The sequence below is a fragment of the Anser cygnoides genome, chromosome 30 (genome assembly GCF_040182565.1).
Source record: "Anser cygnoides isolate HZ-2024a breed goose chromosome 30, Taihu_goose_T2T_genome, whole genome shotgun sequence".
In the NCBI taxonomy this organism is placed as follows: domain Eukaryota; kingdom Metazoa; phylum Chordata; class Aves; order Anseriformes; family Anatidae; genus Anser; species Anser cygnoides.
Window position 1 is genome coordinate 3,380,040 of NC_089902.1, and position 69,280 is coordinate 3,449,319.

The 69,280-nt window shown below is 51.8% G+C and overlaps 5 protein-coding genes across 5 annotated transcripts; 2 read left to right on the forward strand and 3 right to left on the reverse strand.

Moving 5' to 3' along the window:
- Window positions 1-4,506: 4,506 nt before the first annotated feature.
- LOC136787719 (olfactory receptor 14C36-like) lies at window positions 4,507-12,153 on the reverse strand. The gene is made up of 3 exons (XM_066985034.1): window positions 11,237-12,153; window positions 4,891-5,010; window positions 4,507-4,549 (listed from the first exon to the last, which is right to left on the reverse strand). The coding sequence occupies exons 1-3, from the start codon at window positions 12,151-12,153 to the stop codon at window positions 4,507-4,509; spliced, it is 1,080 nt and encodes a 359-aa protein (XP_066841135.1).
- Window positions 12,154-27,887: 15,734 nt separating this feature from the next.
- On the forward strand, window positions 27,888-28,926 carry LOC136787720 (olfactory receptor 14C36-like). The gene has a single exon (XM_066985035.1). The coding sequence runs from the start codon at window positions 27,994-27,996 to the stop codon at window positions 28,924-28,926; it is 933 nt and encodes a 310-aa protein (XP_066841136.1). The 5' UTR covers window positions 27,888-27,993.
- A 5,723-nt stretch (window positions 28,927-34,649) lies between these two features.
- Window positions 34,650-35,579, reverse strand: LOC136787721 (olfactory receptor 14C36-like). The gene has a single exon (XM_066985037.1). It carries the CDS (start codon window positions 35,577-35,579, stop codon window positions 34,650-34,652), a length of 930 nt encoding a protein of 309 aa, XP_066841138.1.
- A 7,013-nt stretch (window positions 35,580-42,592) lies between these two features.
- On the forward strand, window positions 42,593-43,546 carry LOC136787722 (olfactory receptor 14C36-like). The gene has a single exon (XM_066985038.1). It carries the CDS (start codon window positions 42,617-42,619, stop codon window positions 43,544-43,546), a length of 930 nt encoding a protein of 309 aa, XP_066841139.1. The 5' UTR covers window positions 42,593-42,616.
- Window positions 43,547-61,236: 17,690 nt separating this feature from the next.
- Window positions 61,237-62,199, reverse strand: LOC136787723 (olfactory receptor 14C36-like). The gene has a single exon (XM_066985039.1). It carries the CDS (start codon window positions 62,197-62,199, stop codon window positions 61,237-61,239), a length of 963 nt encoding a protein of 320 aa, XP_066841140.1.
- Window positions 62,200-69,280: the final 7,081 nt, after the last annotated feature.

The following is a 69,280-nucleotide window of genomic DNA, read 5'->3' on the forward strand; positions in this document are numbered from 1 at the left end:
GGATGGCTGTCTGTGGGCACCTGGAGTGAGGCCTCTGCAGCCCTGGTGAAGAGGGAAAAGCTGAGATCCTGCTCACGCAAGACCAGGTGAGGATCCTGTCCAGCTGCACTTGGTCCGGGGCTTCTCTGCTCTCAGCTTTCGGTAGTTTCTTCTCAGGGGAAAACCGAATAGATGGTTCTTCCTAAACATTACAGGCGTAGCTACCAGAAAATGAAGGAAATATATGTCCCTTGTTCTACACAATCGTTGGATACTTTCCTTGAAGCAACACTGCAAATCTTCTGGTCTGACCAGTGGACTGAACTTGAGTTTCCCCCATGTTCCTGCCTCCCTCCTGCTGCACTGCAGGAAGGACTCCTCTGGAGCCCACAGCAGCCCCTGCTCCCAGTGCCACTCTCAGCCAGCACCAGCCGCAGCTCAAGCAGGAGAGCTGCAGAAAGATTCTCCTGCATAGAGAGAGGCTTGGGCTGGGGGTGCTCTGAGGCTTGCAGTAGGTTTTCCTCAGAGAAGTCTGTTTTAACTTTTTTCTGCCTTATCCTCTTCAACAGACAGCTGTGTCCAAAGTCAGGAAATGCCCAACAGCAGCTCTGTGAGCGAGTTCCTCCTGCTGGCATTCGCAGACACGCGCGAGCTGCAGCTCTTGCACTTCGGGCTCTTCCTGGGCATCTACCTGGCTGCCCTCCTGGGCAACGGCCTCATCCTCACCGCCGTAGCCTGCGACCACCGCCTCCACACCCCCATGGACTTCTTCCTCCTCAACCTCGCCCTCCTTGACCTGGGATCCATCTCCACCACTCTGCCCAAAGCCATGGCCAATGCCCTCTGGGACACCAGGGCCATCTCCTATCAGGGGTGTGATGCTCAGGTCTTTTTCTTTGCCTTTTTGATTGGAGCAGAATTTTATGTTCTCACCATCATGTCCTACGACCGCTACGTTGCCATCTGCAAGCCCCTGCACTACGGGAGCGTCGTGGGCAGCAGAGCTTGTGCCCAGATGGCAGCAGCTGCCTGGGGCAGTGGCTTTCTCCATGCTGTCCTGCACACGGCCACTACATTTTCCCTGCCCCTCTGCCAAGGCAATGCTGTGGACCAGTTCTTCTGTGAAATCCCCCAGATCCTCAAGCTCTCCTGCTCAGGTTCAGACTACCTAAAGGAAGTTGTACTTCTGGTTGTTAGTGCATGTTTAGCATTTGGCTGTTTTGTTTTCATTGTGGTGTCCTATGTGCAGATCCTCAGAGCCGTGCTGAGGATGCCCTCTGAGCAGGGCCTGCACAAAGACATTTCCACGTGCCTCCCTCACCTGGCCGTGGTCTCCCTCTTTGTCAGCACTGCCATGTTTGCCTACCTGAAGCCCCCCTCCATCTCCTCCCCATCCTTGGACCTGGTGGTGGCACTTTTATATGTGGTAGTACCTCCAGCAGTGAACCCCCTCATCTACAGCATGAGGAACCAGGAGCTGAAAGCCACAGTGAAGAAACTGACTCTAGTTGTATTATTTATTTTGACACGGTTTCCCATAGGATCCTACTGGACAAAATGTCCACCATACAGCTCAATAAAAACATCATACGATGGGTGAGCAATTGGCTAACGGGCAGGGCCCAAAGGGTTATGGTAAATGGAGCTGCGTCAGGCTGGCGGGCGGTCACCAGTGGGGTCCCTCAAGGCTCCATTTTAGGGCCGGTACTTTTCAATATTTTTATAAAAGATCTGGATGTAGGAATAGAAGGTATTTTGAGCAAGTTTGCTGATGACACCAAACTTGGAGGAGTTGTGGACTCGAATGAGGGTGGAAAGGCCTTGCAGAGGGATCTGGATAGGTTGGAGAGCTGGGCGATCACCAACCGCATGAAGTTCAATAAGAGCAAGTGCCGGGTCCTGCACCTGGGACGGGGAAACCCTGGCTGCACATACAGACTTGGACGATGAGACGCTGGAGAGCAGCCTAGAAGAGAGGGATCTGGGGGTCGTGGTAGACAGCAAGTTGAATATGAGCCAGCAGTGTGCCCTGGCGGCCAGGAGGGCCAACCGTGTCCTGGGGTGCATCAAGCACGGCATCGCTAGTAGGTCAAGAGAGGTGATTGTCCCGCTCTACTCTGCGCTGGTGCGGCCTCACCTCGAGTACTGTGTGCAGTTCTGGGCACCACAGTATAAAAAGGACATGAAACTGTTGGAGAGTGTACAGAGGAGGGCTACGAAGATGGTTAAAGGCCTGGAGGGGAAGGCGTACGAGGAACGGCTGAGGTCACTTGGCCTGTTCAGCCTGGAGAAGAGGAGGCTGAGGGGAGACCTCATCACAGTCTACAACTTCCTCGTAAGGGGGTGTCGAGAGGCAGGAGACCTTTTCTCCATTAACACCAGTGACAGGACCCGCGGGAACGGGATTAAGCTGAGGCAGGGGAAATTTAGGCTTGACATCAGGAGGGGGTTCTTCACAGAGAGGGTGGTTGCACACTGGAACAGGCTTCCCAGGGAAGTGGTCACTGCACCGAGCCTGTCTGAATTTAAGAAGAGATTGGACTGTGCACTTAGTCACATGGTCTGAAATTTTGGGTAGACCTGTGCGGTATCAAGAGTTGGACTTGATGATCCTTAAGGGTCCCTTCCAACTCAGGATATTCTATGATTCTATGATTCTATGATTCTATGATTCTATTTACTTAGTAAGGAACTGTCTATCTCTCCTTTCTAGTTTAACTCAAGTTAATCTCAGGCAAGTTGTGACCCTTAGGTGTAGCATTTGTCCTGGTTTCAGTTAGGACAGAGTCAATTTTCCTCCTAGTAGCTGGTAGGGTGCTATATTTTGGATTAGGATGAGAACAGCACTGATAACATGCTGATGTTTTAATTGTTGCAGAGCAGTGTTTACACCAGGCCAAGGACTTTTCAGCTTCTCGCTCTGTCCTGCCAGCGAGCAGGCTGGGGGTGCAGCAGGCGCTGGGAGGGGACAGACCCAGGACAGCTGACCCAAACTGGCCAAAGGGGTATTCCATACCATCTGACGTCATGTTGAACAATTTATATGGGGGTACTGGCCACGATAGGGTGGCCGGCTGCTCGGGGATAGGCTGGGCATCGGTCAGCGGGTGGTGAGCAATTGCATTGTGCATCACTTGTTTGTACACATTATTATTATTACTATTATTATTATAATTAATATGCATAGTCGGCACAAAGCCTTTTCCACGTGCCTCCCTCACCTGGCCGTGGTCTCCCTGTTTGTCAGCACTGCCATGTTTGCCTACCTAAAGCCCCCCTCCATCTCTTCCCCAACCCCGGACTTGGTGGTGGCAGTTCTGTACTCGGTGGTGCCTCCAGCACTGAACCCCCTCATCTACAGCATGAGGAACCAGGACCTCAAGGAGGCCATGAAGAAACTCTTTGGATACATGCTTTTTTTGAACCATTAATTTTCACTTGAGTTCCAGGTTTATTTCAGAAATAGGAAAATATTTTTTATTATTTGTCTTTATGAATATTTTCTCCAAGTTGTGGTTTTCATTTAAATAAAGTTATTCTTAACATTCTGCCTGTTATTTTTTCTAACTTACTTTGACCCAATAGTCTCATGTAAAACTGGGCTTCACATGTAGATAAATACAGTAAAGAAGCCAGGAGAAATTCATTGTTATCAGCTGCCGTCTCTTCCCATCTCCTGTGCAGCTGGGGGAGCAGCCCCAGCACGCAGGAGGGGCTCAGGGCCCAGAGCCCAGCTGCCACAGGGAGGAGCAGCCCTGCTGGCCCTCGCGGCTGCCCCTCACTGCCCGCTGGGCTCTGCCTCTCTGCTGCCTTCGGGTCGGGGCTGCTGCTTCCCTGGAGCCATGGCCATGGCCAGCAGCAGGACGTGGCCTTTCAACTGCTGCTCTCTTCTGGCTTCCTCACAGTTTTCTTGTGCTCTTGTATCTGTGTTAGTCCTGAGGTCTCATGTACCTTGGTGACAGTCCTGTTGTCTCTGCAGTGACATCCCTGTGGCTGCAGGCAGCAGCAGGCACTGTGCAGCCCTCGGTCACAGCTGGCCTCCCTGCTAGCACCACAGTAACACGAGAGGCTGCTCAGGGCAAACCCAGAAGCCTGGGCACCTCTTCCAAATGTGCTATCAGGAATAGAGCCAAGGGGTTGCTCCCTGCTCTTCTGTTTTCTGGGCTTCTTCATGGAGCAAAGGACACAGGCTGAAAGTCCCAGGGTGGTCTGTGAAGGAACAAAGTGATGGACCAAGAGCTCAATTTGTGGTGGCACTTCCCCAAGCAGACAACAACTGGTCTTGGACTTACCAGCACGGGACTGTGCCTCCCGCAGTGGGTCTGATGGCCGATGCCAGCCTGGAGAGGAATCTGGAGCTGGCAGAAGATGTCAGGGGATCTCCAGGGACAAGGAGCTCAGTGGGTTGTGAATAGAAAACTTCATAAAATGAGTGACCATCCAAAGAACAGTCTGGTAAAAGAAAAGTCAAATCTGAGGGGACCATGTGCTAAGGGGGATGCACAAACCTCCTCCAGTGAGATGCCACTACTGCAGGGGAAGACGGGAAAGTTGGAGAGCCACGTGGGACCTGCAGGCAAGAGTAGTGTGTGCAAAGCATTTGGGGATATTTGCAGGGGCAGCGTGAGCATGGGAGACAGCAGTGAATGGAGCCTGCAGAGCGTGAGCCTGTCCCAGGTGGACTGACCACAGCTCAAGTGCTCAATCTGGTGTGAGCAGGCAGAGGAGAGCTCTGCAGCCCCAGGGCACGCAGCAGCCCCACCAAAGGAGTCTGGCGAGTGATTCCTTGCAGCCCTGGGCCAACAGCAGTGACCCCATGAGCTGGGTCTGCCTCCCCGCCTGCCCAGCACGGCCCTGCAGAGTGCCCCCGTGCCCTGGGCACCACAGCCCCCTCGCTCTGCAGAGCAGCACCGCCAGCTGGGTCTGGGGCTGGGGCTGGGGCTGGGAGGGCGCTTCCCCTGAGTGTCTTCCAGGCCAGCTTCAGGCACATGGCTTCGGAACGTGAGCGTGTTCTTTGCTGTGTGCAAGAAGCTGAGAGACCGCCAACAGGCACGGGGCTGGAACATTGCCTGCAAGGTCCCTCCTGCCCTAGCACCTCCCAGGACCGGCACGGAACTGGCTCCCGTGCATCAGAAGGTCTGGGAGCCCAGCAGCAGTGCCACGGGCTTGAAGGGTCACAACCAGATCACTTCTACGTGGGCAGGTCCTGGGCCAAAAAGGGGGTGTTTTGTAGGTGTGGTATGAGGAGCTCAGAGGTGCCTCAGAAATTCCTAATCTGTTCCAAAGTCAATGTCTCTAAAGCGGATTGTGAGTTGAGCTCTTTCTGAAGCAGCTGACAGGTCATCCCTTGAGTCCTGGCTGGGATCTGTGCCTTTAGGCTCACATCTGCCAGGGTCCATGATAGGCCAGCAGAAGGCACCTGCTTTGCACACAGTTTGTGAGATCCTCTCTTCCTAAGTATTGGGTAGGCCCTGTAGTGGAAGAGGTCTTGGACAGGGGTCGTCAAGTCAGAGGTGTCAGCTTTTGCCTAAAGTCATCCTTCAGGACTGCTTTCAGGTCTCTACAAAGAAGTGGCCACTGCCTCCAAGATGCCAGGGGTGAACTGAAGCATGCATGAGGGCCTGGGAGAAGTTACCCTGGATCCATAGGAGCCATTCTAGATCCAAAAGCTGGAGGCAGGAAGCACAATTTTAGGGTGGTGCAGAGCTGCTGGGCACATTGTGCAGGGTGCTCCTACAGCCTTTGTGTCCTTCTCTGTGCTGGCTTAGGAGCTGCTTCTTTCTCAGGAGCAGAGTAGCCAACCGAGGTGACACACATACTCTGAGTTCATGAAAGCCATCAGAAAGCTGCCCCTGAGAATATGACTGATATCGGGAAGTGAGGAGAAGGCTGGCCAGGAGAGATGTGAGATTTGGAGGAGGGAAGAGGAGCTTGGCCAGCAGAAGCTAATGATTTTGGAGAGGTAAGAATGCTCAGGTAATGTCGATCCAACCATAAAACTGACTTAAAGCAGTCATGTGAGACCCTTGCCCTATTTTAACCAGTAACATTAATACCTAAATCTAAATGCCACTCCACACCCTGACAGGAAGCCACTGCTCTAATTTTTGACCACAATATCCCTTGAGGACAAAATAAGTCCATAATACCTTTTCCCTTACCTTTACTGTCTTGCTCACCCTGATCCCTGCCTTTAACGCAAGCATTAAAATGCTCTATTTAACCCAAGCCTTCTTGCAGACCTGAACAAAATGCTAAACCAAAGAGCTTGCCAATACCCTAACCACAGACCTGACACCCCAAGCACAACACCAAACCCTCCCACTCAATATTTGCTTAAGCTCTCACCCAGAAATGTTCGCCGTAGTGCCTAATGCCATACATGAACAACTAACATCCAAACCCTGTCCTCCTGTGCATTGTTTAATCTCTAACCCAGAAATATGAGACCTAGTCCCTAATTCCATTCAAGAAAATCTAACACATAAAGCCCCTGTCCCTGTGCATTAACCTCCTCACCTTCAGCCCCTCTCCAAACCCTTCACTTAAGGTGCTTGGCCCCTTGGGGCAGGGCAGGAACTGTGAGACTTCTCTGCAGCCACATGGCATTCAGAGATGGATGTGAGGGGCCATGGATCTGATCAGCTTGTGGGCCACAAGGAGGAGATGGGTGGGAATGCTCTGCTGAGCTCAGCTCCGCCTCAGGATCTCCTGCCCCAGCAGGAGGAATGGGACTGGGGCAGTGACTGGGAGGTCACTTCTGTCTCTGCAGCTGATAGGGCAGCAGCAGGAACGTGTCACGCAAAGGGACTGTGAGGTCCCTTGTGTCTGGAGGTGGCAGGTCACCCTTGGCTTCTCCCTGGGATGTGCACTTTGGGGCTGACATCTGCCAGTGGCCCTGCTAGGCCAGCAGAAGGCCCCTGCTTGGCATGCTGACTGTGGGATCCCCTCTGCCTCCATCCCCAGGAGGACCCAGACAGAAAGAAGGCCCGCAGAGGGCTTGTCCTGTCCCTTCTGCTTGAGGCCAGGACTGGACAACAGGAGGCACGAGGCTTGGCTGTGTCTAGCCAAGAAGCTGCAAGTCCAGCAGCAGGCCCAGGCCTTGGAAGATGCTGGTGAGGTGACTTCTGTCTGCTTGGCTGACAGGCCGCAAGGAGCCTGATGGGTTGGGATGCCTCCTTCAGGAGTGGTTTCCACCCTGATGGAGCTTTCTTTGGTAGTACGAAAGAGCAAGAGAGAAAAAACTGCCACAAGATGCAGCTTGGAAGGGTGGCACTGGCCACAGGGAGGAGGAAATATCCCGCAAAGGGTCGTGCTGTGGTGCCAGAGGTCACTGAAAGAGTATCTGTGATCACACCATCGCTTAGTATTTTATAGAACAGCTGATGAGGGTTGAAGAGACATGGGTGAGATGATGGAAATGCCGGGATGAGAGCAAGGCGGTGGACAGAGATGGCTGTCTGCAGACTTCAAGGAAATAGGGCAAAGTGTGGGACAGCATAGGAAAGCCTGCAGAGGAGAAGGCAGAGGGTGCTGGCAGGAATGGGAGGCCCCAACAGCCCTGACGTTTTTGTCCCTTTGGCTAGAGCTTCTGAGGAGACGAGATAGAGTCATTGCAATGGGGCTTCACTGCTTCCTTGATACCCTGTGCAGGGGTGGGGAGGTGTCCTAATGAAGTTCTTCTCGTGGCATCACACTGCCCACCACATCATACAGACCCCAAGAAGAGCCCTGAGCCAGACGTGGGGGTGCAGGATCTCCCCTCCCAGGGGCTGGGGTCAGGCCTTGGCCCTTCTGCTTCACCAAAACCAACCAAGACTTTTCTCAGCACAGCGCTTTGCCTGTCTGCAATCATGGCCTCCAATTATGTGCCCTAACAAGTCCCTGGGGAGGCTTTGTTAGGAACAGCCCTCAGTGGGGCCCATTAATACTCCAAGTCACTTCAACTTATCCTTCTGACTTTATTTTCTCAAGCAGTTGCATCATTCTCCTCTCAGTACCTGAGTTTCATTGACTCAGCACCAAAATACACCATGGAACTCATTAAAACAGAAAAAGTCCTAAGCAGCCATATCTCTCCCACAGTTTTCTTCAAGTCTTCAAGACTTGTGTAGCTAATTGGAGAGCTTTCATGGTGTAGTTAAGGAGGAAGATTTCAAAGAGCATCTAATAGAAATCTTTCCTCATTTTAAAGGCTGAATTTTGTTGTATTTCAGTTTAGAGCATCATTGTCCTATAGATACTGGTCTAGGGTTTCTCCTTTGGAGCCCTGCCTAGGGTAGGAAAAGCAGGGTTTTTCCTATGTAAAAAGAATGAATAGGAAACAATGCTGCAATTTTCAAACCAAAAAGAAACAAAGTTCAAGTTCCTCATTTTGTTGCCTCCAGTGATGTTTACCTTCCCAAAAGGATGACTGTACATGATATATTTTACACTGAGTAATAGGAAATTTAAAATAATTGTGTTAATATTAATCCACATCATACTAATTCAATGAGAAACGATGAGTTTCTTGCTAAGGAAACCATTAGACAGACTGCTGAGAGATGGGCGAGCTGGAACTCACTGAAACTCAAAGCAGCAACTGGGTTGGTGAGAGCGGTCTGAATGATCCAAGAGTAAGGGGAGGGCAAAGCAGGAGAACCATGGGAAGTGCATAGGTGCAGACAGGCAGCTGGAAAGGGGACATTCAGCAGGGTCTGTGTAATCAAGTCAGGTTTTGTACCTGTAAAATGAGGGAGCACATCATGATAGACAAAGCAATGACAATGCAAGTACAGGTGAACACCAGTATTTCTTCTCCAGTGCTGAATATAGATCATGGAAATTAGCATTTCTTCATGATAGAAATTCCACTTCACGTGAGACTTTTTATGGAAGGGATTGAATCATTTGAGCTGATGAGTAGTTGTTTTATTAGTTAAGTACTAAAAAAATTACTGGGCATTGAGGCAGAGCTTTGCTGTGTGACCATAAGCATAACCAGGGAAAACCTCCTGATGCCCCGTTGTGTTTTTGGCACTTCCCTGGACCAGCAGATGTCAGAAAAGACCTGCAGGAGACCGGAGCCCTTAGGGAAAATCAGGTGGAGCCAGGTGGAGTTCCCAGGGCACCTCCACTGCCAGCAGTGGTCTTTGTCCCTGTAACTGCAGCCCAGCCCAGCACAGGAAAGCCCTTCAAAGACAACACCCTAGTTCAGTGGGTTCCTGGGATTGACCTAGATTTGAAATGGCCTTTGGAAACCTGAGATACTTTCCATTATTCGTACTAGACACCTAAACATCCATTTACCTTCCTGGGTCATCTTTAGCAAACTCAGGCTGAAAAACTCAAGTATAGCACGCTTCAAATGGCTGAGGCAGAACCCATCAGCTTGCCCCACTTTGGAAATTGTCCCTGTCCAACTAGGGTTTTTAAAGTGAAAAATGTGAAATGACCAGTCAGGTCAATGCGCAGAGTAAGGGAAAGTCACACATATTGTGCTGGAGTAGCAGAAGGCAAAAAGCACTGCACTGTGCCTCAGAGTAATCAAGGAGACCTAATCCAGTTCATCTGTGAGATAAAGCAGAGTGAAGGACGTTGAGTTGTGTCCTAACATGAAGAAGGATGTACATCACTGGTGAAGGAACTGTCTTTTTGTGCCATCACCAATGCAAATTACACAAGAACTACATCAAATAAAGGTAAGCTGTCCCACCCTGGCCCTGTCACACCACGGGGCAGCGGAGGGACCTTTTTCACTTTCAGCCTCTTTTTCAGAGAGGCTTTGCCCTCTCCCTGAGCACCACGGGGCAGAGCCTGGCCCTGGATGCTCCGTGAGCGCCGTGCAGGTTGTGGCAGGCTGCGGTGAGGGGACGAATGCCCTGGGCCCCCTTCCTGCTCTGCCCAGGCCAGCAAGGGCCCCGAGCGGCCTCGTGTCCCCTGCCCCTGCAGCTCGGGGCTCCCTTCCCCAGCCCTGGCTCTGCAGCACCAAGCCCTGCTGGGAGCCCTCCCCTGCATGCTGCCACCGCTCCCTGACGCTGCTGGTGCCCTCTGCCGGGCACTGCCCAGCCCAGCCCAGCCCCTGCCCACCTCTCCCCACCTCCCGGACCTCTCCCCAGCCCAGCAGCCCAGGCTGGGCTGGCCCCAGGCCAGTGCCCACCGCAGCCTGCTGCAGGGCTCCGGGCACGGCCAGCACAGCCCCAGCCCCTCGCAAGGCACCGCAGCTGCTGGCACAAAGGCGGCTCTGGGCCTCCCCAGCAGCCCCCGTGCTGGGGCCAGCCACGGCTCAGGAGATGGAGGGCCGTATAGCTGCAGGAGCCCTGCTCTCCTGCCTGGGACATCCCCAGCACAGAGTGCCTGTGCCCCGCAGGGCCCGCCCCGCTCCCCAGGCCAGCACAAGAGGCCTGGCCCAGGCACAGAGCACCTCCAGATTCCTCTCCAGGATGCCATTTGCCATCAGACGCAGCACCACTTGCACACTGCCAGGCCAATGAAAAGCCAGTACTTTTTGCTGGGCCATAGGCAAGCAAGAAGGCAGCTCCCAGTGCAGCCCTTGGTCCTTCACTGAACACTCTGGGGTTCTGATCCATTGTGAGGCCCAGAAAAGCAAGAGGTCTGTTCAGGAAGCAGCTCCTTGGGTGTATTCCTGAAACCAGGTTTGCAAGAGGCGTGCACAGATATTGAAGAGATGCCAATGTAGGGATAACAGGACTGTCACCAACATACATGAGATCTCAGGGCTTACCCAAATACAAGAAGCACAATGTGGAAGGAAAAGAGAGCAGCAGTGAAAAGGCCACGTCCTGCTGCTGGCCATGGCCATGGCTCCAGGGAAGCAGCAGCCCCGACCCGAAGGCAGCATGGAGGCAGAGCCCAGCGGGCAGTGAGGGGCAGCTGCGAGGGCCAGCGGGGCTGCTCCTCCCTGTGGCAGCTGGGCTCTGGGCCCTGAGCCCCTCCTGCGTGCTGGGGCTGCTCCCCCAGCTCCACAAAAGATGCGAAGGGATGGAAGCTGAGACCAATGAATTTCTGCTCAACTCTTTTTTGTCTTTATCTAAACGGGAAGCCCACTTCCATAAGTACATGAGATACTTGGTTCAAAAATAAAATAGAATGATACACACATAAGATAGTAAGTAGATCATTACTGAATGAATATCACAAGGTTCAGAAAATAGTATAAAAGTAAAGTAAGGCTGTTCTAACACTTATTCAGAAAACAAGAGAAAAAAAAAGTGTTCTGTTATGACTTTGCGCCCATTATTAACGATGAAGAAGCACGTATCCAAAGAGTTTCCTCAATGCATCCTTGAGCTCCTTGTTTCTCATGCTGTAGATGAGGGGGTTCATGGCAGCAGGAACCACAGAGTACAGAACTGCCACAACCAGGTCCAGGGCTGGAGAGGAGATGGAGGGGGGCTTCAGGTAGGCAAACATGCCAGTACTGATAAATAGGGAGACTACGGCCAGGTGAGGGAGGCATGTGGAAAAGGCTTTGTGCCGGCCCTGCTCAGAGGGAATCTTCAGCACGGCCCTCAAGATCTGCACATAGGACACCACAATGAAAACAAAGCAACCAAATGCTAAACAGACACTAACTACAAGAAGCCCAACCTCCCTGAGGCAGGCATCTGAGCAGGAGAGCTTGAGGATTTGAGGAAGCTCACAGAAGAATTGATCAAGCTCATTACCTTGGCAGAGGGGCAGGGAAAATGTAGTGGCCGTGTGCAGGACAGCATTGAGAAAGCCACTGCCCCAGGCAGCTGCTGCCATCTGGGCACAAGCTCTGCTGCCCACGAGGCTCCCGTAGTGCAGGGGTTTGCAGATGGCAACGTAGCGGTCGTAGGACATGATGGTGAGAACATAAAATTCTGCTGTAATCAAGAAGACAAACAGAAAGACCTGTGCAGCACATCCTTGATAGGAGATGGCCCTGGTGTCCCAGAGGGCATTGGCCATGGCTTTGGGGAGAGTGGTGGAGATGCAGCCCAGGTCGAGGAGGGCGAGGTTGAGGAGGAAGAAGTCCATGGGGGTGTGGAGGCGGTGGTCGCAGGCTACGGCGGTGAGGATGAGGCCGTTGCCCAGGAGGGCAGCCAGGTAGATGCCCAGGAAGAGCCCGAAGTGCAGGAGCTGCAGCTCGCGCGTGTCTGCGAATGCCAGCAGGAGGAACTCGCTCACGGAGCTGCTGTTGGGCATTTCCTGCCCTTCAGCAAGGGCACTGCAAAGAAGAAAAAATACAGACTGTTAGGGGAATTTTCCCTGAGCAATACTCTTTTCTTTTCTCATTAAAGCCTTCACATCATCTTTCTTTCAGGGTTACCTTTGTGTCTCTCCCTGGTTGTAGCCCTGCTTTGTGCTTTCTGAGTGTCCCGTACTTAGCAGCCACCTCTGCCCATCAGCCCCCAACGCGCCACCTCTGCTCCACTGCGGTGGTAAATGTTGTTGCTGTGGCGGAAACCTCAGCCAGAGGTCACGTCCAGGAGGGATGCTCTGTCCATCCCCTGCTGCGCAGCTGCTGGCCGCTTGCAGCACTCAGGTGTGGGATGACTGCATTCAGAAGTTGTGCCAAAAAATTACATCTTCTTGTCTGCAGGTCCTAAAGAACAGCACAGAAAAACCCTGGTGCAGTCTGTAAGTAGGGGATAAGGGAGAATATCCCCTCTAAGGGAGGGGATATTCTGAGGTTCATCAATAACCTGCTTAGGTCTCAGTTCAACGCAGTGGAAGCTCAGTCACCTGTGCAAATCCAACCACTCAACACAGAGCCTGCCCCAGAATCAGAGCAGGAAAAACAGGCACAGACTTCAGAAAGTGCCTTCTTTTTCCAGGCAGCCCCTGCCCTCCCCTTCCTCTGCCCAAGGTTGCCCTGCAGCAATTTCTCCTCTGCACCGCACAAGCCATGAGAGACATCCTGGCAGCTCCTGGCCAGGCAGAGATGTCCCAGACCCAGGAGCCCCTTCCAGGAACCTCCCCTGCACTGTCCTGCAGCCAGAGACTTACCATGGGCAGGGCTGTGAAGGTTTCTCCTGCACTGAGCTCTCCTCTGCCCGCACCCTGAAGGCTGCCTGGAATCCCTTTCTGCCTGGGTGTCTGCGGTCAGAGCCCCCAGCCCTGCTGCGCTGTGCACAGGAGCTGCTCCTGGGCACAGCTGTCTCTCTGCACCAGGGCCCTCTTGCCACGAGCTCTCTCTGTCCCACGAGCCCGGCCCAGCTCAGCACCACACGCCCAGCCCAAGGCATTGGAATCCCCCCTCGGGGGGCTTTGCTGACGAGCCCACGAACCTCAGGCACTGAGAGACAATTGAAGACATCTCTCCAGAAGTCCAAGTCAGAGGCAAGTTTCCTGCAGTGTCCCCCTGAGGGCCAGCCCTGACACAGCCTCCCTTGGAGCTCGTTAGAGCAGAGCATTGGAGGCAGTGAGGACAAGGAGACAAAGACAATGTCAAGGTGACCCTGATGTCACTTTTCCAAACTGGATGTGTTTCACCAAGCACAAGGGTCAGGCCTTGACCCCCAGCCCCTGGAAAGGGAGATCCTTTCCCTTCACACACTGCTCAGGGCTCTTCGTGGGGCAGGAGGAGATGGGGATGTGCATGGGCAAGTGCAGGAGAATGGTACGAGCCCTGCCTGGTTCATGGGTGGGGGCGAGGAGGCAATGAGGCCCTGGTGCTTTACCGAGAAGCTGTCTCCCCGTAGGCCTCAGTGGCAGAGACAACAGCCAGAGCCATGGACACAAAGCCCTGGGTCCTGTTGGGACTTTCAGCTTTGTCAGAGGCCTCTGTCCTCTCCACACCAGGCTATCTGAGGGACTCCCAGACCTGCACCTCTTTCTCTGCTGGCTGCTAGCCCTTCTCCATGTGGTGTCACACTGGATCTGAGCTGAGTCTGATACCTCAGATCTTCTTGGTGGCCATGCTCCTCGTAAGGCAGCTCTGTAGGAAGCTGGCCTGGTTCCTGGGGAGCAGCACCACTGCTCGTATGGCATCCCTCGTGGTGCCCAGGCCCTCCTCCTCCTGGGCACTGCTCACTCAGCAGGGTCCCAGTCTGCCCTGATGTGTGGGGTTCCTCTTCCTCTGCTGCAGGACTGGGCTCTTCTCCTAGTAGTAATGATCAAGATGTTCCTTTATGCAAAATCCTGCAGTTTCTCAAGGTTCCCCCACGCTGATGCTCCATTCTGTCAGCTTTTAATGTCTGCAGGCAGACATTAAGACAGTCACTTCCTGTGGCTGCGCTGTCTATGACAAGACAGCAGCATCAGGAGTTGCAGGAAAGCTTGGAAGGCTGTCAGGTTCTACTTCTTCTGTGCTTTCTTCTCACGCATGCTGGCAGTTTGTCTGCAGCTGTGTCCTAAATGTTATGAGGCTGTGCAGGTAAAAGTTAGAAGGGTCAAAACCCATCTGGAGCTCAATCCGTCTATTACTGTCAATAACAATAAAAACTGTTTATATCAATACTTTAACAAAGGAGAATTAAGGAGAATCATCATCCTTTATTGGATGTGGGGGAAACCCATTGACAAGAGATGAGCTGAAGGCAAAGGCACTTAATGCCTTCATTGCCTCAGGCTCTAACAGCAAGACCAGTTGTTCCCCTGGACATTTCTTCCTCTTCATGGCCAGTGCCAACCTTCCAAGGTGCACCTTGTGACAGTTTTTCTCTCCTGCTCTTTCCTACTACCAAAGAAAGCTCCATCAGGGTGGAAACCGCTCCTGAAGCAGGCATCCCAACCCATCAGGCTCCTTGCGGCCTGTCAGCCAAGCACACAGAAGTCACCTCAGCAGCATCTTCCAAGGCCTGGGCCTGCTGCTGGCCTTGCAGCTTCTTGGCTAGACACAGCCAAGCCTTGGGCCTCCTGCTGTCCAGTCCTGGACTCAAGCAGAAGGGACAGGACAAGCCCTCTGCGGGCCTTCTTTGTGTCTGGGTCCTCCTGGGGATGGAGGCAGAGGGGATCCCACAGTCGGCATGCCAAGCAGGGGCCTTCTGCTGGCCTAGCAGGGCCACTGGCAGATGTCAGCCCCAAAGTGCACATCCCAGGGAGAAGCCAAGGCTGACCTGCCAACTCCAGACACAAGGGACCTCACAGTCCCTTTGCGTGACACGTTCCTGCTGCTGCCCTATCAGCTGCAGAGACAGAAGTGACCTCCCAGTCACTGCCCCAGTCCCATTCCTCCTGCTGGGGCAGGAGATCCTGAGGTAGAGCTGAGCTCAGCAGAGCATTCCCACGCATGTCCTCCTTGTGGCCCACAAGCTGATCAGATCCATGGCCCCTCACATCCATCTCTGAATGCCATGGGACTGCAGAGAAGTCTCACAATTCCTGCCTTACCCCAGGGGGCCAAGCACCTTAAGGGTTAGGAGAGGGGCTGAAGGTGAGGAGGTTAATGCACAGGAACAGGGCTTTATGTGTTAGATTTTCATGAATGGGATTAGGGACTAGGTCTCATATTTCTGGGTTAGAGCTTAAAAAGAGATTTAGTGGGAGGGTTTGGTGTTGTGCTTGGGGTGTCAGGTGTGTGGTTAGGGTATGGCGAAGCCTTGTGATTTAGGATTTTGTTTAGTTCTTCCAAGAATCTAGGCTTAAATAGAGCATTTAAATCTTGTTTTAAGGGTAGGGATCAAGGTAAGCAAGAAAGTAAGGGTAAGGGAAAGAGGCTATGGGCTGAGTTTTGGCTTCAGTGCATACTTTGAGGTCAGGCATAAGAGTAGTGGATTCCTGTCAGGGTGTGGAGTAGCATTTAAATTTAGGAATTAAGTTTACTGGTTGAAGCCGGTGAAGGGCTTCGTGTGACTATTTTAAGTCACAGTTACAACAGCATCAACAAAAACCTGAACCTTCTTACCTCTACAAAATCCTTAATTTCTGCTGGCTAAGCCCCTGTTCCGTCCTCCAAATCTCACATCTCTCCTGTCCTGGGTTTCTCCCGACCTCCCCTTAACAGTCATCTTCTTAGGGGCATGTTGATGATGGCTTTCATGATCTCAGCATATCCATCACACCTCTGCTGGCTACTCTATTTCTGAGAAAAGTGGCACTGAAGACACGATGGAAAAGGACACAAAAGTCCATCAGAGCACCCTGCACAATGTGCCCAGCAGCTCTGTACCTCCAGAAATGCGCTGTTCCTGCCTACAAGTTTTCTTTCCAGAATGGCTCCTATGGATCCAGGGTAACTTTTCCCAGGCCCTCACTTCCCCAGGCCACACCACTCTTGCCCACAGGCCCCACGTGTCTCTCCAACCCTCCCCTCTTCCCCTGCAGTAGTGGCACCTCGCCGCAGCAGGTTGGTGCATCTCCAGGCTCAGGGGTGTTTCCCGAGGGCCTGCCCCGTGTGGGGAGTGGCGGGGAGGAAGAGAGCAAGGTCAGCTCCTGGGGCATGGCTGAGCACAGCCCAGCCATCCCGCACCGCGGGCAGGCCCCTTCTCCCAGGCTGAGACACACACGCAAGGTGGACACTTCTCCATCAGCCCAGCTTCGCGCAGGGCCCTTCAGCCCTGCCCCTGTCCTGGAACTCGCCTCCTCCTCCTCCACCCACAGACATACATCGCTTTCCATTTGGGGACCCAGGCAGGACTTTAAGGATCTGCTAAAGCCCTGAATTTCCATGTTTTTCATAGTCTTCACACAAGTCTTCCTCCTGCCATCCCCACTGCCTAGCCCTGCCTTCCAGGTGCAACTCAGTAACGTGGTGCTCAGCAATAAATAATGGGGTCATCTTTCCAAGAGAGGGGGGCAATTTCTCGGGGGGCAGGCAATTTCTCGGGGGCTGGCTGCAGAGATGAAGAAGTATTGCGTCTTCTTCAGGGCTTTAAATAAGGTCTCCTCAATTACTCTGCAGTCTTATGGGCCTTCACCTGCTGCCTCTTCACAGCCTCCCCTGGCATTGCAGAGCCCTCCTTAGACACCTCAGACACCTCAGATTCACTTTTCCCCCTAAAAGACTCTTCCTTGGATGGTCACTCATTTTAAGAGGTCCTAATCACTACCCACCGAGCACATTGTCCCTGGAGATCCCCTGACATCTTCTGCCAGCTCCAGATTCCTCTCCAGGCTGGAATCTGGCATCAGCCCCACTGCAGGGGGCACAGTCCCATGCAGATGAGTCCAAGACCTGTTGTTGTCTGCTTGGGGAAGTGCCACCACAAATTGAGCTCTTGGTCCAGCCCTTGGTGCGTCACAGACCACCCTGGGACTTTCAGCCAGTGTCCTTCATGAAGAAGCCCAGAAAACAGAAGAGCAGGGAGCAACCCCTTGGCTCTATTCCTGATAGCACATTTGGAAGAGGTGCCCAGGCTTCTGGGTTTGCCCTGAGCAGCCCCTCTTGCTACTGTGCTACTAGCAGGGACGCCGGCTGTGACCCAGGGCTGCACAGTGCCTGCTGCTGCCTGCAGCCAGAGGGATGTCACTGCAGAGAGAACAGGACTGTCACCAAGGTACATGAGACCTCAGGACTAACACAGATACAAGAGCACAGGAGGAACACACTGGAAGGCAAAAGAGAGCAGCAGTGAAAAGGCCACGTCCTGCTGCTGGCCATGGCCATGGCTCCAGGGAAGCAGCAGCCCCGACCCGAAGGCAGCAGAGAGGCAGAGCCCAGCGGGCAGTGAGGGGCAGCCGCGAGGGCCAGCGGGGCTGCTCCTCCCTGTGGCAGCTGGGCTCTGGGCCCTGAGCCCCTCCTGCGTGCTGGGGCTGCTCCCCCAGCTCCAAAGGAGATGGGAAGAGACAGCAACTCAGTGCAATGAGCTTCTGATGACTTCCTTACTGGGTATATCTATACAGGAAACTGGCATCTCTGGGAAAATGATTAACAAATAGGAAAATAAAAAATATATTATTTAAATCAGAAACAATATTTTCAGAATATAATAATACAGACAAATATTAACAAAAAATTGTCTTATGTTTTTTTGAGGAAACATAAGAATTTTGATTTTATGCATATTATTATATGTAAATATATTGAAGAATTGTGTATTCTAGAACCGTCTTCACTGAATTCCTTAGTTCCCTGTTCCTGATGCTGTAGATGAGGGGGTTCACTGCTGGAGGCACCACTGAGTACAGAAATGACATCACCAGGTCCAGGGATGGGGAGGAGATGGAGGGGGGCTTCAGGTAGGCAAACAGGACAGTGCTGACAAACAGGGAGACCACGGCCAGGTGAGGGAGGCACGTGGAAAAGGCTTTGTGCCAGCCCTGAGAAGAGGGCATCCTCAGCACTGCCCTGAAGATCTGCACATAGGACAGCACAATGAAAACAAAACAGCCAATACCTAAACCGAAGGTGATTGCATTAAGCCCAACTTCCCTGAGGTAGGCATCTGAGCAGGAGAGTTTGAGGATCTGGAGGATCTCACAGAAGAACTGGTCCACAGCATTGCCTTGGCAGAGGGGCAGGGAAAAGGTAGTGGCCGTGTGCAGGACAGCATTGAGAAAGCCACTGCCCCAGGCAGCTGCTGCCATCTGGGCACAAGCTCTGCTGCCCACGAGGCTCCCGTAGTGCAGGGGCTTGCAGATGGCAACGTAGCAGTCGTAGGCCATGATGGTGAGAAGGGAATACTCTGCTCCAAGCAAGAATACTAAAAAGAGGACTTGGACAGCACATCCTTGATAGGAGATGGCCCTGGTGTCCCAGAGGGCATTGGCCATGGCTTTGGGGAGAGTGGTGGAGATGCAGCCCAGGTCGAGGAGGGCGAGGCTGAGGAGGAAGAAGTCCATGGGGGTGTGGAGGCAGTGGTCGCAGGCTACGGCGGTGAGGATGAGGCCGTTGCCCAGGAGGGCAGCCAGGTAGATGCCCAGGAAGAGCCCAAAGTGCAGGAGCTGCAGCTCCCGTGTGTCTGCGAATGCCAGCAGGAGGAACTCGCTCACAGAGCTGCTGTTGGACATCTGCTTTTTTGGGATGTGGTCCTGCACAAAGAGAAAGAATAGTAATAATGTACAACAGATTTACCTGAGGAAAATTTAATTTTCTCATTAAAAAACATCAAGAGGATTGTCCAATTGCGGGCAGTTATTTTGAAGTTCCCTTTAATGACTTCCAACTGCTTCTGAGTTTCTCTGCAAGAAGAGTACTCTTCTGTGGGCAATGGAAGAATCAGTCGTGCACTACAGCTCAAGGTAACAACATGGTAGGAACATGGCGTAGTCTCAGATTCACTTCACTCCTGATATAGAAGAGATTTCCCCAGTTTTGCTCCTAGTTCATCGAAGAGAGATTTATTTATTGATTTGTTTCTTTGTTTGTTTGATTTGTCCTCTTTGTTCAGCTGCCCCACCACACCTGAGAAGTGTTTCTAAGGCATAAATCCTGGGCATTCTGCTGCACTCCAAGTGAAACCCTGTAGGTCCTCAGAGTCACAGATACTGCCTTGTTAGAGCAGAGTGCCCTTCAGAGAGGAGAGCCAGTCATTCCACCAGTCCTGGTCTCAGATGCCCTGTGTTGGCAGGTCTTTGAGCTCCAGGACAGTTCTCCTCCTATGTTCCTAGAGTTGTAGAATCCTCTAGAAGCTGTAGAATATCCTGACTTGGAAGGGTTCCACAAGGATCATCAGATCCCACCCTAATCTGTACAAGAACACCCAAAAATCAGTCCATACACCTGAGGGTGTTGCCCAAATATTTGTTGAATTCTGTCAGCCTCAGCACTGTGAACACTTCCCTGGGGTAGCTGTTCCAGTGCCTACAGAACCTGGACACTGCTGGGAGCAGAGGAATCCTGGCTCCAAGTGCCCATCTCCAGACCCCTCACCCTGTCCCCGTACTCCCCTTCCCCCAAGCAGCCCGAGGGCTCACTCCATTGGCAGGTGAAACCCCCATCCCCAGGCAGCCTGGGAACAAGAGCAGCAGCAGCACGGCCAGGTGGAGAAGCCAGGAGGAATGGCAGCGTGCTGCTGCCAGGGGAGGCAAGGCCAGGGAGGGACAGACGGACACTCAGCACACCCTCCTGTGCTGCAGCTCTGCCTGCAGAGGAGGCAGCTCCTGCTCATTGCAAACGATCTGTGCTCACCTCAAGCCTGCAGGCACCTTCCAAAGGCAGGGGGGGTATCAGGGCTTTTGTAGCTCCTAAAGATTAGCTAGGATAAAGCCTGAGAGGACCACAATGATGATGTTGGTGCAGTCTGTGGGCTGAGGTGTGGGAAGGGACTTTATGAAGTTCGTTGATGACATATTGGTCCCTCACTGCAATGCTCCAGGAGTCTCAGTCTCCTGCAAAATCCTGACCACTCATTACCATGAAACCTGCCTCCCCTCCACTGCAGGATTCTTCAAGCACAGGCTACAGGCAAAGTCCTGCCTTTCTGGTAGCCCCTGACTTGGTCTTTCTTTTGAAAATTGCAATCATAAATGCCATTCTCTAAAGCATTTTCTACTCCTTGCTGGAGAAACAGAGAGACAACTATCCCGACAGATGCTATCAGCCATCGGATGTGCCAGCTGTAGAAGACCCCTCTGGCAACCCCACCTGCATGGGCCTGCAGCCAGAGACTCACGGTGTCAAGAGCCTGCAGATCTGTCCTGCCACACGCTGCCCTCTGTTGCTGCGCTCCTCACTGCCTCCAAGCCCTCTCTCCTTCTCTCCTTTCCCCGTGCCAGCTGCGGTCAGAGCCCCCAGCCCTGCTGCGCTGTGCACAGGAGCTGCTCCTGGGCAGAGCTGTCTCCCTGCACCAGGGCCCTCTTGCCACGAGCTCTCTCTGTCCCACGAGCCCGGCCTAGCTCAGCAGCACAGCACCCGACCATGGCATCGCTTGCTCTGTGCCATTGGGCTCCCTCGAGGTATCCCCAAGGCCTCAGGGCTGACAGCTCCCGAAGGCAGCAGGGTCTCTGCTGGGCTGTGGTGTCTGAAGCAGACCAAAGTCATCGCCGACTGCTCCTCTTTGTAGAAGTCAGAGACTGATTTTTACAAGTGTGATTTGTGCTGTTGGACTGTGGTTGTCAAACACATTGTGCTTTAACCCGTCAGCCACCTTAGCACCACACAGATGTTAGTTGACAACCACCTCCAAAAGATAATGGGTTGAAATAAAGGTAGTTTAAATGGACAGAAATTGAAGAGATAGTAATAACTTTAACAATACTACTAATAAATAGTAATAATTTTTATTTTTTTATTATTATATGTATAAAGCAAGTGATGCACAATGCAATTGGTCATCACCCACTGACTGATGCCCAACCTTTCCCCAAGCAGGGGTCCCCCTGAACCTGACCAGCCTGCATTATGTTCTCCTCTGCAGGTCCCCTGACCTTACTTTGTTTTAGGGCAATACAAGATTTCAGAAGGATTAGGAGTATTTTCTTCCCTTTCTCAAATACTTCTTGAGCTGTGTTGCCCCATGTGATGACAACATCAATGTACAGGAGGTGTTCAGGAGCTTCCCTGTGTTCCAGGGCAGTCTGGATCAGCCCATGGCAAATGGTAGGGCTGTGTTTCTACCCCTGGCGCAGTCGATTCCAAGTGGACAGGACGCCCCTCCAACTGAAAGCAAAGTGTGGCCTTCACACTGCTGCCAAAGGGATGGAGAAAAATGCATTAGCAGTATTAATTGTGGCATAGCGCTTGGCTGCCTTTGACTGCAGACTACTACTTTGACTACTGAATGAAGTTCTAGCATGCCCAGCACAGCAGCACTCAGCGGTGGTGTGACTTCATTCAGGCCACAGAAGCCCACCGTTCTCTTCCACTCACCATTAGAATTTTGCACTGTCCATATGGGACTACTAAAGGGTGAGCAAGTGTTGCTGATCACCCCTTGGCTCTGCGGTCAATGAACCAGCTCATGCATGGGAATCAGGGAGTCTCTGTGAGTGCAATACTGCCTCAGGTGCGCTGTTGTGGTAGCGATTGGCACCTGCTGCCCATTGGCCATCAGCACCTGCACAGCAGAAGGGTCTTGTGAGAGAGTGGGCAAGGTAGACAACTGTTTGATGTCCTCCATCTCCAAGGGAGTCATGCCAAAAGCCCACCAATACCGTTGTGGATCTTTGAAGTACCCCCTCCTGAAGTAGTCTATGTTAAGGTTGCACAGAGCCTCCAGGCCAGTCCCAATGGGTTTCTTTTGCCACTCCTTCCCAGTTAGGCTCACTTCAGCCTCCAGTACAGTTAACTCTTGGGTTTTATGTGCCAGGCCAATACTCCTCAGAGTCCAATACACCCGATTGTCCCCTTCCTCCCCCTGGGTGGAGGCTGGGCCTCTCTAGTCCTGCTCATAGTATTCATTACTCTGTTTGGAGGACTGGCTGCTAGAAGCTGGAGCAGCAATTTTCTCAGAAGAACCACTTTTTTGCGAATGCTTTTCCTTGCGCTTCATGTATCCCTGCCTCTAGGGTGGAGGTAGGGTAGATTTTTGCATCCCGTTTTCTCATGGCCTTTCCATGGTCACACAGTTAAAACCACAGGGTAGCACATAGTATGCACGCACTATATCAACTTTCTTGAGCAAAGGGATGCTTACACCTGATAGCCGAGCTATTGGATCGTGCAGGTGGGGAGGAAGATGTATCCTCTTGTAGTTCTGGCATCTCGTGAGAAAGTTTCTCTCTAGACGAGATGCAGGCCCATAGGGAAGAAGAGAGACTTTCATTGTAATGCTGTAGTAGGCTAGTCGATTCATCCATGTGGGTTCCTCTTGGCCTTTCCAGGTCATAACTGCCAATGAGCTGGCATACGGTGATGGTGCGCTCTGTACAAACTTCTGCCACATGGGTCATGGGCACTCGACTTCATCTGGAACTTTGGACAGCTGTTTGTTGTCTAGGTCACTATCAATCACCTTCAGCACGGCTAATTCCCTCAGGTACCGGATACCCCTCTCCATGTTGATCCACTTTCCTGGTTGACATACAAGATCTTTCTTGAAGAGAGACCTTTCCTTGACGCCTGACAGGATTAAATTCCTTGTGCCCTTTTCCAATGGCTTTGTCATTCACCCCTTCCTTAGGGGGGGATCCCAGCTGCTTGGCTTCCCTGCCCTCTAATTCCAGGCTATTGGCCCTGTTCTCCCAGCACTGGGGCAGCCAGGTGACAATGTGCTCATCAAGATGATGGCTGAAATCTTTTCCCTTATCTCATAGCTTACCCTGGGAAAGGGATCACTTGGTTTCTGATGTTTAGATGATCTCTTCTTCTTCGTCCTCCTGTTTCCAAGATGGTCCAGCTTTGGAGAAACCTGCCTAATCTTCTTCCTTATTTCTTGTCTTGGTAGGAGTTTCTTTCCTTTCTAAAGAAAAACTGACTTCCACACCCATTGTTTTCTCTTGCATAAAGAGGCAACCGATACTGGCATAGGCTGGTTCTCTGGCCCAGCCATGGAGCCCATCGCAGGGGCTGGAGCGGATGCAGGACCCATCACAGGAGTTGTTCTGGCTGCAGGGCCTTTCAGAGCAGTTGGAGTGGCTGCAGGGCCTATTGCAGTTTTGGGAGCGGCTCTAGGGCCTGTCACAGGGGTTGGTTTAAATTTACGCCCATCTCAGGAGCTGGAGCACCTGCAGGGCCTGTTGCAGGTTTTGGAGTGGCTGCTGGGCCCTTCACAAGGGTTGGAGTGGCTGCTGGGCCTGCCACAGGGGCTGGCGTGTGCCTGCAGGAAAAGTCACAGGGGTTGGGGAGGTGTTGACTGTGGCTTGTTAAGCATGGGGCAGAGCCCAGCACACTGCAGTGATTTGTGTCTCTTTGCAATTACCAGGGTGATGACACACAGTTTTCACATTTTTCTTTAGGACTCTGCACTTGCTCAGAGGTGAAGTTCCAAAGCACTGGAGGTGTCCCCTGCTCTAGGTGCCTGCCCAGATCCTCCCACACTCCCTGCCACTCCTCACTCTCCTGCCTCTGGACAGATCTCTGGATGGCATGCATTAAGTAGTTGCTTAAACAGAAACAAAAGCTGAAACACAGCCAGGAGATGTAACAATAGGAACATGCAGGTTTGACCATCCCAAGGATATTCAAAGCTTTGAAGAGCTAGTGTAATTAGCCTGGAGGAGAAGGGGGAGGTGAAGGAGAAAGGGAGAGTGAACCAGTGGGGAAAAGTGTCCTCCCCTTGTCTCCCCCATGCCTTGGTTTCCTGAGGAGAAAAGGTCAAGAGTGTAATTCTTAATAGTTTCTGAGAGATGGCTCCCAAGGTACGGAGGTAATGGCAATGCTGAGTACAAGTACCAGATTAGTTTCATGACCAGGAATTTTATCATACCATAAGCCAGTGTTACACGATACAACAAAAGAATAAACTTGAAGCAGCCATCAGAAAAGATAAACAGCATGACAGGGGAGACATACAGGAAGTCATGTGCTATACAGCACAGTTCTGAAATTGAGCACAACAGACCTGAGCTTAAAAAAAATAATAATAAATAAACTTTTTTATCAGCAACTATTAAAATCATCTAATGATTGTAATAGCTTCCTATTATTTTATTATTATTATTATTATTTTTTTTTTATTTAACATGCTGTGGTGAGATCAGTCATTGGCTCAAACTTTGTGCTCCATGTTGGGCACCAAAAAGAGCGTGGTTTCACCCGGCAGGCAGCTCAGCACCACACAGCCATTCCCTCACACACACACCCTGCTACACCCCGAGAGGATACAGGAGAGAATGAGGAGGGGGAAAAAAATAAATAAGAATAATCATGCGTTGAGATAAAGACAGTTTAATAGGCCATAAAGGGAAGACAAATAATACGAACAATGATGATGATGACCATGATGGTGATTGCCTATCCCGCAGCAGTGGTACCCCCTACCCTGGCCAGCCACCCCATATTGATGGTTCAGCATGACGGCTGCGGTATGGAACATCCCTTTGGCCACTTGGGGTCAGCTGTCCTGCTTCTGTCCCCCCCAGCTCCTCAGGCACCCCCAGCCCTCCACTGCTGGGCAACAACTAAGCCATCATTGTGTGATCATCATTCTTCTCATGCTAAATGCAAAACACAGCATCATACCAGCTACTAGGAGGAAAATTAACTTGATTCCAGCCAAAAGCAGGACACCCACAGACGAAGGGCATGATATCTCTGCGTGTATATCAAAAGAGAAAAGGTGCTGGAGATTAATTAGAAAGTACTGGAGCTGAGCACGATGCAGATGGTGTGGAATATGGGGTGGATATTGTCCTTGTTTTGGCTGGGATAGACTTAATTTTCTTCCTGTTAGCTGGTATGGTGCAGTGTTTGTATATAGGACACAGTTCCAGACAAAATAACTGCATGCATGAGAAGGAAGAACAAAAAATGTGGAATTTGGCAGCCTTCTATCCTGTACCCCTATATGAGTTTGTGATGCAATTCCATTCAACTAGTTACTGCTGTATTGTCGAAACTGTCCTGCAAATTCCTGCTGCTGTTACCTTGTGAGAGACGGCATAATCGGGGTGAGCCATCTACCTACAGATATTAACAGCTGACAGAATGGAGCATCTGTCCAGAAGAATCTTGAGAAACTGCAGGATTTTGCCTACAGAAACATCTTGACCTTTACAAGGAGAAGAGCCCAGTCCTGCACCAGAGGAAGAGGAACCCCACACATCAGGGCAGACTGGGACCCTGCTGAGTGAGCAGTGCCCAGGAGGAGGAGGGCCTGGGCACCACGAGGGATGCCATACGAGCAGTGGTGCTGCTCACCAGGAACCAGGCCAGCTTCCTACAGAGCTGCCTTACGAGGAGCATGGCCACCAAGAAGATCTGAGTTATCAGACTCAGCTCAGATCCTGTGAGATACCACATGGACAAGGGTCTAGAGCCAGCAGAAAAAGAGGTGCAGGTCTGGGAGTCCCTAGGACAGTCTGGTGTGGAGAGCAGCAAGGGCTGTGACAAGGCTGAGAGTCCCAACAGGACCCAGGGCTTCATGTCTGTGGCTCTGGCTGTTGTCTCTGCCACTGAGGCCTAGGAGGAGACAGCTTATCGGTAAAGCACCAGGGCCTCATTGCCTCCTCGCCCCCAGCCATGGACCAGGCAGTGCTCATACCATTCTCCTGCACTTGCCCATGCACATCCCCATCTCCTCCTGCCCCAGGAAGAGCCCTGAGCAGTGTGAGAAGGGAAAGGATCTGTCTTCGCAGGGGACAGGGGTCAAGGCCTGGCCCTTGTGCTTGGTCAAAAACTTCCAGTTTCCCTACACATCAGTGTGACCTTCACACTGCCTTTGTCTCTGTTGTGGTTTAACCCGGCTGGCAGCTAAACACCACACAGCCGTTCGCTCACCCTCCCCCCTCCCTCTCTGGGATGGGGGAGAGAAACGGGAAAGTGAAGCCGGTGAGTTGAGATAAAGACAGTTTATTAAGACAGGAAAATAATAATAACAATAATAATAATAATAGTGATAATGGTAATAGTATTAACAATAATAATGTGTAAGAAAACAAGTGATGCACAATGCAATTGCTCACCACCCGCTGACCGATGCCCAGCCTATCCCCGAGCAGCCGGCCCCCCACCCCGGCCAGCCACCCCTATATATTGTTTAGCATGACGTCAGATGGTATGGAATACCCCTTTGGCCAGTTTGGGTCAGCTGTCCTGGGTCTGTCCCCTCCCAGCTCCTGCTGCACCCCCAGCCTGCTCGCTGGCAGGACAGAGCGAGAAGCCGAAAAGTCCTTGGCCTGGTGTAAACACTGCTCTGCAACAATTAAAACATCAGCATGTTATCAGCGCTCTTCTCATCCTAATCCAAAACATAGCACCCTACCAGCTACTATGAGCTACTTAACTCTGTCCTAACTGGAACCAGGACAGTCTCCTTGTCCTCACTGCCTCCAATGCTCTGCTCTAACGAGCTCCAAGGGAGGCTGTGTCAGTGCTGGCCCTCAGGGGGACACTGCAGGAAACTTGCCTCTGACTTGGACTTGTTGAGAGATGTCTTCAATTGTCTCTCAGTGCCTGAGGTTCGTGGGCTCCTCAGCAAAGCCCGCCGAGGGAGGATTCCAATGCCTTGGGCTGGGCGTCTGGTGCTGAGCTGGGCCGGGCTCGTGGGACAGAGAGAGCTCGTGGCAAGAGGGCCGTGGTGCAGAGAGACAGCCGTGCCCAGGAGCAGCTCCTGTGCACAGCGCAGCAGGGCTGGGGGCTCTGACCGCAGCTGGCACGGGGACAGGAGAGAAGGAGAGAGGGCTTGGAGGCAGTTGGCAGTGGGAGGATGCTGAGAGCTGCCTGCAGGAGAAATCTGCACAGCCCTTGACAAGGTACGTCTCTGGCTGCAGGGCCATGCAGCTGCACGTCCTGGAAGGGTCTCCTGCTGGGTCTTGTTGCTGGGAGGGCAGTGGGCAATGCAGGAGGCTTTGGGAGTCCTGCTGGATGGCACTGCAAGGTGAGGAAGTCTGGCAGAAGCCCCTCGGAGTGCCCGAAGCCAGGTGCCCCTGGTCAGCCCAGAACACCCTGCCCTGCCTGGCCAGGCCGGGCTCTCTGCCAGCTGCCCCAGAGCTCGTGCAGCCATGGAAAGAAGAGAAGCTCCCAAGCTCCATCTGGCTTGCTGTGGCCCTTCTTCCTCAGCAGCATTCTCCTGTTCCTTCTTCGGGAAACACCTGAATGGGATGACAGTGCAGCTCAGAGAGGGGTGACACAAGGCAGCTGAGAACAGGACTGGTGGACAGAAGGGCTCTTCTCGGTCTTCATAATGGACACTCCCATAAAATATCAGCAGGAGTGTACAGGAAATGTGAGGGCATTCAACCATCCAATACCTATCCTAAGCATTACGGGGGCTACTGAGATAAAATGAAGCAAAATGAACAGCTCAGGTCTGCGTTCAGATGAGTTGTTTGCAACAACAGACAAGTCGAATGGAGTTGATTTTCCCCCATGTTCCTGCTTCCCTCTTGCTGCACAGCAGGAAGGACTCCTCTGGAGCCCACAGCAGCCCCTGCTCCCAGTGCCACTCTCAGCCAGCACCCGCTGCAGCTAAAGCAGGAGAGTTGCAGAAAGCTTCTCCTGCAGAGATAGAGGCTCAGCCTGGGGAGTACTCCAAAGCTGACAATAGGTTTTCCTCAGGGAAGCCTCTTCTAACATTGTTCTGCCTTCTTTCTCCAACAGAAAGCTGTGTCCAAAGACAGCAAATGCCCAACAGCAGCTCTGTGAGCGAGTTCCTCCTGCTGGCATTCGCAGACACGCGGGAGCTGCAGCTCCTGCACTTTGGGCTCTTCCTGGGCATCTACCTGGCTGCCCTCCTGGGCAACGGCCTCATCCTCACCGCTGTAGCCTGCGACCACCGCCTCCACACCCCCATGTACTTCTTCCTCCTCAACCTCGCCCTCCTCGACCTGGGCTGCATCTCCACCACTCTCCCCAAAGCCATGGCCAATGCCCTCTGGGACACCAGGGCCATCTCCTATCAAGGGTGTGCTGCACAGGTCTTTTTCTTTCTCTTCTTTGTATCAGCAGAATTTTATGTTCTCACCATCATGTCCTACGACCGCTACGTTGCCATCTGCAAGCCCCTGCACTACGGGAGCCTCGTGGGCAGCAGAGCTTGTGCCCAGATGGCAGCAGCTGCCTGGGGCAGTGGCTTTCTCAATGCTGTCCTGCACACGGCCACTACCTTTTCCCTGCCCCTCTGCCAAGGCAATGCTGTGGAGCAGTTCTTCTGTGAAATCCCCCAGATCCTCAAGCTCTCCTGCTCAGGTTCAGACTACCTAAAGGAAGTTAGACTTCTGGTGGTTAGTGCATGTTTAGCATTTGGCTGTTTTCTTTTCATTGTGGTGTCCTATGTGCAGATCTTGAGGGCCGTGCTGAGGATGCCCTCTGAGCAGGGCCGGCACAAAGCCTTTTCCACGTGCCTCCCTCACCTGGCCGTGGTCTCCCTGTTTGTCAGCACTGCCATGTTTGGCTACCTGAAGCCCCCCTCCATCTCCTCCCCATCCTTGGACCTGGTGTTTGCATTTTTGTACTCGGTGGTGCCTCCAGCAGTGAACCCCCTCATCTACAGCATGAGGAACCAGGAGCTGAAAGCCACACTGAAGAAACTGATTCTAGTTGTAGTATTTACTTAGTAAGGAACTGTCTATCTCTCTTTTCTAGTTTAACTCAAGTTAATCTCAGGCAAGTTGTGACCTTTAGGTGTAGCATTTTTCCTGGTTTCAGTTAGGACAGAGTTAATTTTCCTCCTAGTAGCTGGTATGGTGCTGTGTTTGGGATTTAGGATGAAAATAATGTTGATATCACACTGATGTTTTAATTGTTGCAGAGCAGTGCTTACACCAAGCCAAGGACTGTTCAGCTTCTCGCTCTGTCCTGCCAGCGGGCAGGCTGGGGGTGCAGCAGGAGCTGGGAGGGGACAGACCCAGGACAGCTGACCCCAACTGGCCACAGGAGTATTCCATATCATCTGACGTCATGCTAAAGAATATGTAGGGGTGGCTGGCCGGGGATGGGGGGGCCGGCTGCTCGGGGATAGGCTGGGCGTCGGTCAGCGGGTGGCGAGCAATTGCATTGTGCATCACCTGTTTGTACACATTATTACTATTATTATTATTATTATTATTATTATTATCATTATCATCCTTTATTTTCTGTCCTAATAAACCCTTTCTATTTATCTCAACCCACAAGTTTTCATTTCTTTCTAATTCTCTCACCCATCGTAGAGACGGAGGGGGAAGGGTGAGCGAACCTCTGCAATGATTTTGTAGAGGTAAGAGGCTTCAGGTAATGTTGATGCTGCTTTAACACTGAATTGAAACATTGATGTAAGGCCGTTACCCAATTTTAAAGAGTAACCTAAATCCCTAAACCTAAATGCTACTCCAACACCCTGACAGGAATCCACTAGTCTAATGCTTTAACTCAAAGTATACCATGAAGCAAAACTCAGCCCATAGCCCATTCCCTTGTCTTTCCTCTTGCGCTCACACTAATCCCTACCTTCAACACTAGCATTAAAATCCTCTATTAAACCTAGACTTTAGGCAGATGTGGAACAAAAAACTATTCCACAAAGCTTGCCCATAACCTAACCAGAGACGTGATACCCTAAGCCGACCACCACATTTGCTAAATTTCTAACCCAGAAAAGTGAGCCCTAGTCCCAAAGAGACTAGAGAGGTGAGCTCTGCCTCAGGATGTCCTGCCCCAGCAGGAGGAATGGGACCGGGGCAGTGACTGGGAGGTCACTTCTGTCTCTGCAGCTGATAGGGCAGCAGCAGGAACGTGTCACGCAAAGGGACTGTGAGGTCCCTTGTGTCTGGAGGTGGCAGGTCAGCCTTGGCTTCTCCCTGGGATGTGCACTTTGGGGCTGCCATCTGCCAGTGGCCCTGCTAGGCCAGCAGAAGGCCCCTGCTTGGCATGCTGCCTGTGGGATCCCCTCTGCCTCCATCCCCAGGAGGACCCAGACACAAAGAAGGCCCACACAGGGCTTGTCCTGTCCCTTCTGCTTGAGGCCAGGACTGGACAGCAGGAGGCACGAGGCTTGGCTGTGTCTAGCCAAGAAGCTGCAAGGCCAGCAGCAGGCCCAGGCTTTGGGAGATGCTGCTGAGGTGACTTCTGTCTGCTTGGCTGACAGGCCGCAGGGAGCCTGATGGGTTGGGATGCCTACTTCAGGAGTGGTTTCCACCCTGATGGAGCTTTCTTTGGTAGTAGGAAAGAGCTGGAGAGCTCTTTCTCTGCCACAAAGTGCACCTTGAATGGTTGGCTGTCGCCACGAGGAGGAAGAAATGTCCAGGGAAACAACTGGTCTTCCTCCTAGAGCTTGAGGCAAAGAAGACATTAAGTGCCTCAGCCTTTACCTCATCTCTTGTCACCAGGTTTCTCCCACATCCATTAAAGGATGATGATTCTCCTTAATCCTCCTTTATTAACATATTTATATAAAAAATAGATAGAGTCATTGCAATGGGGCCTCACTGCTTCCTTGATACCCTGTGCAGGGGTGGGGAGGTGTCCTAATGAAGTTCTTCTCGTGGCATCACACTGCCCTCCACATCATACAGACCCCAAGAAGAGCCCTGAGCCAGACGTGGGGGTGCAGGATCTCCCCTCCCAGTGGCTGGGGTCAGGCCTTGGCCCTTCTGCTTCACCAAAACCAACCAAGACTTTTCTCAGCACAGCGCTTTGCCTGGCTGCAATCATGGCCTCCAATTATCTGCCCTAACAGGTCCCTGGGGAGGCTTTGATAGTAACAGCCCTCAGTGGGGCCCATTAATACTCCAAGTCACTTCAACTTTTCCTTCTGACTTTACCTTCTCAAGCGGTTACATCATTCTCCTCTCAGTACCTGAGCTTCATAGACTGAGCACCAAAATACACCATGGAACTCATTAAAATGCAGAATGTCCTAAGCAGACATATCTCTCCCATAATTTTCTTCAAGTCTTCAAGACTTGTTCAGCTAATTGGAGAGCTTTCATGGTGTAGTTAAGGAGGAAGATTTTGAGAAGCACCTGAAAAAAATCTTTTCTCATCTTAAAGGATGCGTTTAGTTGAATTTCAGTTTGGAGCATTATTCTCTAACTGATATTGATCCAGGGTGTCTCCTTTGGAGACCTGCATAGGGAGGAAAAGCAGACTCTTGAGGTCTGACACTGCATGGAGAACCTTGCTCCTCACCACCACAGCCCTGACATTTCTCTCTTTGGCGCTTGCATCACTTCTCCTTCCACCAGACTTCGGCCCAGAAGTCTGCAGCTGGATGTTACAGCTCCTTTGCACCAGCTCCCTCCTGCTTGCCTTAGAGACTTGGATGCACACAGGCGCAGAAGGGTTTCTCCTTATTTCAAACCAAACAACAGGAAAACATGCAGCAATCTTCCAAAAGCAAAGCAAGCTCCTCATCCTGTATGCCTCCTGTGAGGTTTATGTTCCCAAAAGAATGACTGTACAAGAACTCTTCTATACTGATAGACCGGAAATTATTAGTTAAGATTAGAACTAATCCATATGATATTAATTCAATGATAAATGATGATGAGCTTTCTAAGGACACAGTTAGACAGACTGCAGATAGATGGGCAAGCTTCAACTCCCTGAAGCTCAAAGCAGCACCTGGGTTGGTGAGGGCGGTCTGAGTGATCCAGGAGGAAGGGGAGGGCAAGCCAGGAGAACCATGGGAAGTGCATAGGTCCAGACACGCAGCTGGAAAGGGGACATTCAACATGGACTGTTTAATCAAGCTGGGTGGATGTACCTGGAAGATGAGGGAGCACACCATGATAGACAAAGCGATGACAATGCAAGTACAGGTGAACACCAGTTTTTCTTTTTCTGTGATGAAAATACATCCGGAAAATGCCTATTTCTTCATGAGAGAAACTACACTGTGTGACAGTTTACGGAAGGGATTGAGTCAATGGAGGGAATGAGTCGTTGCTTTATGACTTAGGTACTGAAGAAAATACTGGGTACTGAAGCAGAGCTTTGCTGTCTGACCATAAGCAACCAGTGCCAAGGTCTTCAGAGTAGTTTACTGACATTTGAAATATTTCCTTGAAACCCCATTTCCTGGTTATGCTTTCAATGAAATCATTAGGCCTCCAGAGCCTCTGGTGCATTTAGAGTAATTCCCTGGAATGGAAGCAGTCTGAAAGGACCTGCAGGAGGCCAGAGACTTTTGGTGGATAAGGTGGGGACAGGTGATGTTTCCCGGGCACCTCCACTGCCCGCTGTGGTCATTGACCCTGTAACTGCAGCCCAGCCCAGCACAGGAAACCCCTTCAAGGCAAATTCCTTCTTCAGCCGTTTCTTGGGATAGACCTAAATTTGAAATGGCTTTTGGGATCCCAAGTCACTCTCCCTCCTTCCTAGGAGACACCTAAACATCCATTTACCATCCTCGGTCATCTGTGGAAAACTGAGGCTGAAAGACTCAAGAGCAGGACACTTCAAATGGCTGAGAAGGAACCCATCAGCTTGCCCCACTTTGGGGAATCATCCCCTTCCAACTAGGGATATGAAAGAGAAAAATGTGAAATGACCCGTCAGATCAATACGCAGTGTAAGGGAAAGTCACACATATTGTGCTGGAGTGTCAGAAGGCAAAAAGCACTGCACTGTGCCTCAGAGTAATCAAGGAGACCTAATCCAGTTCATCTGTGAGATAAAGCAGAGTGAAGGACGTTGAGTTGTGTCCCAACATGAAGAAGGATGTACATCACTGGTGAAGGAGCTGTCTTTTTGTGCCATCACCAATGCAAATTACAAAAGAACTACATCAAATAAAGGTAAGCTGTCCCACCCTGACCCTGTCACACCACGGGGCAGCGGAGGGACCTTTTTCACTTTCAGCCTCTTCTTCAGAGAGGCTTTGCCCTCTCCCTGCGCTCCACGGGGCAGAGCCTGTCCCTGGATGCTCCATGAGCGCCGTGCAGGTTGTGGCAGGCTGCGGTGAGGGGACGAATGCCCTGGGCCCCCTTCCTGCTCTGCCCAGGCCAGCAAGGGCCCCGAGCGGCCTCGTGTCCCCTGCCCCTGCAGCTCGGGGCTCCCTTCCCCAGCCCTGGCTCTGCAGCACCAAGCCCTGCTGGGAGCCCTCCCCTGCATGCTGCCACCGCTCCCTGACGCTGCTGGTGCCCTCTGCCGGGCACTGCCCAGCCCAGCCCAGCCCCTGCCCACCTCTCCCCACCTCCCGGACCTCTCCCCAGCCCAGCAGCCCAGGCTGGGCTGGCCCCAGGCCAGTGCCCACCGCAGCCTGCTGCAGGGCTCTGGGCACGGCCAGCACAGCCCCAGCCCCTCGCAAGGCACCGCAGCTGCTGGCACAAAGGCGGCTGTGGGCCTCCCCAGCAGCCCCCGCGCTGGGGCCAGCCACGGCTCAGGAGATGGAGGGCCGTGAAGCTGCAGGAGCCCTGCTCTCCTGCCTGGGACATCCCCAGCACAGAGTGCCTGTGCCCCGCAGGGCCAGCCCCGCTCCCCAGGCCAGCACAAGAGGCCTGGCCCAGGCACAGAGCACCTCCAGATTCCTCACCAGGATGTCATTTGCCATCAGACCCAGCACCACTGGGAGAGTCCCAGGCCAGTCAAGGCCAGTTATTGTTTGCTGGGCCATAGGCAAGAAAGAAGGCAGCTCCCGGTCCAGCCCTTGGTCCTTCACTGATCACTCTGGGGTTCTGATCCATTGTGAGGCCCAGAAACGCAAGAGGTCTGTTCAGGAAGCAGCTCCTTGGGTTTATTCCTGAAACCAGGTTTGCAAGAGGCATGCAGAGATATTGAAGAGATGTCAATTTAGAGATAAGAGTACTGTCACCAACATACATGAGATCTCAGGGCTTACCCAAATACAAGAAGGACAATGAGGAAGCCAGAAGAGAACAGCAGTGGAAAGGCCACGTCCTGCTGCTGGCCATGGCCATGGCTCCAGGGAAGCAGCAGCCCCGACCCGAAGGCAGCAGAGAGGCAGAGCCCAGCGGGCAGTGAGGGGCAGCCGCGAGGGCCAGCGGGGCTGCTCCTCCCTGTGGCAGCTGGGCTCTGGGCCCTGAGCCCCTCCTGCATGCTGGGGCTGCTCCCCCACCTCCAGAAAAGATGGGAAGGGATGGAAGCTGAGACCAATGAATTTCTGCTCGACTCTGTTTTGTCTTTATCTAAAGGGGAAACCCACTTCCATAAGTACATGAGATACTTGGTTCAAAACTAAAATACAATGATAAACACACAGGATACTAAGTATATCATTTCTGAATGAAAATCACAAGGTTCAGAAAGTAGTTTAAAAGTAAAGTAAGACTGTTTTAACACTTATTCAGAAAAAAAGAGAAAAAAAAAAAAGTATTCTGTTAGGACTTTGCGCCCATTATTAATGATGAAGAAGCATGTATCCAAAGAGTGTCCTCAATGCATCCTTGAGCTCCTTGTTTCTCATGCTGTAGATGAGGGAGTTCATGGCAGCAGGAACCACAGAGTACAGAACTGCCACAACCAGGTCCAGGGATGGGGAGGAGATGGAGGGGGGCTTCAGGTAGGCAAACATGCCACTACTGATAAAGAGGGAGACCACGGCCAGGTGAGGGAGGCACGTGGAAAAGGCTTTGTGCCGGCCCTGCTCAGAGGGGATCCTCAGCACAGCCCTGAGGATCTGCACATAGGACACCACAATGAAAACAAAGCAACCAAAGGCTAAGACACTAACTACAATAAGCCCAACCTCCCTGAGGAATGACTCTGAGCAGGAGAGCTTGAGGATTTGAGGAACCTCACAGAAGAACTGATCAAGTTCATTACCTTGGCAAAGGGGCAGGGAAAAGGTAGTGGCCGTGTGCAGGACAGCATTGAGAAAGCCACTGCCCCAGGCAGCTGCTGCCATCTGGGCACAAGCTCTGTTGCCCACGAGGCTCCCGTAGTGCAGGGGCTTGCAGATGGCAACGTAGCGGTCGTAGGACATGACAGTAAGTGTATAATATTCTGCTGATATGAAGAAGAGAAAGAAAAAGACCTGGGCAGCACATCCCTGATAGGAGATGGCCCTGGTGTCCCAGAGGGCATTGGCCATGGCTTTGGGGAGAGTGGTGGAGATGCAGCCCAGGTCGAGGAGGGCGAGGTTGAGGAGGAAGAAGTCCATGCGGGTGTGGAGGCGGTGGTCGCAGGCTACGGAGGTGAGGATGAGGCCGTTGCCCAGGAGGGCAGCCAGGTAGATGCCCAGGAAGAGCCCAAAGTGCAGGAGCTGCAGCTCGCGCGTGTCTGCGAATGCCAGCAGGAGGAACTCGCTCACAGAGCTGCTGTTGGGCATTTGCTGCCCTTCATCAAGGGCACTGCAAAGAAGAAAAAATACAGACTGTTAGGGGAATTTTCCCTGAGCAATACTCGTTTCTTTTCTCATTAAAGCCTTCACATTGTCTTTCTTTCAGGGTTACCTTTGTGTCTCTCCCTGGTTGTAGCCCTGCTTTGTGCTTGCTGAGTGTCCCGTACTTAGCAGCCACCTCTGCCCATCAGCCCCCAATGCGCCACCCCTGGTCCACTGCAGTGGTAAATGTTGTTGCTGTGGCGGCAAACCTCAGCCAGAGGTCACGTCCAGGAGGGCTGCTCTGTCCATCCCCTGGTGCGCAGCTGCTGGCTGCTTGCAGCACTCAGGTGTGGGATGGCTGCATTCAGAAGTTGTGCTAAAAAATTACATATCCTTGTCTGCAGGTCCTAAAGAACAGCACAGAAAAACCCTGGTACAGTCTGTAAGTAGAGAGAAGAGAGGGGATATTCTGAGGTTCGTCAATAACCTGCTTAGGTCTCAGTTCAAGGCAGTGGAAGCTCAGTCACCTGTGCAAATCCAACCACTCAAAACAGAGCCTGCCCCAGAATCAGAGCAGGAAAAACAGGCACAGACTGCAGAAAGTGCCTTCTTTTTGCAGGCAGCCCCTGCCTTCCCCTTTCTCTGCCCAAGGCTGCCCTGCAGCACTTTCTCCTTCACACTGCAGAAGCCGCGAGAGACATCCTGGCAGCTCCAGGCCAGGCAGAGACATCCCGGACCCAGGAGCCCCTTCGAGGAACCTCCCCTGCACTGTCCTGCAGCCAGAGACTTACCATGGGCAGGGCTGTGAAGGTTTCTCCTGCACTGAGCTCTCCTCCTCCCGCACCCTGCAGGCTGCCTGGAATCCCTTTCTGCCTGGGTGTCTGCGGTCAGAGCCCCCAGCCCTGCTGCGCTGTGCACAGGAGCTGCTCCTGGGCACAGCTGTCTCTCTGCACCAGGGCCCTCTTGCCACGAACTCTCTCTGTCCCACGAGCCCGGCCTAGCTCAGCACCAGACGCCCAGCCCAAGGCATTGCAATCCCCCCTCGGGGGGCTTTGGGGAGGAGCCCACGAACCTCAGGCACTGAGAGACAATTGAAGCCATCTCTCAACAAGTCCAAGTCAGAGGCAAGTTTCCTGCAGTGTCCCCCTGAGGGCCAGCACTGACACAGCCTCCCTTGGAGCTCGTTAGAGCAGAGCATTGGAGGCAGTGAGGACAAGGAGACAAAGGCACTGTGAAGGTGACCCTGATGTGTAGGAAAACCTGGATGTGTTTCAACAAGCACGAGGGCCAGGCCTTGACCCCAGCCCCTGGGAAGGGCGATCTTTTCCCTTCACACACTGCTCAGGGCTCTTCCTGGGGCAGGAGGAGATGGGGATATGCATGGCCAAGTGCAGGAGAATGGTACGAGCCCTGCCTGGTTCGTGGGTGGGGGCGAGGAGGCAATGAGGCCCTGGTGCTTTCACGATAAGCTGTCTCCTCCTAGGCCTCAGTGGCAGAGACAACAGCCAGAGCCATGGACACAAAGCCCTGGGTCCTGTTGGGACTCTCAGCCTTGCTACAGCTCTTGATCCTCTCCACACCAGGCTGTCCTAGGGACTCCCAGACCTGTACCTCTTTTCCTGCTGGCTCTAGACCCTTGTCTGTGTGGTGTCACACCGGATCTGAGCTGAGTCTGATAACTCAGATCTTCTTGGTGGCCATGCTCCTCATAAGGCAGCTCTGTAGGAAGCTGGCCTGGTTCCTGGGGAGCAGCACCACTGCTCGTATGGCATCCCTCGTGGTGCCCAGGCCCTCCTCCTCCTGGGCACTGCTCTCTCAGCTTGTCCCAGTCTGCCCTGATGTGTGGGGTTCCTCTTCCTCTGGTGTAGGCCTGGGCTCTTCTCCTGGTAACTGTCAAGAGGTTTCTGTAGGCAAAATCCTGCAGTTTCTCCAGGTTCCCCTGGACAGTTGCTCCATTCTGTCAGCTGTTAATGGCTGCAGGCAGGTGGCTCACCCTGATTGTGATGATCCCGGGAAGTACAGGCCTGTCAGTGTGATCTCTTTGCCAGGTAAACTCATGGAGCAGATTATCTTGAGTACCATCACGCAACACTTCCAGGACAACCAGGTGATCAGGCCCAGTCAGCATGAGTTTACCAAAGCAGGCCCTGCTTGACAAGTCAGATCTCAATCTATGACAAGGTGATGTGCTCAGTGGACAAGGGAAAGGCTGTGGATGTTGGCTACCTAGGCTTCAATAAGGTTTTTGAAACCACTTCCCAAAGCATTCTCCCAGAGAAACTCAAGGCCTGGATGGACGTAGACTTCATTGGGTTAAAAAGTGGCTGAGTCTCCAAGTCCAAAGCATTGTGGTGAATGGGGCCAAAGGCAACTGGAGGCCAGTCACTAGTGGTGTCCCCCAGGGCCCAGTAGTGGGGCCAGTTCTCTTCAATATCTTTAACAGTGATCTGGATGAGGGGATCGAGTGCACCCTCAGTATGTTTGCAGGTGACACCAAGTTCAGAAAGAGTGTTGATCTGCTCGAGGGTAGGAGGGCTCTGCAGAGGTATCTGGATAGGCTGCACCCATGGGCTGAGGTCAACTCTCTGAGGTTCAACAAGGCCAAGTGCTGGGTCCTGCTCTTGGGGAACAACAACCCCAACCATACAGGGAGAGGAGAAGCTGGACAGCTGCCTGGTGATAAGGTCCCTGGGGATAGTGGTAGATAGATGGCCGAGTATGAGCCAGCAGTGTGCTCAGGTAGCCAAGAAGGCCAACAGCATCCTGGCTTGTACCAGAAATACGTTCAGCAGGATGAGGGATATGATTGTCCCTCTGTAACTCAGACCTGGTGTGGCCAAACCCCAAGTTCAGCTCTGGGGCCCCCTGTGTAAGGACACAGATCTATTAGAATGAGTCCAGAGGAGGGCCACGAAGATGATCAATGGGCTGGAGCACCTCTCCTATGAAGACAGGCTGAAGGAGTTGGGGTTGTTCAGCCCGGAGAAGAGGAGGCTCCGGGGAGACCTTACAGCGGCCTTCCAGTACCTAAAGGGGCCTACAGGAAAGCTGGGGAGGGACTCTTCATCAAAGAGAGCAGTGATAGGACTAGGGGTAATGGTTTAAACTGAAAGAGGGTAGATTCAGATTAGACATTAGAAAGAAGTTCTTTACTCAGAGGGTGGTGAGGAACAGGCTGCCCAGAGAAGTTGTGGATGCCCCATCTGTGAAAGTGTTCAAGGCCAGGTTGGATGGGGCTTTGAGCAACCTGGTCTAGTGGAAGGTGTCTCTGCCCATGGCAGGGGAGTTGGAATGATGCGATCTTTAAGGTCCTTTCATACCCAAACTGTTCTGTAATTCTGTAAATATGAAACACAGCACCATACCAGCTACTAGGAAGAAAAATTTACTCTTCTGCAGCAAAAACTAGGACAATATTCACCGCTTATTCCATACCATGTCTGTCATGCTCAGATCTAACACTTTCCAACTGATCACCACCAGCCATCTTTTCTGTCTTTTGATATGCTCACAAAAATACCATTTCCTTAGTCTATTTGTGTCAATAATAATAATAATAATAAATTAAGAATAATATATTGTAATATAATATATAATAATAATATATTATTATATTAATAAATTAATAATATATTATTGATAATAATATATTAAGAATAATAATATATAATAATAACAAATGCTGTTTGTTATTGTGGTCAAACCACAGCAAGTCTTCTTGGTGCCTAGTGTGGAGCACAAAGGTTGAGATGACAGATCTGACCAGAGCCTTTTAAAAGTGAGTTGTTCTAAGCATTAGATCAGTTTAACAGTTGCTGATCACAATGTCGATCTTTTTGATCTGGGGTCTGTTGTGCTTGTTTTCAGAATTGTGTTGTATAGCACATTGCTAACTGTCTGTCTTCCATGTCAGGCTGTTCATCAATTCTGGGGGCTGGTTTAAGGTACTTTTTTGCTGTATTGGACAGCACTGACTTATGATAGGATAAAATTATTGCCCCCTCAATACCTCAGGAATCATCTCTTCATTTCTTAGAAATTATTTAGAATTACACTCTTTTATACTCTTTGCCTTCTCTCCTCAGGGAGTAAATCTATGCAGGGTGGGTGATGATGGTGGGTGGAACTGGTATGGACAGTGGGGGATGCTTTTCACCACTTCTTCCCTCTCCCTTTCTCCTGCACCTCCCCCTTCTCCTCCAGGACAGGCATATAGCCTGTCCAAAGCCACTCCAAACATTGCACCAAGCATTGCAGGCACTCCAGCTCCTGAGGTGCACCCAAAGTTTAATCAACCCCTGTGACAGGCTCTAGAGCCACTCCCAAACCTGCGATAGGCCCTGCAGCCAGAACAACTCCTCTGAAAGGCCCTGCAGCCAGAACAACTCTTGTGATGGGCCCTGCAGCCACTCCAGCCCCTGCAATGGGCTCCATGGCTGGGCCAGAGAACCAGACTGTGCCACTATTGGTTGCCTCTTTATGAAAGAGAAAACAATGGGTGTGGAAGCCAGTTTTTCTTTAGAAAGTGAAGAAACTCCTACCCAGTCAAGAAAGGAGGGAGAAGATAAGGCAGGTTTCTTCAAAGCTGGGCCATCATGGAAGCAGGAGGACAAACAAGAAGAGATCATATAAGCATCAGAAACCAACTGGTCCCTATCCCAGTGTTATCTAGGAGATATGGGAAAAGATTTCAGCCATCATCTTGGTGAGCACATTGTCACCTGGCTGCTCCAGTGCTGGGAGAACAGGGCCAATAGCCTGGAATTAGAGGGCAGGGAAGCCAAACAGCCGGATTTTGATTGACAAAGCCATTGCAAAAGGACACAAGGAACTTAATCCTGTCATGCTTGAACGAAAGGTATTCCTTCAAGAAAGATCTTGTATGACAACCAGGAAAGTGGACCAACATGGAGAGGGGTATCCGGTACCTGAGGGAATTAGCCATGTTGGAAGTAATTGATAGTAACCTAGACAACAAACAGCTGTCCAAAGATCCAGATGAAGTCAAGTGCCCATGACCCATGTGGCAGACGTTTGTACACAGTACACCATCATCATATGCCAACTCATTGGCAGTAATGACCTCGAAAGACCAAGAAGAACCCGTGGTGGATGAATCGGCTAGCCAGCTCTGGCATTACAAAGAAAGTCTCTCTTCTTCCCTATGAGCCTGTGTCTCATCTATGGAGAAACTTTCTCATGAGTTCCAACAGCTACAAGAGGATACATCTTCCTCCCCACCTGCACAAACCAATAGCTCAGCTATCAGGTGTAAGTGTCCATCTGCCCAAGAAAGTTGATATAGTGGGTGCATACTACGTGCAACCCTGTGGTTTTAATTGTGTGACCATGGAAAGGCCATGAGAAAATGGGATGCATAAATCTACCTCCATCCTAGAGGCACGGATACATGAAGTGCAAGTGGCCAGGTTCGGGGGGACCCCTGCTTGGGGAAAGGCTGGGCATCGGTCAGTCTGTGATGAGCAATTGCATTCTGCATCACTTGCGTTATACGTGGAATAATAATAATAATAAAATGTGTTATTCTTTATTATTATTGTTACTGTTATTCTTATAGCTTTATTTTCTGTCTTGTTAAACTGTCTATATTTCAACAAATAAGCTTTTGAGTGGTGGGTGTGAGCTAACAGCTCGGTATTGCTTCGGTGCCTGACAGGTTAAAGCACAACATGTTTGACAATAACAGTTCAACGGCACAAATCACACTTGTAAAAGTCATCTCTCCTGTGTTCAGAGAAGGGCAGTCAGTGATGACTTCAGTCTGCTTGAAACACCACAGCCCAGCAGAGACCCTGCTGCCTTCGGGAGCTGTCAGCCCTGAGGCCTTGGGGACACCTCGAGGGAGCCCAATGGCACAGAGCAAGCGATGCCATGGTCGGGTGCTGTGCTGCTGAGCTGGGCCGGGCTCCTGGGCCCAAGGGGAGCTCGTGGCAAGCGGGCAGCGCTGCAGAGAGACAGCTGTGCCCAGGAGCAGCTCCTGTGCACAGCGCAGCAGGGCTGGGGGCTCTGACCGCAGCTGGCACGGGGAGAGGAGAGAAGGAGAGAGGGCTTGGAGGCAGTGAGGAGCGCAGCAACAGAGGGTAGCGTGTGGCAGGACAGATCTGCAGGCTCTTGGCACTGTGAGTCTCTGGCAGCAGGGCCATGCAGGTGGGGTTGCCAGAGGGGTCTTCTACAGCTGGCACATCCGATGGCTGATAGCGGCTGTTGGGATGTCTGTTTCTCCAGCGAGGAGTAGAAGATGCTGTAGAGAATGGCATTTATAAGGAGGCATTTGAAGGGGAAGACTGAGGCTTGGTTAATCTGAGATTTTTGGATTCTGTGCTTTCAGATTCCTGTTGTGGAGGGGAATCTGAGTGAATCTGAGCACATAGACTGTGGGATGGGGTCTGTGAGCATGGACAGGGAGGAGACGTGGGGACACAGAAGCGGCTCCCAGCAGGGACACGGGCAGGCAGCAGGGACATGGGCAGGCAGTGATAGGGAGCTGCTGCCAGAAATGCTGTGCGAGGGAGGGCTCAGGCACCTCCCTGGGACAATCGCTGCTCTCCTCTCCCACCAGCACAGGGCAGCTGAGACCAGAACTGATGGACAGACTGGCTGTGCTCTCTGAAGTACACTCTGCACCAGAGGAACAGTATCTGTGACACTGAGGATCCACAAGGTTTCACTTGTAGTGCAGCAGGAATGACAGTATAGAAAAAAGAAATCGCCATAGCCCTTGTCTGCCGTTAGGGGACTTGGGAGTAAAAATTTGTTCACATCAAGAGTTAAAATAATCTGAGAATACTCCATGTTCCTCTTTACTTCTTTTTATAGGTAAGGACTGTTAACTACACTGCCCACAGCAGAGTCCCCTCCTCCCAGGGACAGCCTCAGGCAGCCCCAGTCAGAGCTCGTGAAAGGGACCTGCCTAATGTCTGGTTAATAGGCTGAAATTGAATCACATATTAACAGACAATTCTGTTGTATTTTCTTACTGCCTTTTCCATACTTGGTCAGAACCCCATGCCCAGAACCAGCAAATGGCCAACAGCAGCTCTGTGAGCGAGTTCCTCCTGCTGGCATTCGCAGACACACGGGAGCTGCAGCTCCTGCACTTCGGGCTCTTCCTGGGCATCTACCTGGCTGCCCTCCTGGGCAACAGCCTCATCCTCACCGCCGTAGCCTGCGACCACCGCCTCCACACCCCCATGTACTTTTTCCTCCTCAACCTCGCCCTCCTTGACCTGGGCTGCATCTCCACCACTCTCCCCAAAGCCATGGTCAATGCCCTCTGGGACACCAGGGCCATCTCCTATCAAGGGTGTGCTGCACAGGTCTTCTTTTCTGTCTTCTTGGTTGGAGCAGAGTATTCCCTTCTCACCATCATGGCCTACGACCGCTACATTGCCATCTGCAAGCCCCTGCACTACGGGAGCCTCGTGGGCAGCAGAGCTTGTGCCCAGATGGCAGCAGCTGCCTGGGGCAGTGCCTTTCTCAATGCTGTCCTGCACACGGCCACTACATTTTCCCTGCCCCTCTGCCAAGGCAATGCTGTGGACCAGTTCTTCTGTGAAATCCCCCAGATCCTCAAGCTCTCCTGCTCGGATGCCTACCTCAGGGAAGTTGGGGCACTTGTGTTTAGTGTTTCTTTAGTCTTTGGTTGTTTTGTCTTCATAGTGGTGTCCTATGTGCAGATCTTCAAGGCTGTTCTGAGGATGCCCTCTGAGCAGGGCCGGCACAAAGCCTTTTCCACGTGCCGCCCTCACCTGGCCGTGGTCTCCCTCTTTATCAGCACTATCATGTTTGCACACTTGAAGCCCCCCTCCATCTCTTCCCCATCCCTGGACCTGCTGGTGGCAGTTTTATATGTGGTAGTACCTCCAACAGTGAACCCCCTCATCTACAGCATGAGGAACCAGGACCTGAAAGACACACTGAAGAAAATGCTTCTAGTGGTAATATTTACATAGCAATGATTTGGCTATCTCACTTTTCTAGTTTCACTCAAGTTAATCTGAGCCAAATTTCACCTTTATGTGTAGTATTGTTTGTAATTCTGTTTGCAGTTAAATATTTGCTTTCATTCCTCTTTTCCAGATGACCAACCCTTTGTTTGACTGAGATTTTTTCTGTAAACGTGTTTATTCCTAAATGACACCTGGCCTCCATTGTGGCATCTGGGTACTAAAAGTGAAGTTGCTCAGTGCTCAGGGCTCTTCTTCCCAAAGTGGAGTGCAGAAGATGCTCAGGGAATGCCAGGCTCAAAGCCTCACTCATGTGCTTGGGTGCCACCGGGACACAGGGGCACGAGGGCATGGGGTGGGGGGTGAGGGAGTCAGGGCTGGACTGAATCGTCACTGGTGGAATCCCAGTGCCCCTGGAGGCCCTGACTGGTCAAGAAGCATCTTCCTGGGATTGAAACGTGACAGGGCTGGTGGCATCAGGGAGGTATCGGGAGCCACCAGGATACCCTAAGGGTTCTCCTGGGATGCTGTGTGCCTTGTGTTGGGTGGGCAGAGAGTGGGTCTTCACAGTAAAGCCAAGCCAAAGGATGCACGGGCTGATGGGAGCTCTGCAATGCCGGGACACACAGCGAGGCCACAGCACAAAGGTCTCAGAGACCTTCAGTGAACAAGCGGAAAGGGCCAAGACTGGGTGACCAGGCAAGGACCGGGAGGTGGGGAGAGGTGGGCAGGGGCTGGGCTGGGCTGGGCAGTGCCCGGCAGAGGGCACCAGCAGCGTCAGGGAGCGGTGGCAGCATGCAGGGGAGGGCTCCCAGCAGGGCTTGGTGCTGCAGAGCCAGGGCTGGGGAAGGGAGCCCCGAGCTGCAGGGGCAGGGGACACGAGGCCGCTCGGGGCCCTTGCTGGCCTGGGCAGAGCAGGAAGGGGGCCCAGGGCATTCGTCCCCTCACCGCAGCCTGCCACGACCTGCACGGCGCTCACGGAGCATCCAGGGCCAGGCTCTGCCCCGTGGTGCGCAGGGAGAGGGCAAAGCCTCTCTGAAGAAGAGGCTGAAAGTGAAAAAGGTCCCTCCGCTGCCCCGTGGTGTGACAGGGCCAGGGTGGGACAGCTTACCTTTATTTGATGTAGTTCTTGTGTAATTTGCATTGGTGATGGCACAAAAAGACAGCTCCTTCACCAGTCATGTACATCCTTCTTCATGTTAGGCCACAACTCAACGTCCTTCACTCTGCTTTATCTCACAGATGAACTGGATTAGGTCTCCTTGATTACTCTGAGGCACAGTGCAATGCTTTTTCCCTTCTGCTACTCCAGCACAATATGAGTGACTTTCCCTTACTCTGCGCATTGACTTGACGGGTCATTTCACATTTTTCACTTTCAAAACCTTAGTTGAACGGGGACCATTTCCAAAGTGAGACAAGTTGATGGGTTCTGGCTCAGCCATTTGAAGCGTGCTATACTTGAGTTTTTCATCCTGAGTTTGCTAGAGATGACCCAGGAAGGTAAACGGGTGTTCAAGTGTCTCGTACGAATAAGGGGTATCATGGGTTAAGTAGGAGTAAGAATATCATGGGTTTCCAACAGGCATTTCAAATCTAGAGCAGTCCCAGGAACCCACTGAAGAAGGGATTTGTCTTTGAAGGGGTTTCCTGTGCTGGGCTGGGCTGCAGTTTCAAGGAGAAAGACCATTGCTGGCAGTGGAGGTGCCCTGGGAACTCCACCTGGCTCCACCTGATTTTCCCAAAGGGCTCCGGTCTCCGGCAGGTCTTTTCTGACATCTGCTGGTCCAGGGAAGTGCCTCAATCACAACGGGGCCACAGGAGGTTTTCCCTGGTTATACTTATTTTCACACAGCAAAGTTCTGCCTCAATGCCCAGTAATTTATTTTAGTACTTAACTAATAAAGCAACTACTCATCAGCTCAAATAATTCAACCCCTTCCATTAAATGTCTCACATGAATGATAATTTCTATTTTGAAGAAATGTGAATTTTCAGGAGGTATATCCATCGCAGGAGAAGAAATACTGGTGTTCACCTGTGCTTGCATTGTCGTCGCTTTGTCTATCATGGTGTGTTCCCTCATCTTCCAGGCACAAAACCTGACTTGATTACACAGACCCTGCCGAATGTCCCTTTTCCAGCTGCCTGTCTGGACCTATGCACTTCCCATGGGTCTCCTGCTTTGCCCTCCCCTTATTCTTTGATCATTCTGACCGCTCTCACCAACCCAGTTGCTGCTTTGAGTTTCAGTGAGTTCCAGCTCGCCCATCTCTCAGCAGTCTGTTTAATGGTTTCCTTAGCAAGAAACTCATCATTTCTCATTGTATTTGTATGATATGGATTAATATTAACACTACTATTTAAAATTTCCTATTAATTAGTGTAAAATAAATCTTGAACAGTCATCCTTTTTGGAAGGTAAACATCACTGGAGGCGAAAAAATAAGGTACTTTAAATTTTTTTTTTTTTTTAAATTGCCGCATGGTTTCCTATTCTTTGTTTTCAAATAGGACAAACCCTGCTCTTTCTACCTAAGCAGGGCTTCAAAGGAGAAACCCTAGACCAATATCTATAGGAAAATGATGCTCCAAACTGAAATGCAACAAAATTCAGCCTTTAAAACGAGGAAAGATTTCTATTAGATGCTCTTTGAAATCTTCCTCCTTAACTACACCATGAAAGCTCTCCAATTAGCTGAACAAGTCTTGAAGACTTGAAGAAAACTGTGGGAGAGATATGGCTTCTTAGGAGATTCTCTGTTTTAATGAGATCCGTGGCGTATTTTGGTGCTGAGTCTATGAAACTTGGGTACTGAGAGGAGAATGATGCAACTGCTTGAGAAAGTAAAGTCAGAAGGAAAAGTTGAAGTGACTTGGAGTATTAATGGGCCCCACTGAGGGCTCTTACTAACAAAGCCTCCCCAGGGACTTGTTAGGGCAGATAACTGGAGGCCATGATTCCAGCCAGGCAAAGCGCTGTGCTGAGAAAAGTCTTGGTTGGTTTTGGTGAAGCAGAAGGGCCAAGGCCTGACCCCAGCCCCTGGGAGGGGTGATCCTGCACCCCCCCGTCTGGCTCAGGGCTCTTCTTGGGGTCTGTATGATGTGGTGGGCAGTGTGATGCCACTAGAAGAACTTCATTAGGACACCTCCCCACCCCTGCACAGGGTATCAAGGAAGCAGTGAGGCCCCTTTGCAATGACTCTATCTCGTCTCCTCAGAAGCTCTAGCCAAAAGGACAAACGTCAGGGCTGTTGGGGCCTTCCATTCTTGCCAGCACCCTCTGCCTTCTCCTCTGCAGGCTTTCCTATGCTGTTCCACACTTCTCCCTATTTCCTTGAAGTCTGCAGACACCCATCTCTGTCCACCATCTTGCTCTCATCCAGGACTTTCCATCATCTCACCCATGTTTCGTCAACCCTCATCAGCTGTTCCTTAAAACACAAAGCCTGTGTCTGATTACAGACACTCTTTGGGTGACCTCTAGCACCACAGCACGACCCTTTGAGGGACATTTCTTTCTCCTTGCCGCCAGTGCCACGCTTCCAAGGTGCACTTTGTGGCAGTTTTTCCTCTCCTGCTCTTTCCTACTACCAAAGAAAGCTCCATCAGGGTGGAAACCACTCCTGAAGCAGGCATCCCAACCCATCAGGCTCCTTGCGGCCTGTCAGCCAAGCAGACAGAAGTCACCTCAGCAGCATCTCCCAAGGCCTGGGCCTGCTGCTGGCCTTGCAGCTTCTTGGCTAGACACAGCCAAGCCTTGTGCCTCCTGCTGTCCAGTCCTGGACTCAAGCAGAAGGGACAGGACAACCTCTGTGCGGGCCTTCTTTCTGTCTGGGTTGTCCTGGGGATGGAGGCAGAGGGGATCCCACAGTCAGCATGCCAAGCAGGGGCCTTCTGCTGGCCTAGCAGGGCCACTGGCAGATGTCAGCCCCAAAGTGCACATCCCAGGGAGAAGCCAAGGCTGACCTGCCACCTCCAGACACAAGGGACCTCACAGTCCCTTTGCGTGACATGTTCCTGCTGCTGCCCTATCAGCTGCAGAGACAGAAGTGACCTCCCAGTCACTGCCCCAGTCCCATTCCTCCTGCTGGGGCAGGAGATCCTGAGGCAGAGCTCACCCAGGGGAGTCGTAGCTGACCTACAGAGTCCCCTCGGTACCTGTATTTCACTTTCTGGGTTAGAGATGAAGCAAAGTTTTAGTGGGAGTGTTTGGTGTTCTGCTTGTGGTGTCAGCTCTGTGTTTAAGGTATGGACTAGCTCTGTGGTTTAGGGGTGTTTTAGGCCTGCCAAGAAGTCTAGGTTTAAAGAGACCATTTTAATTTTAGTGTTAAGGGAAGACATTAGGGTTAGCAAGCGAGAAAATGGATTCCTGTCAGAGTGTTGTAGTAGCATTTAGGTTTAGGGATTAAAATTCCTGGTAAGGTAAGGGCCATACATGACTGTTTTAAGTCAGTGTTACCACAGCATCTACATTACATGAACCCTCTTGGGTCTACCAAATCATAAGTTTCTGCTGGGCAAGCTCTTCTTCCCACCCCAAAATCTCACATCTCTCTTGTCCAGGCTGCTCCTGACCTCCACATATCTTATTGGGATCAGCTTTCGGATGACATTCTTGATCCCAGAGTATCTGTCTCACCTCTGTTGGCAACTCTATACTTGAGACAGAAGTGGCGTTGTTGTCAGGAGGGAAAAGGGCACAAAGGTCTTTAGGAGCATCCTCCAAAATGTGCCCATGAGCTCTGCACCTCTAGCAAATTAGGCTTGTTGTGGTTTTACCCGGCCAGTAGCAAAACACCACACAGCCGTTCGCTCACCCTCCCCCCTCCCTCTCTGGGATGGGGGAGAGAAAACGGGAAAGTGAAGCCTGTGAGTTGAGATAAAGACAGTTTATTAAGACAGGAAAATTAATAATAATAATAATAATAATAATATTACTAATAATAATGTGTACAAAACTAGTGATGCACAATGCAATTGCTCACCACCTGCTGACCGATGCCCCGCCTATCCCCGAGCAGCCTGCCCCCCACCCCGGCCAGCCACCCCTATATATTGTTTAGCATGTCATCAGATGGTATGGAATACCCCTTTGGCCAGTTTGGGTCAGCTGTCCTGGATCTGTCCCCTCCCAGCTCCTGCTGCACCCCCAGCCTGCCCACTGGCAGGACAGAGCGAGAAGCAGAAAAGTCCTTGGCCTGGTGTAAACACTGCTCTGCAACACTTAAAACATCAGCATGTTATCAGCGCTCTTCTCATCCTAATCCAAAACATAGCACCCTACCAGCTACTAGGAGGAAAATTAACTCTCTCCTAACTGAAACCAGGACAGATATCCACCCCTTATTCCATACCATTTTATGTCATGCTCAGGTTACACTCTTTCCAATACCTTGTAATTTATCACCATTTTCATCTATGGTATATAGCAATCATGGTAGTGACGACATACAGTAATATATAATAATTAACATACTACAATTCAACTCATGGTCTATTCTCACCCAGTATTAAATCCCCTTGAGGTACACACCGGACCTCCCCATCCTTTTGCATTACCCACCAAGTGCATCCAGGTCCCTGAGCAAAAGCAATTCCACGAATGGGTTTGCCTTTTCCTGAGGCAGAAGTAGCCCAGACTGTTTTACCCAGCATGTTTCTTACGTGCACTACAGGAACTTTATCCCCTTCTACAGTGCGTAACAGGTTTGATTGGGCAGGTCCAGCTCGGTTGGCAGATCCCCTGGTATTGACTAACCAGGTGGCCTTTGCCAAATGTGTATCCCAATTTTGGAATGTCCCAGCACCCATTGCTTTCAGTGTAGTTTTTAACAGTGCATTGTATTGTTCAACTTTTCCAGAGGCTGGTGCATGATAGGGCATGTGATACACCCACTCAATACCATGTTCTTTGGCCCAAGTGTCTATAAGGTTGTTTCGGAAATGAGTCCCGTTGTCTGACTCAATTCTCTCTGGGGTGCCATGTCACCACAGGACTTGCTTTTCAAGGCCCAGGATAGTGTTCCGGGCGGTGGCATGGGGCACCGGATATGTTTCCAGCCATCCGGTGGTTGCTTCCACCATTGTAAGTACGTGGCGTTTGCCATTGCGGGTTTGAGGGAGTGTGATGTAATCAATCTGCCAGGCCTCTCCATATTTATATTTCAGCCATCGTCCTCCATACCAAAGAGGCTTGTACCGTTTGGCTTGCTTGATTGCAGCACATGTTTCACAATCATGAATAACCTGTGCTATAGTGTCCATGGTCAGGTCCACCCCTCAATCACGAGCCCATCTGTATGTTGCATCTCTACCTTGATGGCCTGAGGTGTCATGGGCCCATCGGGCTATAAATAATTCACCTTTATGTTGCCAGTCCAGGTCCACCTGAGCCACTGCAATCTTAGCAGCCTGATCCACCTCCTGGTTGTTTTGATGTTCTTCAGTAGCCCGATTCTTGGGCACATGAGAATCCACATGGCATACCTTTACAACCAGGTTCTCTACCCGGGCAGCAATATCTTGCCACAATGCCGCAGCCCAGATGTGTTTGCCCCTGCGCTCCCAGTTGTTCTGCTTCCATTGCTGTAACCACCCCCACAGGGCATTTACTACCATCCATGAATCAGTACAGAGATAGAGAACTGGCCACTTTTCTCATTCAACAATATCTAAAGCCAGCTGAATGGCTTTCACTTCTGCCAACTGACTCGATTCACCTTCTCCCTTAGCAGCTTCTGCAACTCGTCGTGTAGGACTCCATACAGCAGCTTTCCATCTCCGATGCTTTCCCACAATACGACAGGACCCATCAGTGAACAGGGCATATTTCTTCTCATTTTCTGGTAGCTTGTTGTACAGTGGGGCTTCTTCAGCACGGACCACCTCCTCCTCTGATGATATCCCAAAGTATCTGCCTTCTGGCCAGTCCATAATCACTTCCCAGGTTCCTGGGCGACTGGGGTTTCCTATTCAAGCCCGCTGAGTAATCAGTGCAACCCACTTGCTCCATGTAGCATCAGTTGCATGATGTGTAGAGGGGACCCTTCCTTTGAACATCCAGCCTAGCACCGGCAGTAGGGGTGCCAGCAGGAGCTGCGCTTCAGTACCGACCACTTCCGAAGCAGATCGAACTCCTTCGTATGCTGCCAATATCTCCTTTTCAGTTGGAGTATAGCGGGCCTCAGATCCTCTGTATCCCCGACTCCAGGGGTCGACCTCGAGTTTCCCCAGGTTCTTTCTGCCAGAGGCTCCAGGTGGGACCATTCTCCCCGGCTGTGGTGTAGAGCACATTCTTTACATCTGGTCCTGTTCGGACTGGCCCGAGGGCTACTGCATGAACTATTTCCTGCTTAATTTGTTCAAAGGCTTGTCGTTGCTCAGGGCCCCATTCAAAAGCATTCATCTTACGGGTTACTTGGTAGAGCGGGTTTACAATCAGACTGTAATTTGGAATATGCATTCTCCAAAACCCCACGACACCTAGGAAAGTTTGTGTTTCTTTTTTGCTAGTTGGTGGAGACATAGCTGTTATTTTGTTGATCACATCCATTGGGACTTGACGACGTCCATCTTGCCATTTTATTCCTAAAAACCGGATCTCTCGTGCAGGTCCTTTAACTTTATTCGGTTTTATGGCAAAACCGGCCTTCAGAAGGATTTGGACTATTGTCTTCCCTTTCTCGAAAACTTCCTCTGCAGTGTCACCCCACACAATGATGTCATCGATGTACTGCAGGTGTTCAGGAGCTTCCCCCTGTTCCAGCGCAGACTGGATCAGTCCATGGCAAATGGTAGGGCTGTGTTTCCACCCCTGGGGCAGCCGATTCCAAGTATATTGGACTCCCCTCCAAGTGAAAGCAAACTGTGGCCTGCACTGTGCTGCTAGAGGGATGGAGAAAAATGCATTAGCGATATCAATTGTGGCATACCACTTGGCTGCCTTTGATTCCAGTTCATACTGGAGTTCTAGCATGTCCGGCACTGCAGCACTCAGTGGTGGCGTGACTTCGTTCAGGCCACGATAGTCCACTGTTTGTCTCCACTCACCATTAGACTTTCGCACTGGCCATATGGGACTATTAAAAGGTGAATGAGTCTTGCTGATCACTCCTTGGCTCTCCAGTTGACGAATTAGCTTATGGATGGGACTCAGGGAGTCTCGGTTGGTGCGATATTGCCGCCGGTGCACAGTTGTGGTAGCGATCGGCACTTGCTGTTCTTCAACCCTCAGCAACCCCACAACAGAAGGGTCCTCTGAGACACCGGGAGAGGTAGACAACTGTTTAATGTCCTCTGTCTCTAAGACAGCTATGCCAAAAGCCCAGCGGAACCCTTTTGGGTCCTTGAAATATCCTCTTCTAAGATAGTCTATGCCAAGGATGCACGGAGCATCCGGGCCAGTCACAATACGGTGCTTTTGCCACTCATTACCGGTTAGACTCACTTCAGCCTCCAATACAGTTAACTGCTGGGATCCCCCCGTCACACCATAAATACAGATGGGCTCTGGCCCTTTATAGCTTGATGGCATTAGAGTACATTCTGCACCGGTGTCTACTAAAGCCTTATACTTCTGTGCGTCCGACGTGCCAGGCCATCGAATCCACACAGTCCAATAAACTCAATTGTCCCTTTCCTCCCCCTGGCTGGAGGCAGGGCCCCTCTAGTCCTGGTCAGAATCTTCGTTTCTGTGTTTAAAGGACTGCCTGCTGGAAGTTGGAGCAGCAAACTTTTCAGAGAACCCCTTTTCCCCAATTGTTTTCTTTTGCAACTCACGTACCCATGCCTCTAGGGTCGCAGTAGATTTTCCATCCCATTTTCTCATGTCCTCTCCATGGTCACGTAGGTAAAACCACAGGGTGGCGCGGTGTGTGTGCCCACCATATTGTCTTCCTTGCACAGATGAACGTTTACCCCTAATAGCTGAGACACTGGTTTGTACAGGTGGGGAGGAAAATAATCTTTCTTCAAGTTGGTGGATCTTTTCAGAAAGTTTCTCCAAAGTATTCTCTTTTAGCTGGTGGACACTGGTTCGTTCAGGTGGAGGGGAAGATAAATTCTCTTTAAGTTGGTGGACCTCTTCAGAGAGTTTCTCCACAGCCAAGACACAGGCCTGTAGGGAAGAGGAGAGATTTCCTTCGTACTGCCGGAGTATTTTAGTCACTTCATTCACTGGGGGATTCTCCTCTGCTTTCCAGGTTAGTATTGCCAATGAGCTGGCACATGATGATGGTGCACTCCGTACAAACTTCCGCCACATGGGTTGTGTACACCGGACTGCATCTGGATCTGTGGATGTTTGTGCGTCGTCTAGGTCCTTATAAATTACTTCCCGTATGGCCAATTCCCTCAGGTACTGAATTCCCTTCTCCATGGTGGTCCATTTGCCTGGTAGACATACAAGTTCTTCCTTGAAGGGATACCTTTCCTGCACAGCTGACAGGAGACGTCTCCAGAGGCTGCGAGATCGTGCTCCATCTCCAATTGTTTTGTCAATACATGCATCCCTAGCAAGGGATCCCAGCCGCCTGGCTTCCTTGCCCTCCAATTCCACATAATTGGCTCCGGTGTCCCAGCACCGGAGCAGCCAGGTGACAAGCTGCTCACCTATACAGCGACCAAAATCTTTTCGCACATCTCGTAGCTCACGCTGGTATAGAGTCCGGGTAGTTACTGTTGATTTTTCGCCATCCTCATCCTCATCTTCAGTCTCCTGCACCTTTGATGGCCCAGCCTCGTCTTCACTACGCCCAGACTTAGCAGAAGACTGTCTGCGTTTTAAACGACCTGAGCCTCTATACCATTTTTTCACCTTGTCTACAGGGGCAACTTGCACTGCTACAGCTCGTTTCTCTGACCCAGACACAGGGTCTGCCACAGGGGTTGGAATACCCTCTGCGGGGTCAACTTGCACTGCTACAGCTCGTTTCTCTGACCCAGCCACAGGAGTGGGAGCAGCTGCAGGAGCTGGAGCGGCTGCAGGAGCTGGAGCTGGAGCGGCTGCAGGAGCTGGAGCGGCTGCAGGAGCTGGAGCTGCTGCAGGAGCTGGAGCTGGAGCGGCTGCAGGAGCTGGAGCGGCTGCAGGAGCTGGAGCTGGAGCAGCTGCAGGAGCTGGAACTAGGTTGCTAGTAGCATCAATTGCAGCTCGATAGGCACAAGCCAGACCCCAGCACGCTACAGTGATTTGTGTCACTTTGGAACTGCCAGTCATGACACCTTTTTTTCAAGCATTCTGCCAGCTTTTTAGGATTTTGCAGTTGTTCAGGGGTGAATGTCCAAAACACTGGAGGTGACCACTGCTCTAGAAACCTGCCCATATCCTCCCACACTCCCTGCCACTCGCAACTATCCCGCCTCAAGACAGATCTCCGGATGAGATTCCTAAGTAGTTGTTTAACCCTCCACAAAATCTGAAGCGCATTCAGGAGACATAACAACAAGAGCAGGCTGGTCTGAGTATCCCAAGGATATTCAACATCTCGGAGAACCACCGTAACTAACTCGGGGGATAAGAGGGTGGTGGTGAAGGAGAAAGGGAGAGTGAACAAGTAGGGAAACATGTCTTCCCCTGTCCCCTTCACAGATTGGCTCCCTAATGAAAACAGGCAATAGGTGTAATTGCTAATAGTTTCCGAGATATGGGTTCCAAAGTATAGAGTCGACGTCAGTGCTGAGTACAAATACCAGGTTAAAGTCATGACCAGATATTTCATCATTTCATAAGCCATTGTTACACCGCACAGTACCATAACAATCTTAAACCAGGGCCCGGAAAGGATAAACAGTGCAACAGGGAGCACATACAGAAAGTAACGCACCATAAAACTCAATTTGGAATACAGGTACAGCAGACTGGAGATTAAGGCAATCAACATCGTGACTAGCAACTATTAAGCAGGTCCAATACTTATACCAATTTTAGTTTAACACACTCTGGTCAGATTTGTCGATATCTCAACCCTTCGGGCCCCACGTTGGGCGCCAAAAAGACTGTTGTGGTTTAACCCGGCTGGCAGCTAAACACCACACAGCCGTTCGCTCACCCTCCCCCCTCCCTCTCTGGGATCGGGGAGAGAAACAGGAAAGTGAAGCCTGTGAGTTGAGATAAAGACAGTTTATTAAGACAGGAAAATAATAATAACAATAATAATAATAATAGTGATAATGGTAATAGTATTAACAATAATAATGTGTAAGAAAACAAGTGATGCACAATGCAATTGCTCACCACCCGCTGACCGATGCCCAGCCTATTCCCGAGCAGCCGGCCCCCCCACCCCGGCCAGCCACCCCTATATATTGTTTAGCATGACGTCAGATGGTATGGAATACCCCTTTGGCCAGTTTGGGTCAGCTGTCCTGGGTCTGTCCCCTCCCAGCTCCTGCTGCACCCTCAGCCTGCTCGCTGGCAGGCCAGAGCAAGAAGCCGAAAAGTCCTTGGCCTGGTGTAAACACTGCTCTGCAACAATTAAAACATCAGCATGTTATCAGCGCTCTTCTCATCCTAATCCAAAACATAGCACCCTACCAGCTACTATGAGCTACTTAACTCTGTCCTAACTGGAACCAGGACAAGGGCCCAGAGCCCAGCTGCCACAGGGAGGAGCAGCCCCGCTGGCCCTCGCGGCTGCCCCTCACTGCCCGCTGGGCTCTGCCTCTCTGCTGCCTTCGGGTCGGGGCTGCTGCTTCCCTGGAGCCATGGCCATGGCCAGCAGCAGGACGTGGCCTTTCCACTGCTGCTCTCTTTTGCTTCCACATTGTGCTTCTTGTATTTGGGTAAGCCCTGAGATCTCATGTATGTTGGTGACAGTCCTCTTATCTCTACATTGGCATCTCTTCAGTGTCTCTGCATGCCTCTTGCAAACCTGGTTTCAGGAATACACCCAAGGAGCTGCTTCCTGAACAGACCTCTTGCTTTTCTGGGCCTCACAATGGATCAGAACCCCAGAGTGATCGGTGAAGGACCAAGGGCTGGACTGGGAGCTGCCTTCTTGCTTGCCTATGGCCCAGCAAACAACAACTGGCCCTTGAATTATCTACCAGGGACTGTCCCACTGGTGCTGGGTCTGATGGCAAATGGCATCCTGGAGAGGAATATGGTGCTGCTCTGTGCCTGGGCCAGGCCTCTTGTGCTGGCCTGGGGAGCGGGGCTGGCCCTGCGGGGCACAGGCACTCTGTGCTGGGGATGTCCCAGGCAGGAGAGCAGGGCTCCTGCAGCTTCACGGCCCTCCATCTCCTGAGCCGTGGCTGGCCCCAGCGCGGGGGCTGCTGGGGAGGCCCACAGCCGCCTTTGTGCCAGCAGCTGCGGTGCCTTGCGAGGGGCTGGGGCTGTGCTGGCCGTGCCCAGAGCCCTGCAGCAGGCTGCGGTGGGCACTGGCCTGGGGCCAGCCCAGCCTGGGCTGCTGGGCTGGGGAGAGGTCCGGGAGGTGGGGAGAGGTGGGCAGGGGCTGAGCTGGGCTGGGCAGTGCCCGGCAGAGGGCACCAGCAGCGTCAGGGAGCGGTGGCAGCATGCAGGGGAGGGCTCCCAGCAGGGCTTGGTGCTGCAGAGCCAGGGCTGGGGAAGGGAGCCCAGAGCTGCAGGGGCAGGGGACAGGAGGCCGCTCGGGGCCCTTGCTGGCCTGGGCAGAGCAGGAAGGGGGCCCAGGGCATTCGTCCCCTCACCGCAGCCTGCCACGACCTGCATGGCGCTCACGGAGCGTCCAGGGCCAGGCTCTGCCCCGTGGTGTGCAGGGAGAGGGCAAAGCCTCTCTGAAGAAGAGGCTGAAACTGAAAAAGGTCCCTCTGCTGCCCCATGGTGTGACAGGGCCAGGGTGGGACAGCTTACCTTTATTTGATGTAGTTCTTGTGTAATTTGCATTGGTGATGGCACAAAAAGACAGCTCCTTCACCAGTGATGTGCATCCTTCGTCATGTTAGGACACAACCCAACGTCCTTCACTCTGCTTTATCTCACAGATGAACTGGATTAGGTCTCCTTGATTACTCTGAGGCACAGTGCAGTGCTTTTTGCCTTTTGACACTCCAGCACAATATGTGTGACTTCCCTTACTCTGCGCATTGACCTGACGGGTCATTTCACATTTTTCACTTTCATATTCCTAGTTGGAAGGGGATGATTCCCCAAAGTGGGGCAAGCTGATGGGCTCTTCCTCAGCCATTTGAAGCGTGCTATACTTGAGTTTTTCAGCCTGAGTTTGCTAAAGATGACCAAGGAATTTAAACGAGTGTTCATGTGTCTAGTAGGAATAAGGGAAGTCATAGTCATAAGTGTGTCATAGGAAAAAGGGAAAGTATCATGGGTTTCCAAAGGCCATTTCAAATCTAGGTCAGTGCCAAGAATGCACTGTAGATGGGCTTTGCCTTTGAAAGGGTTTCGTGTGCTGGGCTGGGCTGCAGTTACAGGGACAAAGACCACTGCTGGCAGTGGAGGTGCCCTGGGAACTCCACCTGGCTCCACCTGATTTTCCCAAAGGGCTCCGGACTCCTGCAGGTCTTTTCTGACATCTGCCAGTCCAGGGAAGTGCCTCAAACACAACTGGGCCACAGGAGGTTTTCCCTGGTTGCTTATGGTCAGACAGCAAAGCCCTGTCTCAATACCCAGTAATTTTTTTAGTACTTAACTAATAAAGCAACTACTCATCAGCTCAAATGATTCAATCCCTTCTGTTTAATGTCTCACATGAAGTATAATTTCTGTGATGAAGACATGTGAATTTCCATGGTCTATATTTATCGCAGGAGAAGAAATACTGGTTTCCACCTGTACCTGTGTTGACAGCACTTTGTCTATCATGGTGTGTTCCCTCATCTTCCAGGAAGAAAACCTGACTTCAAGGCAGAAAAAGCGTCTTCATTACACAGACCCTGCTGAATGTCCCCTTTCCAGCTGCCTGTCTGGACCTATGCACTTCCCATGGTTCTTCTGCTTTGCCCTCCCCTTACTCTTTGATCATTCAGACCGCCCTCACCAACCCAGTTGCTGCTTTGAGTTTCAGTGAGTTCCAGCTCGCCCATCTCTCAGCAGTCTGTCTAATGGTTTCCTTAGCAAGAAACTCATCTGAGAATCATGAGAATTTCTCATTGAATTAGTATGAAATGGATTAGTATTAACACAATTATTTTAAATTTCCTATTACTCAGTGTAAAATAGATCATGTACAGTCATCCTTATGGGAATGTAAACGTCACTGGAGGCAACAAAATGAGGAACTTGAACGTTATTTTTTTTTTTAAATTGCAGCATGATTTCCTGTTGCTTGTTTTTAAATAGGAAAAAACGTGCTCTTCCTACCTAAGCAGGTCTCCAAAGGAGCAACCCTAGTCCAATATCTATAGGAAAATGATGCTCCAAACTGAAATGCAACAAAATTCAGCCTTTAAAATGAGGAAAGATTTCTACTAGATGCTCTTTGAAATCTTCCTCCTTAACTACACCATGAAAGCTCTCTAATTAGCTCTACAAGTCTTGAGGACTTGAAGAAAACTGTGGGAGAGATATGGCTGCTTAGGACATTCTGCATTTTCATGAGCTCCACGATGTATTTTGGTGCTCAGCCTATGAAGCTCAGGTACTGAGAGGAGAATGATGTAACCGCTTGAGAAGGTAAAGTCAAAGGGAAAAGTTGAAGTGACTTGGAGTATTAATGGGCCCCACTGAAGGCTGTTCCTAACAAAGCCTCCCCAGGGACTTATTAGGGCAGCTAATTGGAGGCCATGATTGCAGCCAGGCAAAGCGCTGTGCTGAGAAAAGTCTTGGTTGGTTTTGGTGAAGCAGAAGGGCCAAGGCCTGACCCCAGCCACTGGGAGGGGAGATCCTGCATCCCGACGTCTGGCTCAGGGCTCTTCTTGGGGTCTGTATGATGTGGTGGGCAGTGTGATGCCACGAGAAGAACTTCATTAGGACACCTCCCCACCCCTGCACAGGGTATCAAGGAAGCAGTGAGGCCCCATTGCAATGACTCTATCTCGTCTCCTCAGAAGCTCTAGCTAAAGGGACAAAAACGTCAGGGCTGTTGGGGCCTTTCATTCTTGCCAGCACCCTCTGTCTTCTCCTCTGCAGGCTTTCCTATGCTGTTCCACACTTCTCCCTATTTCCTTGAAGTCTGCAGACACCCATCTCTGTCCACCACCTTGCTCTCATGCAGAACTTTCCATCATTTCACCAAAGTCTTGTCAACCCTCACCAGCTGTTCCTTGAAACACAAAGCTAGGGTCTGATCATAGATACTCACCAGCATCTCCCAAGGCCTGGGCCTGCTGCTGGCCTTGCAGCTTCTTGGCTAGACACAGCCAAGCCTTGGGCCTCCTGCTGTCCAGTCCTGGACTCAAGCAGAAGGGACAGGACAAGCCCTCTGCGGGCCTTCTTTCTGTCTGGGTCCTCCTGGGCATGGAGGCAGAGGGGATCCCACAGGCAGCATGCCAAGCAGGGGCCTTCTGCTGGCCTAGCAGGGCCACTGGCAGATGTCAGCCCCAAAGTGCCCATCCCAGGGAGAAGCCAAGGGTGACCTGCCACCTCCAGACACAAGGCACCTCACAGGCCCTTTGCGTGACACGTTCCTGCTGCTGCCCTATCAGCTGCAGAGACAGAAGTGACCTCCCAGTCACTGCCCCAGTCCCATTCCTCCTGCTGGGACAGGAGATCCTGAGGCAGAGCTGAGCTCAGCAGAGCATTCCCACCCATGTCCTCCTTGTGGCCCACAAGCTGATCAGATCCATGGCCCCTCACATCCATCTCTGAATGCCATGGGACTGCACGGCAACCTCATGTTTCCTGACTTGCTTCAAGGGAACAATAACCTAAAGTTAAGGGCTAGGAGCGGGCTTGAAGTTGAGGAGGTTAATGCACAGGAACTAGGGTTTGGATGTTAGTTCTTCGTGTATGGCATTAGGGACTGCGGTGAAAGTTTCTGGGTGAAAGCTTAAGCAACTATTGAGTGGGAGGGTTTGGTGTTGTGCTTGGGGTGTCAGGTCTGTGGTTAGGGTATAGGCAAGCTCTTTGGTTTAGCATTTTCTTTATGTCTTCAAGAATATTAGAGTTTATGAGAGCATTTAAATACTAGTGTTAAGGTCAGGGATCAGGGTGAGCAATAGAGTAAAGGTAATGGAAAAGATGTGATGGACTAGTCTTTGCTTGAAGGGATATTGTGGTCAAAAATTAGAGCAGTGGATTCCTGTCAGGGTGTGGAGTGGCATTTAGATTTAGGTATTAATGTTACAGGTTAAAACAGGGCCTCACATGACTGCTTTAAGTCTGCGTTATGGTGGGATCGACATTACCTGAGCATTCTTACCTCTCCAAAATCATTAGCTTCTGCTGGCCAAGCTCCTCTTCCCTCCTCCAAATCTCACATCTCTCCTGGCCAGCCTTCTCCTCACTTCCCGATATCAGTCATATTCTCAGGGGCAGCTTTCTGATGGCTTTCATGAACTCAGAGTATGTGTGTCACCTCGGTTGGCTACTCTGCTCCTGAGAAAGAAGCAGCTCCTAAGCCAGCACAGAGAAGGACACAAAGGCTGTAGGAGCACAATGTGCCCAGCAGCTCTGCACCACCACAAAAGCAGCCCTGAAAGATGAGTTCAGGCAAAAGCTCAAAACTTTGACATGACAACCCCAATCCAAGACCCCTTCCTCTACGGGGCTTACCCAATACTTAGGAAGAGAGGATCTCACAAACTGTGTGCAGAGCAGATGCATCTGCTGGCCTATCATGGAGACCAGCAGATGTGGGCCTAAAGGCACAGATCCCAGCCAGGAGCCAAGGGATGACCTGTCAGCTGCTTCAGAAAAAAGTCACCTCACAGGCCACTTAACAGCCATTAGCTTCCTACTGGACTTGGAGCTTCTGAGGCACCACTGAGCTCATAATACCACACCTACAAAACACCCCCTTTTTGGCCCAGAATCTGCCCAGGTAGAAGAGATCTGGTTGTGATCCTTCCAGCCCATGGCACAGCTCCTGGGCTCCCAGCCTCTCTGACACACAGGAGCCAGTGCCGTGCCAGTTCTGGGAGGTGCTAGGGCAGGAGGGACCTTGCAGTCAAATCACTCGCCAGACTCCTTGGCTGGGGCTGCTGCGTGCCCTGGGGCTGCAGAGCTCTCCTCTGCCTGCTCACAGCAGATTGAGCCCTTCAGCTGTGGTCAGTCCACCTTGGAGGAGATCCCCCCTTAGGAGGGAAGTGCTGCAGCGCAGGCCGGCTGTGCCACTGCCGTGCCCACTGCCTGTCCCTGCCTGCAGTCCCAGCACAGCCCCACAGCAGCACTGGCACCAAGCTACAGGAGCAGCCGGGCCTGACCCCACCAGCAGGGCTCAGCACCAGAGGGGGGCAGTGGCAAGAGAGCAGCTCGGCATGCCCCAAGCGCTGGTGCTCCCTGGCCGTGCTGCTGGGATGGGACTCTTTTCCTCTGCAGCCCTGCACATGGCACTGCCCCTGCAGAGCCAGAGCAGCTCTCACAGGAAGGAGGTCACACAAGGAAGGCAGTGCAGGCTCCTTTCTTTTATTTAAATTCACAGAGGGCCTGGCTCCTCATATACAGACTCTCTGAGATTGAATGAGATGAATCATATCATTTTAATGGGCAACTTTAGACGTATTAAAACAAAGAAAGTTCTGTAATGAAAACACTCATAAATAAACACACACAAAAATAATTATATATATAATATTAGTTGTTCTTCTAGTCCTTGACATTACTAGTCATCTGCAGAGGTAGAATGGAAATTTATTGCTTCTGAAACACATCTAGTCATTAATTTCCACAGGGCTTGCTTAAGCTCCTTGTTCCTCATGCTGTACATGAGGGGGTTCACTGCTGGAGGCACCACCGAGTACAGAACTGCTAGCACCAGGTCCAGGGATGGGGAAGAGATGGAGGGGGGCTTCAGGTAGGCAACCATAGCAGTCCAGAGTAAGAGGGAGACCACGGCCAGGTGAGGGAGGCACGTGGAAAAGGCTTTGTGCCGGCCCTGCTCAGAGGGGATCTTCAGCACTGCCCTGAAGATCTGCACATAGGACAACACAATGAAGACAAAACAACCAAATCCTAAAGAAACACTAAACACAAGTGCCCCAACTTCCCTAAGGTAGGCATCTGAGCAGGAGAGCTTGAGGATCTGGGGGATTTCACAGAAGAACTGGTCCACAGCATTGCCTTGGCAGAGGGGCAATGAAAATGTACTAGTCGTGTGCAGGACAGAATAGAGAAAGCCACTACCCCAGGCAGCTGCTGCCATCTGGGCACAAGCTCTGCTGCCCACGAGGCTCCCGTAGTGCAGGGGCTTGCAGATGGCAACGTAGCGGTCGTAGGCCATGATGGTGAGAAAACAATACTCCGCTCCAACGAAGAAGACAAAAAAGAAGACCTGTGCTGCACACCCTTGATAGGAGATGGCCCTGGTGTCCCAGAGGGCATTGGCCATGGCTTTGGGGAGAGTGGTGGAGATGCAGCCCAGGTCGAGGAGGGCGAGGTTGAGGAGGAAGAAGTCCATGGGGGTGTGGAGGCGGTGGTCGCAGGCTACGGCGGTGAGGATGAGGCCGTTGCCCAGGAGGGCAGCCAGGTAGATGCCCAGGAAGAGCGCGAAGTGCAGGAGCTGCAGCTCCCGCGTGTCTGCGAATGCCAGCAGGAGGAACTCGCTCACAGAGCTGATGTTGGCCATTTCCTGAATTTGGGCGCAGTTGTCTGTTAAAAAGGATAAGACAGAAAAATGGTAAAACAGACTTATCTGAGGAAAACCTATTGCAAGCCTTAGAGCACCCCCAGCCCAAGACTCTCTCTTTGCAGGAGAACCTTTCTGCAGCTCTCCTGCTTGAGCTGCGGCTGGTGCTGGCTGAGAGTGGCACTGGGAGCAGGGGCTGCTGTGGGCTCCAGAGGAGTCCTTCCTGCTGTGCAGCAGGAGGGAGGCAGGAACTTGGGGGACACTCAAGTTCAGTCCGCTGGTCAGACGAGGAGATTTGAAGTGTTACTTCAAGGAAAGTATCCAACGACTGTGTAGAACAAGGGACCTTTATTTGCTTCATTTTCTGGTAGCTACGCCTGTGATGTTTAGGAAGAACCATCTATTCGGTGTTCCCATGAGAAGAAACTACCGACAGCTGAGAGCAGAGAAGCCCCACACCAAGTGCAGCTGGACAGGATCCTCACCTGGTCTTGCATGAGCAGGATCTCAGCTCCTCCCTCTTAACAAGGGCTGCAGAGGCCTCACTCCAGCTGCCCACAGACAGCCATCCAGCAGCACGGACATGGCCATAGCACGGAGGTCTCTTTACCTTGGGGCACCTGGATAACACAAGGATGCCACGAGAGAGCTGCATCCTGCTGGAAAGCAGCCTCCAGCCCAGAAGAACACCCCACAGAGAGACATGAATATCTGCAAGCCAGCCTGTTCCAATATCCCATCTGCATCCCCTGCAGTGTCTGGAGGAGGATTGGCCACTCCTATCTTGGCTGACTAGGGGCAGCTGGGTTATGACACTCCGAGGGGCTTCTGCCAGACTTTCTCACCTCGCAGTGCCATCCAGCAGGACTCCCAAAGCCTACTGCATTGCCCACTGCCCTCCCAGAAACAAGACCCAGCAGGAGACCCTTCCAGGACGTGCAGCTGCATGGCCCTGCAGCCAGAGACGTACCTTGTCAAGGGCTGTGCAGATTTCTCCTGCAGGCAGCTCTCAGCATCCTCCCACTGCCAACTGCCTCCAAGCCCTCTCTCCTTCTCTCCTGTCCCCGTGCCAGCTGCGGTCAGAGCCCCCAGCCCTGCTGCGCTGTGCACAGGAGCTGCTCCTGGGCACAGCTGTCTCTCTGCACCAGGGCCCTCTTGCCACGAGCTCTCTCTGTCCCACGAGCCCGGCCCAGCTCAGCACCAGACGCCCAGCCCAAGGCATTGGAATCCCCCCTCGGGGGGCTCTGCTGAGGAGCCCACGAACCTCAGGCACTGAGAGACAACTGAAGACATCTCTCAACAAGTCCAAGTCAGAGGCAAGTTTCCTGCAGTGTCCCCCTGAGGGCCAGCCCTGACACAGCCTCCCTTGGAGCTTGTTAGAGCAGAGCATTGGAGGCAGTGAGGACAAGGAGACAAAGGCAATGTGAAGGTGACCCTGATGTGTAGGAAAAATGGATGTGTTCCACTGAAGAAAAGGACCAGTCCTTGTCCCCTGGAACCCTGGAAGGGAGATCTGTTCATGTCACACCTTGCTCAGGGCTCTTTGTGGGGCAGGAGGAGATGGGGATGTGCATGGCCAAGTGCAGGAGAATGGTACGAGCCCTGCCTGGTTCATGGGTGGGGGCGAGGAGGCAATGAGGCCCTGGTGCTTTACCGATAAGCTGTCTCCTCGTAGGCCTCAGTGGCAGAGACAACAGCCAGAGCCATGGACACAAAGCCCTGGGTCCTGTTGGGACTGGCTGCCTTGTCACAGCCCTTGCTGCTCTCCACAACAGGCTAACCTAGGCACTCTCAAAGCTGCACATCTTTCCCTGATGGCTGTAGACCCTTGTCCCTGTGGTGTCACAGCAGATCTGAGCTGAGTCTGATACCTCAGATCTTCTTGGTGGCCATGCTCCTCGTAAGGCAGCTCTGTAGGAAGGTGTCCTGGTTCCTTGGGAGCAGCACCACTGCTCGTATGGCATCCCTCGTGGTGCCCAGGCCCTCCTCCTCCTGGGCACTGCTCACTCAGCAGGGTCCCAGTCTGCCCTGATGTGTGGGGTTGCTCTTCCTCCATTGCACAACCTCACTCCTCCTGTGGCTGTCAAGAGGTTTCTGTAGGCAAATTCATGCAGTTTCTCAATTTGCCCCTAGACAGATGCTCCATTCTGTCAGCTGTTATTGTCTGTATGCAGATGACTCACCGTAATTGTGCTATATTTGACAAGACAGCAGCATCAGGAGCTGCAGGGAAGTTTGGATAATACAGGAGTAACCACCTGAATGGAACTGCAGCACAGAGTCACAGAAGGGCAGGGGATGGAGGGCTGCAAGGTTCCAACTCTTCTGTGCTTCCTTCTCAGGCATGCTGTCAGTTTGTCTGGAGCGGTGTCCTAAATGTTGTGAGGCTGTGCAAGGCAAAGTTAGAAGGGCTAAAGCTCTACTCTAGCTCAGTCTGGCTATTAGTTTCTAAGACAATAAAAAAGTTTTTATTAATAAATAAATAAAAAATTTAAAAGGAAGATTAAGAAGTGTCTTCAACCTTTATTGGACGTGGGAGGAAGCCTAGTTAGAAGTGATGAGGAAAAGGCTGAGTTACTTAATGACTTCTTTGCCTCAGTCTTTATCAGCTGGACCATTTGTTCCCCTGGTACTCAGCCCCCAGAGCTGGTAGATAAGGACACCGAGAGGGCAATGGGGGGACACTTTTGCCCACTTCTTCACTCTCCCTTTCTCCTTCATCTCCTCCTTCTCCTCCAGGATACTTACACTAACTCTTCAAAGCTTTGAATACCTCTGTGGTGGTCAAACCAGCATGTTCCCATTGTGATGTCTCCTGAATGTGTTTCAGGCTTTGTTTAACATTAACCAACTTATTAATAATGCCCTCCAGAGATCTGCCCCAAGGCAGGAGAGTTAAGTGTTGCAGGGATTGTGGGAGGAAATGAGCAGGCACCTTGATCAGTGGGCACCTCCAGTGCTTTGGAACTTCACTCCTGAACAAGTGCAGAATTCTAGAAAAAATGGTGAAATGCTTGAAAAAGGGTTGTCATCAGCCTGGCAATTCCAAAGAGACACAAATCACCGCAATGTGCAACTTGGCCTGTGCTTACTGAGCTGCAGTCAGTGCCACTCCAACCCTTGCGACAGGCCCCACAGCCGCTGCAACTCCTCTTAATGGGCTTGCAGCCACAGCAACTCCTACAATGGGCCGTGCAACCACTCCAAACCCCTGCAACAGGCCATGCAGCCTGAACAAGTCCTGTGATGGGCCCTGCAGCCCCAGCAACTCCTGCAACAGGCCCTGCAGCCACTCCAACGGCTGTGATGGGCTTCAGGGCTGGGCCAGAGAACCAACCTGTGCCACTATTGATTGCTCCTATATGTGAGAGAAAACAATGTATGTGAAAGTCAGGGTTTTTAAAAAGGAAAGAAACTCCTACCCAGAAAAGAAAGGAGGAAGAAGACGTGGAATGTTACGGTAAAGTTGGGCCATCGTGGAAGCAGAAGGGCAAAGAGAAAGAGATCATAACAACATCAGTAACCACAGCATCTCTATTCCAGGGTGAGCTAGGAGATTTGTGGAAAGATTTCAGCCATCATCTAAGTGAGCACATTGCCACCTGGCTGCTGGGAGAAAGGGGCCAATAGCCTGGAATTAGAGGGCAGGGATGCAAAGCAGCTGGGATCCCCCTCTAGGGAAGGGGTGACTGACAAACAATTGGAAAATGGGCAGAAGGAACATACTCCTGTCAGGTGTGAAGGAAAGGTATCCCCTGAAGGAAGATCTTGTATGTCAACCAGGCAAGGGGATGACAATGGCGTTGGGTATCTGGTGCCCGATGGAATTAGTCATGCTGGAGGTGATATATAAAAACCTAGCCAATGAACAACTATCCAAAGATCCTGATGAAGTAAAGTGTACATGATCTATGTGGTGGAAGTTTGTATAGAGTGGTGCACCATGTGCATCCATGCACCATGGATCATCATATGCCATCTCATTGGCAGAAATGACCTGGAAAGGCCAAGAGAAACCCAGAGTGGATGAATCAGCTAGCCAACACTGGCAGTATGAAGGAAGTCTCTCTTCTTCCTCATGGGCCGGCATTTTAGCTGTGGATAAACTTTCTCAAGAGGTCCAGGAAGAACAAGAGAATGCATCTTTCTCCCTACCTGTAGAAACCAATATGTAAGCTGCCAGGAGTAAGTAAAAGAAAGTTGCTCAAGAAAGAGAAATGAGTGGGTACACACCATGTGCCAACATGTGGTTCTGCCATGGAGAGGACATGAGAAAATGGGATGGAAAATCTACCTCCATCCTAGAGGCACGGATCCATGAATTGCAAGGAAATGCAATCACAAAAAGGGGTTCTTCTGAGAAAATTGCTGCTCCAGTTTCTATCAGGCAGTCCTCCAGACAGAGTAGTCATAAAATCATAGAATGGTTTGTGTTGGAAGGGACCTCAAAGATCTTCAAGTTTCAACCCCCCTGTCATAGGCAGGGTCACCACCCACTAGATCCGGTTGCTCAGGGCCTCATCTAACCTGAAGAATGAATACTATGAGCAGGACTAGAGGCACCTGGCCTCCAGCCACGGGGAGGATAGGGACAATTGGGTTTATTGGACTTTGAGAATTCCATGGCCTGGCACATGAGACCCACAGAAGATATAAGGCTCTAGTGGGTACCGGTGCACAGCATACCCTAAAAACCTGCTCCACTGTGGTACACCATGGGCTGCTGGGGACACAGCCTGCTTCACCATGGACCTCACCACGGGCCACAGGGGACTTCTGCTCCGGCTCCTGGAGCACCTCTCCCCCTCCTTCTTCACTGACCTTGGTGTCTGCAAGGCTGTTTCTCACTCATCTCTCTCTCCCAGATGCTATTCCACAGCAGTTTTTCCCCTTACCTGGTTTTCCTCATCTGGTCCCTTCTACTTGGTGAAACACATCCAATTTTCCAACATATCACTGTCACTTTTCATTTCCTTTTTTTCCTTTCCACAAACATTTCCTTTGTCTCCTTGTCCTCACTGCTTCCAGTGTTCTAATAGAGCAGTGTTCTGCTCTAATGAGCTCCAAGAGAGGCAATGTCAGTGCTGGCCCTAGTCGGGCCTGGGCACCATGAGGGATGCCATACGAGCAGTGGTGCTGCTCACCACGAACCAGGCCAGCTTCCTACAGAGCTGCCTTACAAGGAGCATGGCCACCAAGAAAATCTGAGTTATCAGACTCAGCTTAGATGCTGTGAGATACCACACGGACAAGGGTCTGCAGCCAGTAGGAAAAGAGGTACAGGTGTGGGAGTCCCTAGGACAGCCTGGTGTGGAGAGCAGCAAGGGCTGTGGCAAGGCTGAAAGTCCCAACAGGACCCAGGGCTTTGTGTCCATGGCTCTGGCTGTTGTCTCTGCCACTGAGGCCTAGGAGGAGACAGCTTATCGGTAAAGCACCAGGGCCTCATTGCCTCCTCGCCCCCACCCATGAACCAGGCAGGGCTCGTACCATTCTCCTGCACTTGGCCATGCACATCCCCATCTCCTCCTGCCCCACAAAGAGCCCTGAGCAGTGTGTGAAAGGAAAGGATCTCCCTTCCCAGGGGCCAGGGGACAAGGCCTGGTCCTTTATTTTGGTGACACACATCCAGTTTTCCTACATATCAGGGTCACCTTCACATTGCCTTTGTCTCCTTGTCCTCACTGCCTCCAATGCTCTGCTCTAACGAGCTCCAAGGGAGGCTGTGTCAGTGCTGGCCCTCAGGGGGACACTGCAGGAAACTTGCCTCTGACTTGGACTTGTTGAGAGATGTCTTCAATTGTCTCTCAGTGCCTGAGGTTCGTGGGCTCCTCAGCAAAGCCCCCCGAGGGGGGATTCCAATGCCTTGGGCTGGGCGTGTGGTGCTGAGCTGGGCCGGGCTCCTGGGACAGAGAGAGCTCGTGGCAAGAGGGCCGTGGTGCAGAGAGACAGCTGTGCCCAGGAGCAGCTCCTGTGCACAGCGCAGCAGGGCTGGGGGCTCTGACCGCAGGTGGCACGGGGACAGGAGAGAAGGAGAGAGGGCTTGGAGGCAGTGAGGAGCGCAGCAACAGAGGGCAGCGTGTGGCAGGACAGATCTGCAGGCTCTTGGCACCGTCAGTCTCTGGCAGCAGGGCCATGCAGGTGGGGTTGCCAGAGGGGTCTTCTACAGCTGGCACATCCGATGCCTGACAGCATCTGTCGGGATGGGTCTGTCTCTCTGTTTCTCCAGCAAAGTGTAGAAGATGCTGTAGAGAATGGCATTTACAAGAGGAAATTTCCAGAGGAAGACTGAGGCTCGGTTTATCTGAAGGGAAAGGCTTTTTTGGTTTCTGTGCATTCAGATTCATGCAGTGGAGGGGAATCTGAGTGAATTTGAGCACAGAGCTTGTGGGATGGAGTCTGTGAGCATGGACAGGGAGGAGATGTGGGGACACAGAACTAGCTCCCAGCAGGGACATAGGAAGGGAACAGGGACACGGGCAGGCGGTGAGAGGGAGCTGCTGCCAGAAATGCTGTGTGGGGGAGGGCTCAGGCACCTCCCTGCCAGCCCCTGCAGTGCGGGCGCCTTCCCTGGGACACCCCCTGCTCTCCTCTGCCACCAGCACAGCCTCTGCCCTCAAGCCCCCGCCGTCCCCAGCAGGAGCTGCCTCCTCTGCAGGCAGAGCTGCAGCACAGGAGGGTGTGCTGAGTGTCCGTCTGTCCCTCCCTGGCCTTGCCTCCCCTGGCAGCAGCACGCTGCCATTCCTCCTGGCTTCTCCACCTGGCCGTGCTGCTGCTGCTCTTGTTCCCAGGCTGCCTGGGGATGGGGGTTTCACGTGCCCATGGAGTGAGCCCTCGGGGTGCTTGGGGGAAGGGGAGTACGGGGTCAGGGTGAGGGGTCTGGAGATGGGCACTTGGAGCCTGGATTCCTCTGCTCTCAGCAGTGTCCAGGTTTTTTCAGGTGCACTTCTGAGTTTAACTGTCTTGTAGATCAAAGAAATGCCAGCAGAAGGCAGCTGATAGCAGGACTGATGGACTTAGGGTCTAAACACTCTAAAGGACTCTGGGCTGTAAGGGTACAGTCCCTTTGTCTCTGAGGATCCAC

Excerpts from the sequence above, each read along its gene's own strand:
- LOC136787719 (XM_066985034.1), bottom strand. The coding sequence starts at position 12,153 with ATGCCCAACAGCAGCTCCGTGAGCGAGTTCCTCCTGCTGGCATTCGCA. Across the intron at positions 5,011-11,236 it reads AGGAAACTCTTTGGATACGT|CTTCTTGCACACAGCAAAGA; the intron begins GCTTCTTCATCG and ends GCGGTCTCTCAG. Across the intron at positions 4,550-4,890 it reads AGCCCCAGACCCAGCTGGCG|GTCCCACGTGGCTCTCCAAC; the intron begins GTGCTGCTCTGC and ends TCTTGCCTGCAG.
- LOC136787720 (XM_066985035.1), top strand. The coding sequence starts at position 27,994 with ATGCCCAACAGCAGCTCTGTGAGCGAGTTCCTCCTGCTGGCATTCGCA.
- LOC136787721 (XM_066985037.1), bottom strand. The coding sequence starts at position 35,579 with ATGCCCAACAGCAGCTCTGTGAGCGAGTTCCTCCTGCTGGCATTCGCA.
- LOC136787722 (XM_066985038.1), top strand. The coding sequence starts at position 42,617 with ATGGCCAACAGCAGCTCTGTGAGCGAGTTCCTCCTGCTGGCATTCGCA.
- LOC136787723 (XM_066985039.1), bottom strand. The coding sequence starts at position 62,199 with ATGGCCAACATCAGCTCTGTGAGCGAGTTCCTCCTGCTGGCATTCGCA.